The sequence below is a fragment of the Scyliorhinus torazame genome, chromosome 8 (genome assembly GCF_047496885.1).
Source record: "Scyliorhinus torazame isolate Kashiwa2021f chromosome 8, sScyTor2.1, whole genome shotgun sequence".
Taxonomy (NCBI): Eukaryota; Metazoa; Chordata; class Chondrichthyes; order Carcharhiniformes; family Scyliorhinidae; genus Scyliorhinus; species Scyliorhinus torazame.
The window spans coordinates 144,635,605-144,707,480 of record NC_092714.1 but is presented as its reverse complement, the minus strand read 5'-3'; the positions used below and the strand labels follow the sequence as shown (position 1 = coordinate 144,707,480).

Here is a 71,876-nt window from a genome sequence, read left to right as displayed (position 1 = left end):
CGAAAGCCGATGGTAATAGTGTCCTGTTTGGCACAGTTGCGAGGCACAGAGGAGGTCGTGAGTGATGTGTTGGGTGCTCTGGATCCGTGGAACACATACAGGCCACCAACACTTAAAATAGTGCAACACTATTTTATTAAGTTAGAAACTGTTGAACATACTTTCACTGTGGGTTAACACGATGTTAGATTAAACTAAAGACCTATGCCTGTCCTAACCAGTCTATGCACTCAGCACATGGTGAAGATCTGTGCTGTAAGCAAAGTCTGTGCGGTGTCTGCACATCCTCCCCGTGTGTGCGTGGGTTTCCTCCGGGTGCTCCGGTTTCCTCCCACAGTCCAAAGATGTGCAGGTTAGGTGGATTGGCCATGATAAATTGCCATTAGTGTCCAAAATTGCCCTTAGTGTTGGGTGGGGTTACTGGGTTATGGGGGTAGGGTGGAGGTGTTGACCTTGGGTAGGGTGCTCTTTCCAAGAGCCGGTGCAGACTCGATGGGCCGAATGGCCTCCTTCTGCACTGTAAATTCTATGAATTCTATGTAAGCTGTAAGCTCTGTCCTTCTAGGAGGCTGCATCCCGAATGAGCGGGAACTCTGATGGCCCCTGTCTTTATAGTGAGTGTGCTCTAACTAGTGATTGGCTGTGGTGTTGTTTGTGTTGATTGGTCTTGCTGTGTGTCCATCAGTGTGTGTTTATCTGCACCATGATATACTGGTGTATATTATGACATCCCCCCTTTTATAAAAGAATGTATGTGTGTGGCAATAAATAATGTATGGTGAGAATGTTCCTAACTATGTGTGGGGTGCAAAGACATATTTACAGGACTACATACATGAGAACTAAGCTATTTACATGTGAAGGTGCCTGGTGCAGAGAAGCAGTATGCAACAAGAGTAACGAGATCAACACTATATACAAACCAGGGAAATGATCAAACAAAGCAATGAAACAATTCAGAGAGTCTACAAGTCCACAAAGTTCATAAATTAAGTCTCTGAGGTGGGCGCCGAATTCTGGTTGACCGCCTCAAGGGCGGGTCGAGAGCCGCCGGTTCAGGAGCGGGCTGGACTGTGTCAGATTCAGGGGGAGGCAGAGTGACAGGGAGCTCTGCATAGTCCGTGACAGGGTCAGCAGGAGGGCGAGGCGACAGTGGAGGATCACGCAGCGAGCGTGGAACAAGACGGAGGCCGCGTCGATTGCGGCGCAGAATAGAGCCATCCGGTAGACGAACCAGGAACGAGCGAGGGGCCACCTGCCGGAGGACAACAGCGGTTGCCGACCAGCCACCATCCAGAAGATGGACGCGGACGTTGTCATCTGGAGCCAGAGCAGAGAGATCAGCTGCACGGGAGTCAAGAGCCTCCTTGTGCTGTGCACGAGACAGCTGCATCCGGCGAAGGACTGGAACGTGGTCGAGGTCTGGGACATGGATGGACGGCACCATCGTCCTCAGGGTACGACCCATGAGTAACTGGGCTGGCAACAGGGCAGTGGACAGTGGGGCGGAGCGATAGGCCAGCAGGGCGAGGTAGAAACCGGACCCAGCATCGGCAGCCTTGAGCCGTTTGACTATATGTACTCCCTTCTCCGCTTTGCCGTTGGATTGGGGGCACAGGGGACTGGATGTCACATGGGCAAAATTGTACCGCCTGGCAAAGTTGGACCATTCCTGGCTGGCAAAGCAGGGGTCATTGTCCGACATAACCGTGAGCGGGATTCCGTGTCGAGCAAAGGTTTCTTTACATGCACGAATGACTGCAGACGAGGTGATCTCGTGCAACCGTATCACCTCTGGGTAATTCGAAAAGTAGTCCACGATCAGGACATAGTCTCTACCCAGCGCGTGGAACAGGTCGATGCCCACCTTGGTCCAAGGTGATGTGACCAACTCATGGGGCTGCAGGGTCTCACGTGGTTGGGCCGGCTGGAACCGCTGACAAGTGGGGAAGTTGAGCATTGTGTTGGCGATGTCCTCATTAATGCCGGGCCAGTCCACTGCCTCTCGGGCCCGTCGGCGGCATTTTTCCACGCCAAGGTGGCCTCGTGTAGTTGTTCCAGGACAAGCTGGCGCATGTTATGCGGGATGACAATGCGGTCCAGTTTTAGAAGAACCCCATCTACTACCGCCAGATCATCTCTGACATTATAGAACTGCGGGCATTGGCCCTTGAGCCACCCGTCCGTTAGGTGGTGCATAACACGCTGTAGCAAGGGGTCAGCCGCCGTCTCACGGCGAATTTGGACGAGGTGTTCATCCGTGGCAGGTAGATTGGAGGCCGCGAATGTCACATAGGCGTCAACCTGGCAGACAAATCCCGCTGGGTCACATGGAGTGTTGACTGCCCTGGAGAGAGCGTCAGCAATTATGAGGTACTTGCCTGGGGTGTATACCAGCTGGAAGTGATATCGCCGGAGCTTGAGAAGAATACGCTGGAGGCGAGGCGTCATGTCGTTCAAGTCTTTCTGTATTATATTGATCAGCGGGCGATGGTCGGTCTCAACGGTAAATTGAGGAAGTCCGTAGACATAATCGTGAAACTTAACCACACCAATCAGAAGGCCCAGGCACTCCTTTTTTATCTGCGCGTAGCGCTGCTCCGTGGGGATCATCGCACGTGACGCATATGCAACGGGGGCCCATGATGAGGCCTCATCACGTTGAAGGAGCACTGCCCCAATGCCAGATTGACTGGCATCGGTCAAAATTTTGGTCTCCTTTGCTGGATCAAAGAAAGCTAAGACTGGGGCCGTGGTCAGTTTTGTTTTGAGTTCTCTCCATTTGCGCTCGTGGGCAATGGGCCATTGGAAGTCTGTCTTCTTCCTGAGCAGGTTCCTGAGAGCCGTGGTATGAGAGGCGAGGTTAGGGATACATTTCCCTAAAAAATTGACCATGCCCAGAAATCGGACGACCGCCTTCTTGTCCTCTGGTGTTTTCATAGCTGTGATGGCAGCTACCTTGTCCGCATCCGGCTGCACACCCAATTGGAAGATGTGGTCCCCGAGGAACCAAAAGAGCATTTGGCCCTGTTGAGGCGGAGGCCATGCTCATGTATACGTCTGAATACGCGCTGGAGGCAACGAACATGCTCCTGCGGGATGGTGGACCAAATGATTATGTCATCGACATAGACAGGAACACCTTCAATGCCTTCCATCATTTGTTCCATAATCCTATGGAACACTTCTGATGCAGATATGGGGCGAGATTCTCCGACCCCCCCGCCGGGTCGGAGAATCGCCGGGGGCTGGCGTGAATCCCGCCCCCGCCGGTTGCCGAATTCCCGGCACCGGAGATTCGTTGGGGGCGGGAATCGTGCCGCGCCGATTGGCGGGCCCCCCTCGGCCCGGATGGGCCGAAGTCCTGCTGCTAGAATGCCTGTCCCGCCAGCGTGGATTAAACCACCTCTCTTACCAGCGGGACAAGGCGGCGTGGGCGGGCTCCGGGGTCCTGGGGGGGGCGCGGGGCGATCTGGCCCCGGGGGGTGCCCCCACGGTGGCCTGGCCCGCGATCGGGGCCCACCGATCCGCGGGCGGGCCTGTGCCGTAAGGGCACTCTTTCCCTTCCACCTTCGCCACGGTCTCCACCATGGCGGAGGCGGAAGAGACTCCCCCCACTGCGCATGCGTGGGAATTCCATCAGCGGCCGCTGACGCTCCCGCGCATGCGCCGCCCGGCAATGTCATTTCCGCGCCAGCTGACGGGGCACCAAAGGCCTTTCCCGCCAGCTGGCGGGGCGGAAATCAGTCCGGCGCGGGCCTAGCCCCTCAAGGTTAGGGCTCGGCCGCTCAAGATGCGGAGGATTCCGTACCTTTGGGGCGGCCGATGCCGGATTGATTTGCGCCGTTTTTGGCGCCGGTTGGTGGACATCGCGCCGATTACGGAGAATTTCGCCCCTGACCCCAAACGGCATCCTGTTGTAACAATATCTGCCAAAGGGGGTATTAAATGTGCAAAGTTTCCTGCTGGATTTATCGAGCTGGATTTGCCAGAATCCTTTTGAGGCGTCGAGCTTGGTGAAAAGCTTGGCGCGAGCCATCTCGCATGTGATCTCTTCGCGCTTGGGAATTGGATATTGCTCCCTCATGATATTGCGATTCAGATCCTTGGGATCAATGCAAATTCTCAATTCGCCGGAAGGCTTTTTTACACATACCATGGAACTGACCCAGTTGGTCGGTTCCGTGACTTTGGAAATCACTCCTTGGTTCTGGAGGTCCTGCAGCTGCTGCTTGAGGCGGTGCTTAAGGGGTGCTGGGACCCTGCGAGGTGCGTGCACCACAGGTGTGGCATTCGGTTTTAATAAAATCTTGTAGGTGTACGGGAGCGTGCCCATGCCCTCGAAGACGTCGTGGTGCTGGTTGATAATAGCGTCGAGCTGCGCCCTGAAGTCGGTGTCCTGAAAGGCAGACGCGGCAGCAGGAGAGAGAGAGTGAACTCTCTGAACTAGGTGCAACAGCTTGCATGCCTGCGCGTCAGGCAGGGAGGCTTTCGAGGAGCCCACGATTTCAAAGGGAAGGATGGCTTTGCGTGACCTGTGCGTCACTTCAAGTTGGCACGAGCCGCTGGCAGCAATGGCATTGCCATTATAATCTAGTAGCTGGCAGGCTGATGGGAGGATGACTGGTTTGACATGAAGGCTTTGGAGGTCAGACCGCGCAATGAGATTGGCGGAGGCACCAGTGTCCAAGCGGAATCGTATTTGGGACCAGTTGACCATCAGGGTGGCACACCACTCATCGTCTGGATCGAGTCAGTATACCGACAATGCCTGGTGTCTTTGCTTTGGGGACACCCTGTTTTTTGTAATGATACCGACTCGAAAAGGTGCCTTCGGGTCCTCAGTGTCAATATCGGGCAGTAGGTCCGCATCAGACTCGGTGACCATGGGTTGGATGGTCCGGACATTCCTGCGAGGCTGGCTGGAGCGATAAGAGTTGGCAGGCTGAGCTGCTATGCATAAAGCAGCATAGTGGCCAAGTTTGCCACATCTCAGGCATCGTCGGAATTTGGCAGGGCATTGGCGCTTTAAGAGGGCGGAGCCACAGTTGCCGCACGTTGTAGCGTCAGTACGTTTGCTGCGTGGTGCAGTCATGCGTGGTGCGCGCCTGCGCAGTACGTTCGCCGACATCGCCGTCCCCTCGTTCGGTGCGCACAAGCGCAGGAGTCCGCGAAAAGCGCGCGAAATGGCCGCCCGCATCCAGGCTGAGGCCCTGGAGTTGCTCGATTGCTTGGACCCGTTCTGCCTCGTGGGGAACTTGCCGCGCCGTTTCAACCGCTTGGATGTGGGAATACCGACTAGTGGCGTGTTCATGTAGCACGCAGGTCTCAATGGCGGTCGCTAGGGTGAGCTGCTTTACCTTGAGGAGCTGCTGGCGTAGGGGGTCCGATTGAACACCGAAAACGATCTGGTCGCGTATCACGGAGTCGGAGGTGGGCCCGTAATTACAGGACTGCGCAAGGATGCGGAGGTGCGTGAGAAAGGACTGGAAAGGTTCATCCTTACCCTGTAAACGCTGTTGGAATACATAGCACTCAAAACTTTCATTCACCTCGATGTCGCAGTGACTGTCAAACTTGAGGAGGACCGTCTTGAATTTTGATTTATCTTCATCATCAGCAAAGGTGAGAGAATTGAAAATGTGGATGGCATGTTCCCCGGCCGTGGATAGGAAGAGAGCGATCTTCCTGGTGCCTGAGGCATCTTCCCGATCTGTGGCTTCAAGGTAGAGCTGGAAGCGTTGTTTGAATATCTTCCAGTGGGCCCCTAGGTTACCGGTGATGCGAAGCAGCGGCGACGGGCGGACGCTGTCCATTTTGCAGGATGGCTGTATGCTGGTGGAAGGCAGATCACTTGCAGGTAGGTCTAAGAAGTTCTAACATCCCTCAACTACTGGTATCATGATGTGTTGAGTGCTCTGGATCCGTGGAACACATACAGGCCACCAACACTTAAAATAGTGCAACACTATTTTATTAAGTTAGAAACTGTTGAACATACTTTCACTGTGGGTTAACACGATGTTAGATTAAACTAAAGACCTATGCCTGTCCTAACCAGTCTATGCACTCAGCACATGGTGAAGATCTGTGCTGTAAGCTGTAAGCTCTGTCCTTCTGAGAGGCTGCATCCCGAATGAGCGGGAAAACTGATGCCCCCTGTCTTTATAGTGAGTGTGCTCTAACTGGTGATTGGCTGCGGTGTTGTGTGTGTTAATTGGTCTTGCTGTGTGTCCATCAGTGTGTGTGTATCTGCACCATGATATACTGGTGCATATTATGACAGTGAGGACACTCCCCAGGCAGCTAGTGAACAACAGTGAAAGCGAAAGGATTATTGAGCAACTCTGGGATCAGTTGGCAGCTAAAGATAAAGACATGGCTGATGTCAAACGGGCACAGCAATCTTGTTTAGTTCACCTTAGCAGCTTTCAGACCCAGTACAATAAAGCCTACCAAGATACACAGCGCGCAGTCTTGGTATGAGAAGAGACAGAACAGCAGGTAGCACAGTTAACGAGTCAATGCGCTGATTTAAAGGCAGCTTTACGAGCGCTCCATAGCTCCACTACAGAACAAAGACAGAGCACAGTAGACCACGTGAAATGTAGACAACAAATAGAGAAGTTGCAGTCACTGCTTTCAGTGCAAAACAGATTTAGAGATACCTTTGGACAAAATTTAGATGAGGAAGATGTCCCCAATTGACAAGAACTAAATAAAACTGCCCAGAGATATGTGGAGGACACAGAAAATCACTTTAGAGCCCCCCATGCCCCGAAAAGGAAAGCACCCGCACCACCGACTGTACAGGCAGCACACTGCCCCATGAATCCGGTCACCGCACAGCGCAAGTTATCGGATCGGGAGGAGCCCGATTGCGTTTACACCACCCCATTATCCATCACCCAATTGAGAGATGCCTGCGCTAAAATTGATCCATTCGAACCCACCGCAGACCCGCATAATTTATTTGAAAGAGTACGCCAGCAAAAGGTTATGTACGGTCTAGACGAAAGAGAGGAAGTTAAACTGATAGTAATGAGCCTTGACCAGTCCGTCAGCTCAGCTTTACCAGAACCCCAGAATGTAGGAGGAGGAACCCGATAGGAGATGCAAACGGCCATTTTAGATGCGATCGGGTACAACAAGGGAGACCCAGTCGAAGGTTTAAACCGCTGTGGGCAAAAGAAAGGAGAGCATCCGACCGCATTTGCAGGTCGCCTTTGGATCCATTTTAAGGCAGTATTTGGGGATTTGAACCGCGCACACTTAAATGAGGACGACACAACTAAATGGTCCCGCACTTTAGTCTCCCACGCCACAGAAGCAGGTCAAAAGGCTTGTGTGAATTACGACCCCGCAGACCACACACACAATGAAGTGTGGGTATTAAATAGACTCTCCAGAGCTTGGGAACACTCCCTACACAGGAAGACAGATCAGGAACAGATAGAAGCAAATATGCACCCAGTTAGAACTAACCAGGACCCAGCATGGATAAATGAGGGTAGACATGAAGGACAGCACCCCAGAACACAGGCACCACGAGGTTGCTATAATTGTGGACACATGGGACATTACGCCTGCGAATGCCGACAAAACCCCCCCAGAACCAGCAACGCCACCAACAACCAGGCCCCCCACCTAGAACAATGTTAGGCCCATACATAGTGTTAGCGCCCGTTCAGATAATTCAGCAATCAACACCACAGATTGATGGTGTTCGGACTCCCCAACTTGGGTCTGCGACACACTCTGGGACAAATCAGGCAGACCAGTAGTCACAGGCACAGTCCGGGGACATCCAGTAGAATTTCTTTGGGACACAGGAGGGTCCGCGCCACTTTAAACCCCTCCACAATGTTCCAGCGTGACAAATGGCCCACCACAGACACCATTTAAATTCACCCTTAGTGAATTTACCGGACACGTACAGCAGGGATACATCACAGCCCCCGTAGATATTTAGATAGGAACCATAAGCACCAGACACCCCATTGTTTTAGTCGACTTGCCCCAAACAGCCGAGCACATTCTAGGAATCGATTTTATGAGCTCCCACAACTTTTCCTTTGATCCCGTGAATTGATGTGTATGGAAAATGGCCAAAACAACGAGAGCCCCCGCTACACTCACAGTAGGGGACTATGAACATAGGATTTGCTCAGTAGGAGAGTATTGGTTTGATCCGCAAACAATTCGTACAGACCAGACAATTAGAGAGGTCCTCAGAAAACATAAAGCTTCCTTCGTCCAACATAAACACGATTGTGGGAAGATCCTAGGAATGGTCACAATTTCAGGTCCCGATCCTAAGCCACAGAAGCAATACGGTTTCCCACAGCAAGCCGAGGGTGAGATTTCAAAAGTCATCAATGGCTTATTAGATCAAGCAGTAATTCGGCCGGTAGCCTCAACAAATAATGCCCCAATTTGGCCCGTGAAAAATCTAGATGGTTCTTGGCGACTGACAATCGACGACCGAGAACTTAACAAGGTCACCCCTTTTTCAGCCCCCACCATTGCCACGGGTCCCAAGACCATGCTCAAGCAGGGAGTACAGGCAAAGTACTTCACAGTGCTGGACATCAGCAATGGCTTTTGGTCCATCCCGCTAGACAAGACCTGTCAATATAAGTTCGCGTTCACATTTCAAGGGCAGCAAGGTACTCCAAGAAGGGACAATTGAGACACACCTGACCTGTCAATGGCCCTTGGACAAATTTGCAACTCGACTACATTGGCCCCCTCCCCCAGAAATGGTTTCAAATACGTATTAGTGGTAATCGACACCTTTACAAAATGGGTAGAAGCATTTCCCTCACGAACGAACACTGCAAAGGCCACAGCTAAGATTTTGACCCAACAGATATTTACGTGCTGGGGACTCCCCCACAGCATTGAGTCAGACCAAGGTTCCCATTTCACCGACAGGGTCATGCAAAATGTCCTAACGATTTTGGAATCAAACAAAAATTTTACATCGCGTATCACGCCCAATCCAGCGGCATTGTTGAGAGAGTGAATCGCATTTTAAAGCGACCATTAGAAAGATGGTGCAACAGAACAATACCACATGGGGCACAGTTCTCCCATTTGCCCTTATGTTTATTCGGAACACCGTTTCCAGTTCCACAGGTTTCAATCCCCACCACTCTCATGACCGGACGGCCCGTGAAAGGAATTGAATATTTGTTAGGTCTCGATTTGGCAAGCCCCACAGTCACCGCCCTCACCCATGAAAAAGCGGTCCAACAAGTGACAGGCAATATTAAAGCAGCACAGCTCGCTGCAGCTCTCCGACTAGGTGCTAGACGGAAGCAGATTAAAACCTGCTTTGACAAAGCCATCCACCCCGTAGAGTACACAGTCGGTCAGCAAGTAATGGTTTCCCTTTACAATCCCAGTTCTTTCCTCTCCCCCAAACTTTCAGGACCCTACTCCATTTCGGACAAAGTAAGCCCCTCTGTGTACAAAATAATGTACCCCAATGGTAAAACTGGTTGGTTCCACATCAACCAGCTCAAAGTCTATGGAACCCAATGTAGCCACTCCCAACACATCTCCCTAGCAATAGCAGACGATTCCACCCCACCCATCGACAACCTAGTCCAACCGTCCCCCAGCCCTGACAGCACATCCACGCCCACAGGCCTGACCTTGTCTCCGCCCACAGGTACGACCTTTCACCTTGAGCTTGACTCCGACGGCAGAGCCAGCCTCCCCAAATTGACCACGATCACTGACCACTGGTACAACCTCCCCGGCCCCAGTCACTCCAGCCCCCGGTACCACGACCAAGACATGTTTGGCCCCCTATACCCCCTTCCACCCGACAACAGTAACTTGCCTTTCACTGCCACCGCCCCTACGCCTCATGACAAACGAACCCCTTTTTGGCACCGCGACAACTCTTGTAGGCTGGTTAGACATGACGATTCAGATTCCACGACAGCCCACGTGGCCACGGCACAAAAACGGCTGACACGAGTCTGGCAACCGGGAGATGGTGATGATTCAGATTCTGACTCTGATTATGGTAATCCTTTTACAACGTTTTTGATACAGAACCCTGAGGTGTCCAGATAATGAGAAAAAGACGCCGCATAAGAATTACGGTGTCCTACTTTCTGATGGAGCCTGCCCGCCTTTTTATTTTCCTTCTTTCTTTCTTCTTGTTACATGGTTTTAATTAATGTCAGCCTGACACCCAATTTCTTGATACAGTCATAGTTACTCTTCCGACGCCATTTACTGACCAATGGCCGTTAAAGGAACAATTGTTGGATCTCACATGTGTTACAAATTCTTTCCGTTCCTTTAGGTCACCCAGGTAGGGAATAACGGCACTAATCCCCACCCTGCCTGAGGACCCCAAATGCATCCGGTCAGTTAAGCTCGGGTAGTGGAGCAACGGCACTGATCACCGCCCTTCCCGGGGATTCCACCCATTCTTGCCCTGCCGCAGCCCACATGCACCTCACGTTCCCGTCACTTCGAGTACTCTGGAATGGTTCTTTGCACTTTTCACTGTCTTTTGCAGGTCTTAGGTTTCCCTTCTCTGCTCTTTTAATGTGGTTTAAAGAATGCCCTTTGCCACAGTCTGTACACTCATCCCTTTACCTTCCGCGACCCTCTGATCATTCCCCACCTGCTATTTACATGTTTGACACACTTGGTTGCCACTTGTGCTGCTACACGCAAACTACCTCTGGACCCTGGGGCGACGAAACTCTATAAAACTGGCCGCCCTAAAATTCGGCTAGCAAGATGAGCCTCAGCCATCACTGGTTGCAGTAAAGGAAAGACTGGACGGAGAAATTGTCCGCCCACTTCCCGCATTGACCACCAGCCGCGAGAATCTCTGCACCTACAAATAAAAAAATTTTGCCAATGTCTTGTCTCTCAAAATGTTATTTCAAAAACAAAATGAGGGAGTCACATATGGAGAAGATTCTAATGGGTACTTGAAGTTAAGGAGAGAAAGACAAATAAACGAGATATTAACCGAAGATAATAACAGATATTATGCTTGCACCCCCAGGAATATACGGAAAACAGAAGACAGAAGACAAGATGAAGAGAGGACTGATGACCTACATCGTGATCATCGCTGGACTCCTACAACTGCGCACATTACAAGCCTCTGTACCTCACACCACACCAGCCCCAAACACCACCACACAACATTACACCCCTAGCCCGGACACCACACCACACATGGAGATCAACACTGAAACCCCCACTTGGTGCGAAAACATTGCCAAATGGTAGCCCCTTTCATACACAGTAGAGGATCTTCTGATAATTGCAATAATCTGCAGTGTCATCCAGACACTTAGACTCTGCAAATGGCGAAAAAGAGCCTCCCACTCCCCGATATATACACTCCGAGCCCCCTTCTTTGGAATTCACCCAACTCAACAAACACTGTAATCGCTGATAAAAATAAAGACCGTATACCTCTCTAACTTTGATGGATTAAGTAGGAATGTGATGCTGCTGTTTTGAAATCTTGTATTGTTATCTTGTGTTTTGAAATCTTGCTGTTTTGAAATCTTGTGACCTGTTAGAAATTATGAATGTATGATTGAAAATAAAAACGTTAGGTTAATGCCCCAAAAACATAGGACAGAGTAGTGTAGAACATGTCCTTGACCAAGGGTAACCGGCACACCAGGAATGGATAAGAGATCAACAGTGTGATCCACCACTCTTCGCATTCAGGATCAAGAGGACGGGATGTAGCCATCTCAGATGGCCACCTGCAAAGGACCATGGGAATTATGGCCAACCCAGGACTCAGACAGACTCAGAGCTTGTGTGTATTTGCAACCCAGATAGCTAGATGCAATCGAAACCCCCACTCGTTTGCATTCTAATGGCCCATTTCCCCAGAACAAAAGAACTGTACTCAGGTAACCGATACAGAAAGAGACTAATTGGCGCCGCTCCCTTTCCTCAGGGATCCCAAACAGCCAAGGTCAATGACCGCTAAGGACATACCCAGCCATCAAGGCACCCACCCCTATATTGGCCAAAATCGAAGGCAGTGAGCGAAGCCTGTCGAATTATTGGGTCCAAGTTAAGGACCGCCCCAACGAGCGTGGAATCCCAGAGGGATAAGACGAGACACAGCTATGTGCTCTGTCTCTCGTGGATCCGGCTTATGCCAACCCAAGTGCATAAAGACCAGACAGACAAGTTCAAGACCAACGATCGCTACCAGACGGATGAGCCCAGCAGAAACTTCCACCCAGCCACTTCTTCCACCCAGCCACGCAAGATCCGGACAAAGGCCTTGTCCATCTGCATAGAACCGGTTGCCATGAAGCTAAGTATAGGTTATTGTAGTTGTTAGGTGTAGTTTAACTTGTAATGTTTTGTGTTGCATGTCAAAGTAACCCTTGTGTGTAAATAAACCATCTTTGAACTTGAACTGACTAACTGGTTGTGTGGTCCTTTGATCGATATCCGGTAAAGCCTTGTAGTGGTATCATTTGATACCTGGCGACTCTAAAGAGCATCATTATTAATTGGCAACATTATTGGCGTCTCCGGTGCCCATTGGCAACAGGGGGGTGGGTGATGGGGATGGGGAGGTGAAAAAGGAGAAAAATCTGTACAAACTGTATAGTTGATTGTTGAGAAGAATGTTTCCCGGGGTGTTTATTTGCTGTAACCTACTTTGATACAAGTTTGAATAAAATGCGTTTTAAAAAAATAAATAACTTTCTGGCTCCGATTCTTTGACGAGCATTTCCTGCAAGGCCACAGAGTTGCTAATGTAATTCTGCCCATGCTTCTGTCAGATGAAGGGGAACACTGAGCTAAAATCCCGACAAACTACGGATGGACGAAGATGAGGGGAATTAATTTATGCAGAGCGCACAACGTTGGGGTCTGGGCAGCTTAACCCGAATTCAGTCCACATTCCATTCACCCCTCACTCAAAGCCTCTTTAATTCAGCTAAATCTTCCAACCACGCTGCAATCAGCCTGTCAGTGTGGTTTAGGAAGAGCTCTTAAGGCACAAGATCGGTTAAGATACTTTTTCGCCTATGAAGATAAATTGTGGCTATAAACTAGAAACCTTGTCTTAAAGCATTCATACTAATGCACAACAAAGGTGAAACCTCTGAAGCATTTTAGAACTGCTGCAGTGCTTAAGGAGGCCATTCGGCCCATCTTGTCTGCACCAACCCTACCACTGTGCCACCATGCCACCCACTATCAACATCCTGGGGGATACAATTGACCAGAAACTGAATTGTACTAGCCATTTAAATACTGTGGCTACACGAGCAGACCAGAGGTTAGGAAACCTGCAGCGTATAACTCACCTCCTGACCGCCACCCAAAGGCTGTTCACCACCTACAAGGCACAAGTCAGGAGTGTAATGGAATACCCTCCATTTGTCTGGATGAGTGCAGCTCCAACAACACTCAAGACGCTCAACACCATTCGGGATAAACCAGCCCACTTGATTGGCACTCCTTCCACAAACATTCACTCCCTCCACCACCGATGCACAGTAGCAGCCGTGTGTACCTTCAACAAGATGCACTGCAGGAACTCACCAAGGCTCCTTAGGTAGCACTGTCCGAACCAACGACCACTACCATCTAGAAGAACAAGGGCAGCAGATACATGGGAACCCCTCCACCTGGAGGGTCCCCTCCAAGTCGCTCACCATCCTGACTTGGATATATATCGCCATTCCTTCACTGTCGCTGGGTCGCTGGACCTTCCTCCCTAATAGCACAGTGGGTGTACCTACACCACATGGACTGCAGGAGTTCAGGAAGGCAGCTCAACACCGCCTTCTCAAGGGCAATTAGGGATGGGTAACCAATGCTGGCCTCATCAGCGAAGTCCACATTCCGTAAAATTGAATAGTAAAAAAAAATGTTCGGGTTCTTTTATTGAGTTGATTTATGTTCCTGAAATATCAAATGTACCAACCCAGGAGAGGGGCAAATGAGACAGTGAAGTCTCATCCTGCAGGTAGTAAATTGTTCCATGGGTGTTCTTCAATTTTAAACTTTAAATTTTTTTTCCCCCCCTTTTCCACTTTTTCTCGCTCTTAATACCTCTTTTGATTTCTCTTTCTGTTCCTGGTTTGGCACTAATTCACCCTTCTATTCAGTCATTGCTCTGTCCCAGTAGTTTACAGAGATAGAGAGGGACTAGGACCTTGGAGAGATTTGAAAACCAGGATACAAATCTAATGTTCTTCATTCGATGTGTGGGTTCTTTATCTTCCTTTGTGAATTCAGGGTAACGTTCATGTGTTCTGCAATTCATACATAGGAAGTACACATTTATTTACACAATGTTAAGCACAGGGCACAAAGGACAATAGTTGCACGTACTTCATAAAGAAAATAGCCCCAAACTGGGAGTCTGTTGTGGGCGAGACTCAGGAATTTTCACACAGCACAGTAATAGTTCAATGTGCCTGAGTTAATTGAAGGGACCAGCCCTGCTGCTCTGTCCAATCCCAGGCCTGGTGGGCAATGTTGCCCGTCTACTTTAAGTCAGTTATCTGTCGAGTCTCAAGAAAAATAATTTCCCAAAATAACGCTGCCCTTGAGAGGAGCCAAGAAAGATTAAATTGGAGTTCCTTTTTCCCACGGCTCGTCTGACTGGAAGAGATCAGATCTGTGACAACTTGTATAGTTCCCCCCCCCCCCCCCCACTTTGTACAATGGAGGATTTGCTCAAAGCAAATGTTGCCATTGTTTTTCTGGAAGGAGGGCTCCTTAATTAATAGAGGTGAAAAGAGCACCATTGTCACATCCGAAAACTAAGATTTAAAGATTAATCCCTTGTACACTGCTGTAGCAGAACCCAGGAGATGACTCACAGGGGTAGTGAATAATGTGAACTTTTTCTTAATTTTCATTCTGCACTTTTGTTTATTAGCTCTAGAGGGTGTGGTGGTGGTAATGTCACTAGACTCGTGATCCACAGGCCTCAGGCTAATGCTCTCCAGACATGGGTTCAAATCCCACCACAGTCGCTGGTCGAATTTTAATTGATTTAATAAATCTGGAATGTACAACTATTCTCTGTAATGGTGACCATGACAACCATCAGCGATTGTTGGAAAAACACATCTGGTTTACTAATGCCCTTTAGGGAAGAAAATCTGCCATCCTTACCCAGTCAAGCCTACATGTGACTCCAGGTGCACAGCAATGTGGTTGACTCTTAACTGCCCTGGCAAACACTCAGTTCAAGGACAATTAGGAATAGTCAACAAATGCTGCCCTTGCCAGCAACACAAAGAGCAAAGAAAAAGAGCGGTTGCTTCACTAATGGTCAAAAATTATCCAATCAGGTAATGAAGAATCTGTTCATTGTCCAAATAGCTGTGCGCTATATGGATAGGGTGGCACGGTGGCACAGTGGTTAACACTGCTGCCTCACAGCACCAGGGACCCTGGCGCAATTCCAAACTTGGGTTACCGCCTGTGTGGAGTTTGCACATTCACTCTGTGCCTGCATGGGTTTCCTCCCGGTGTTCTAATTTTCTCCTACAGTCTAAAGATGTGCAGGTTAGGTGGATTGGACATGGTTAATTGCCCTTAGTGTCTAAAAGTTTAGGTGGGGTTTTGGGGTTACAGGGATAGGGCAGAGAACTGGGCTCAGTTGGATGCTCTTTCAGAGGGTCGGTCCATACTTGATGTGCCGAATGGCCTCCTTCTGCACTGTAGGGATTCTATGATTCTACGATATAGATGTCATGTGAACATCGGCAGGAGTGGGGATGGGGTGGTTGGAGGTAGAAGTACATGTGATGAACTATCAGGAATGCAGTGGACCTGACAACCCTGCCAACTGTGAATTGCATTGCTGTTGTGTTTAATTAAATGCAGAGGAAATTAATTGGGGTTTTGCTTGAGCATATATAAAGGCAAACTTACTGACACTGTGGTGTAGTTAGGATTAGGAGCTACATGGTTGCAATGTCTCACTCTGTAAATAAATAAGGATCGAATAAAGATTGGCTCTGGTACCACTCTTCACCAATGGTTTTCTGGAGTTTAACACCTCCAGCAGAAATTTCACCAGCCATGGGGATATCTTCCTAACACCTTGCGAGTGAAAATCCACTTGTGCTTTATTTTGCTTTTGTTTTTTGTGTTTTTTAAAAAAGAAACGTTGATTTCTGCTGACACTATTTGTCTGTCAAGACTGACTCACAAATATTAACACTGAGGCTTTAGAAAGCGGAGGCTTGATCCGGACATGAGGAAGAAAGAAGTTATAGTGGGAGGAGGCTGATGCAGCATAAACACCAGTGGGTGGAATGGCTGTCAATTCAATGTAATTCTGTGTAAATCCATCAAAAAGAAAAGAAGGTTCTGGCACTGTTAAAAAAAATCTTGTTTTCCATTCAGTCAGTTTACCTTCCCAACAATCTTTCCCTGCTGCCATACCTGAGCATAGGGATTCAGGCTGGTGGCTCAGTTCCATATACACAGCAGGCCTCCTCCATGGCCAGTCCAATCAGGCATTTCTTCATGGGTGAGAACCCATCAGTCTCACTTTGATCTTGCCCTGTTATGTACACTGCTGCAATCTGGATGCTACCCAGACCAGTTCATCTCCTGAGCAAAGATTTGATTATTTTCACCTGGTCCTCCACAGCAAACCAACAAAAAGAGTATCTAAGCTTCCATCATTGGCCAGCTGCCTTGCTTCGTTTTCACTGTGGGCTATGGCATGATATGCAAACATGCCGCAAATGAACACATAGAATAAGACGCGACCAATGAGCAGTCAGGACACTCAGAGGTGGCATCTCACTATAAATCATACACCACCTCTTTCCACAGACCAACATCTACAGAGTGAGACAGGGTGTATCCTCAGCATCACAGCCCAGCACGTGGCTCAGAGCAAGGCTGGTTCAGTTAGACTGAGTTACTACATTTAGATTAGCAGGGATTCGAACTCATTGAGAACTGTGCTAATAGTCCAATAAAACACATTGAACTCACTTCAAAGTCTGGAGCATCTTTTATTCAAAACTGCATCAAGTGGCACCTTGTGTTATTCCAAATTACATAACACAACAGGCCAGACTCAGGAACCATGCTGTTCTACAAAGCATATGGCTATATTTGGCCAACACTATGCAATCTTATCATGATAAATCCTCAGTCCCAGATATCATTCATTTCACCAAAAAGGTGTTAATGAACTTAGCACGAACTGCTTTCACCAGGAGGATATTCCATATGTCAGCAACTCCACAAGAATAGCAATCTTTGTGAGTTGAAGTCTTGCTTCAGGCCTGTTCATTCTGTGTGCGTCCTTTTGTTGTGAGTTCACGATGCAAACAAATAACATGCTCAAACCTATGCTATCTAGTGTTTTCTAACGATCTTTACTTGTATGTCAACCCTGGTTCTGTGGGTAACTCTCTTGTCTGAATCAGAAGGGTATGGATTCAAGGCTCGTTCCAGAGACCGCCTCGATTTGGACAAGATGTTGAACGGAGACCTCCTCTGCCCTCTCAGGTATACACGGACGATCCAAGGGTATCATTTGGAGCAGGGGAATTCTCCTCGGCAACAGAAGGAAGGAGTTGGATTTATTGCAGCCAATGAAGATCCTTTCAAAGTGTAACCGCTGTCGTAATGCAGGAAATACAGCAGCCAATGTGGGCACAGCAAGATCCCACAGACCGCAATGTGATAATGACAAGATAATCAGGGTTTGTGATGCTGACTGGGGGATAAATATTGGCCTCTGGTACCTTTGTTTGAAATAGAGCAGGGATTTTTTTTCTGTCCACTTCAAAGGTGTCTCGGTGTAATATCTCATCCTCAATCCACACCAAAGGAAACACATTGGTGTCTGTGTGAATTGCTGTGTGCAAATTTGGTGCTGCAATTCCTTCATTACAACAGTGACTTACACTTCAGAGAGGTATTTCAATGGCTGTAAAGCATTTCGGGACATCCTGAGGTCCTGAAAAGCAAGAGTTCTTTCTTTCCTATCTCCTTTCAATCTTCTTTTTACTAATGAAAACAGTTTAAGGGAGATTGCCTCAGGCTTGTGCTGGGGGCCATAATATCAGCCAGGCGGAGTGAACATTAGGAAATAGGTTGGGTTGGAAATCAATATACTGGAAACCCCTCAATATCCCAACATTCAAATTTCCATAGAATCCATAGAATTCTACGGATTCAAATTGAATGATGTGCTTCTCACCGAGCCCGATTCCCTGGTTTGTTTTGCACGGCTCATCCTGTGCAACCAGGACTTTCTCCAGGGCTCAGTTCTGAGATTTTACCTTTCCACATCGGAATTGTCAATTGCCAGAAACTCATTGCTCTTCCCCAGACCCTCTCCCAGCAGCGCAAAAGTAAAGCTCCATGTTCGGTATCTGGCATTCGAGATGTGATGTACACGCAGTTAGAATGATTTATACATAGCAGAGCAATGTGCTCTGTGCGGTTGTGCCAATTAACAGTCATCCTGTTTGGTAACAGGCTTATATATACTGGGCACCCTCATTAGTCAATAACCAAACAAAAACTAGACGCTAGATATGTCAAATGATATGGGGAGATCATGGGAGTATGGATTTGAGATTCGATCAATCATAATTACACTGAATGGCGGAGCAGACTCGAGGGAATAAATGGCCTACTCCTGCTCGTATTTCCTAATAATAATATTTATTGTCACAAGTAGGCTTACATTAACACTGAAATGAAGTTACTGTGAAAATCCCCTAGTCGCCACATTCCAGCACCTGTTCGGGTACACCGAGGGCGAATTTAGAATGTCCAAATTACCTAACAGCACGTCTTTCAGGACTTGTGGGAGGAAACCAGAGCACCCGGAGGAAACCCACGCAGACACGGGGAGGATGTGCAGACTCCGCACAGACAGTGACCCAAGCAGGGAATCGAACCTGGGACCCTGGCGTGGTGAAGCAACAATGCTAACCACTGTGCTACCGTGTCTGTGCTTCTTATGGAAAGTCTTTTCCTTGACATAGTTTAGATGCTGTAGTAATAGATGGGATCTGGCCACTCCTGACCAGCACTTGAATGTAAGGGAGTCCTGCATTTCATGGAGTCATAGAATGATTGAACACAAAGAAGGCCATTCAGTTCATCATCTCTGTGCTGGCATTTTGGAACGCACACCAAGGTGTATGTCTCTGCAATGATGGATAGTGCAGGTGATAGCTGTGACACGTCATCTGTGTCCTCCTCGGAATGTCCTCTCAGGTGTTGTCGAGGGTGGCCAGGGTGCCACTGCAGGTCCTGCAAGGCAAGGGACATGGTTTCAGTACATGACCTGGGTTTAGACAACAAAAACTCACTTGAAACTGGTCATCTGGATGACGGTGAAGTGGATCCTCACTTTTCTGTCGCAAGCCAACCTCGCTCTCTGTGCTCTCACTCCTTTTCTCTCTCTCTCTCTCTCTCACTCTCTGTGGTTGTGGGCTACCCTCTCCTGCAGGGACACAAAAGGGGATGAGCTGTATGCTAGGCAGGTCATAGGTCAAGGCCAACTGTCTTTAGTGGCCACTGCGCCTAAGCTGGGCGGGGCTCTGAGTGCCCAGAGAGGTCAGGTTTGAAGATGGTACATGGGAGGTCGGATGCTGGGAACCTATGAGCTGGCAGCTTGTGGGTTCAAGTGACATTCCGATGGTTGGCGGACGGGTGCCAAGGGGAGACAGAGGACACTTACCCTGGCTGATCGTAATAGGTTCTTCAATTTTATCCCCACATTGAACCCTTGTCCTCTTTATCATGCTGCTGGCACTGACAAGTGTTGCCACCGTCTCCCAGGTGGCATTGATAACCTTACTGGAAGGCCTCCTGCCAACCTATGGGTAAATTGTGGCCAGCCTCTCTTCCACGGCATCCAGCAATCGAGTGAGGGCCTCCTCCATGACCTGGGATCTGGTCTTCGACCTGCCATCCTCCTGGCTTGAATCAGATCAAGGCTGTGGAGCTGTTTAAATGCAGCTCTCCCTTGATTGGAGTGCTCAGGTGACCCCCTGGGCGGGCGAATCAGATACTTTGGGCGGGATTCTCCGACCCCCCCGCCGGGTCGGAGAACCCCGGGGGGCGGTGTGAATCCCGCCCCGCCGCTTTCACGCCGTCTGCTGTATTATCCAGTGCCGTTTATCGGGCGGTGATCACGCCACGCCGATCAGGGGCCGTTGGTAGCGACCCCCCCGAAAATTCTCTGCGCCCCGATGGGCCGAGCAGCCGTCAGTTTCTGGCCAGTCCTACCGCCGTGGATTGGACACGGTCCCACACGGCGGGACCTGGCTGGTAGGCCAGCTGGTGCGATCCTCGGGGGGGGGGGGGGGGGGGGTGGGGGGGGGGGGGGGGTGTGCGGGGGATCCGGCCCCGGGGGGCCCCCACGGTGGCCTGGCCCGCGATCGGAACCCACCGACCTGACGGCGGGCCTGTGCCGTGGGGGCTCTCCTTCCTTCTGTGCCGGGCCCTGTGGGGCTCCGCCATGGCCGGTGTGGAGAAGACAACCCCCCTGCGCATGCGGCAGAATATGTCGGCCGGTCTGCGCATGCGCTAAACCACGCCAGCGGTTCTACGCACGCGCTAACTCGCACAGCCCCTTCGGCGCCAGCTGGCACGGCGCCAACCCCTCCGCCGCCGGCCTGACCCCCAGAAGTGCGGAGAATTCCTAAACATCCGGTTGGCCCGGCGTCGGAGTGGTTTGCGCCGTTCTTGGCGCTGGCGTCGGGCCAATTCGCCGATTGCGGTGAATCCCGCCCTTTGTGTCTCACGTGGGAAAACATTACGGGTTGCATTCTCCAATTTTGAAACTAAGCGCTGACCCTGGCATGGGAACAGTGGCGTTTTACGACCGAAAAAATGGCGCAAAAAGGCCACCGATTCCCCGTCTGGATGGGGGCTAGCAGGCAGGCTGCGTAGAGCCCCCTGCTCTAGCTGCGAACACGGTCGGAGAATTGCTGGGTCCGTGGCTGTGCATGCCCACGGCCATGTGGGCGGTGCTACATGGGGCCGGCCCCGCACGAACCCGGCCTGACAAATAGTGACTCCCCTTTGGCCAGGCTCGCCACCCCCGGACCAACCCCACCATTGCTCCCAGCTCCCGCCAAAGCCCCCCCCCTGCCCAGGGGATAATGTCCTGAGGCCGACCACACGGCGTGCGGCGTACTTCTGGAAGTACACCGATTTGGAGAGGGCGGAGCATCGCAAAAGCATCGCCGACCCCGATTTCGGCGACAATGTGGATTCTCAGGCCGATCGGCGAACGCGATTTCGGCGATTTCGGCGTTGGAGACCGGAGAATCCCGCCCTTCTTTTTCAATGTGCTTAAAGATTGTGATCCAGGTCACGTGACTGGGGCCATTGGGAATGGCACTGATTTTCATACTGGAAATGACACTTTTTGGAGGAAGTTCCGCCCTATATCAGCGGTTCTCCTGCACAGCCGGAAACCACATTGGATTTCTGGAACTACTTCTTCTCTGATTGGCAGGATGCAGTTCATGAGGATTCATGTGAGGCCACCAAGCCCATCTATGGACCAATAACAAACAGTGCTTCTTAATAAGGAGGAGATGTTGGGCATCTTAAAAAGCATTAAAGTGAGATAAGTCTCCTGGGACTGATGGGATCTACCCCAGAATACTGAGGGAGGCAGGGAGGATATTGCTGGGGCCTTCACGGTAATCTTTGTATCCTCACTGGCTACATGTGAAGTTCCAAAAGACTGGAGAGTAGCCAATGTTGTTCATTGTTTAAGAAGGGCAGCAGGGATAATCCAGGAAATTATAGGCTGGTGAGCTTTACGTCAGTGGTAGGGAAATTATTGGAAAAGGTTATTAGAGATAGGATTTACACATTTGGAAACAAATAGACGTATTAATGATGGACAGTATGGTTTTGTGAAGGGGAGGTCGTGCCTCACTGATGCACTATTAATTACAACGAGACGAGAGTAGAGAGTAATCGAGGCTTTATTAAGCAGAGATGTGTGGCCTCCTGCAGCTGCTACCAGAAATGGGACACACATTTATACTCCACCTACTGGGCGGAGCCAGCAGGCAGGGATCTACCCCCGTACCTGTAGTACAGGAGCCTTACCGTATTGCCTCTAATACAACTATTATACAAACAGTGGTAGCTACCACATTCACCCCCCTGTTAAAAAAGAGTCCAGCGGAGGTGGAGGAAAAACTAGTTACAGGTTTGCGAGGATTTAAAGGTTACAGTCTGGTGAAAATTTACAAATCTTGCCAGTCGGGTGCCTTGATCCTCCGCTGTGAGCGCCGCAGGCCCGGGGTGATGCAGGCGCCGACTTGTCGCCTGTGACTCCGGGAGCGTGTTGTCCTCACCTTCATCCCCGGGTGGAACCAGTGGGAGGACGGATCGTCCAGGGGCGGGGGCTGTAGTGAGGTGCGCTGGGGGGAGGGTGGGTGGTGCCGGGGCAATCGGAGGGGGTAGTTGTCAGGTGGTGTTGGGCCGGGATGGGGATCCAGCTGGTGCTAGGTCCCTGAGGGAGACTGTGTCCTGGCGGCCATCGGGGTACGCCACGTAGGCGTACTGCGGGTGCACATGCAGCAGTTGTACCCTTTCGACCAACGGGTCCACCTTGTGGAGCCGCACATGTTTGCGGAGGAGGACGGGTCCAGGAGCTGCCAGCCACGTTGGGAGCGATACCCCGGAGGTGGACCTCCTAGGGAAGGCAAGGAGACGTTCATGAGGGGTCTCGTTAGCCGCGGTGCAGAGGAGCGATCTGATGGAGTGGAACGCGTCGGGGAGGACCTCCTGCCAGCGGGAGACCGGGAGACTTTTAGACCTCAGGGCCAGCAGGACGGCCTTCCAGACCGTCCCGTTCTCCCTCTCAACCTGCCCATTTCCCCGGGGGTTGTAGCTGGTCATCCTGCTCGAGGCAATGCCCTTGCTGAGCAGGAACTGGCGCAGCTCATCGCTCATAAAGGAGGATCCCCGGTCGCTGTGGACGTAAGCGGGGAAACCGAACAGGGCGAAGATGGTGTTGAGTGCTTTAATGACAGTGGCAGACATCATATCGGGGTTTGGGATGGCGAAAGGGAATCTGGAGTATTCATCGACTACGTTCAGGAAGTACGTGTTTCGGTCGGTGGAGGGGAGGGGCCCTTTGAAGTCCACGCTGAGGCGTTCAAAGGGGCGGGAGGCCTTCACCAGGTGCGCTCGGTCTCGCCAGCAGAAGTGCGGTTTGCACGCCGCGCAGACCTGGCAGTCCCTGGTGACAGAGACCATGGTGTAGGGTACTGGAAAAATTTGAAAGGTTAGCGTCGTGGTCCTGCTGGTCGTGGCCGCAGGTGGTGATGTTATCTAGGTACAGGAAGGTTGTCCGCAGCCCGTACCAGTCAACCATTCGGTCCATCTCTCGCTGGAAGACCGAGACCCCATTGGTGACGCCGAAGGGAACCCTAAGGAAGTGGTAAAGGCGGCCGTCTGCTTCGAATGCAGTGTATTGGCGGTCTGCCTTGCGGATGGGGAGCTGGTGGTGGGCAGATTTCAGGTCCACTGTAGAAAAGACCCAGTACTGTGCAACCTGATTGACCATATCAGATATGCGTGGGAGAGGGTACGCGTCGAGCTGTGTGTACCGATTGATGGTCTGACTGTAGTCAACGACCATCCTGTGTTTCTCCCCAGTCTTTACTACTACCACTTGGGCTCTCCAGGGACTGTTGCTGGCCTCAATGATGCCTTCCCGCAGCAGCCGCTGGACCTCAGACCTGATGAAGGTCCGGTCCTGGGCACTGTACCGTCTGCTCCTGGTGGCGACGGGTTTGCAATCCGGGGTGAGGTTTGCAAACAGGGAAGGTGGGTCGACCTTACGAGGCCGCATACGGTGAGGGGTGTAGGGGTCTGCTGAATTTTAGAGTTAGGCTTTGGAGGTTGCACTGGAAGTCCAGGCCGAGTAACAGGGCAGCGTAGAGGTTGGGGAGGACGTAGAGTCGGATGTTGCTGAACTCTACGCCCTGGACGGTGAGGGTGGCGATGCAGTATCCCGGATTTCCGCGGAATGGGATCCGGAGGCCAGGGAGATTCTCTGGGTAACAGGGTGTACCGCAAGGAAGCAGCGCCTTACCGTAGAGGGGTGGATGAAGCTTTCCGTGCTCCCGGAGTCAAGAAGGCAGGAAGTCTTGTGCCCATCGACTTTCACCGTCGTCGTCGCGGTTGCGAGGTTGTGCGGCCGGGACTGGTCGAGCGTGATGGAGGTGAGCTGCGGCTCGTGCTGGTAGGCGAAGATGGCGGCACCCACAGGGCGCACATGGCGGGCGGCATTAAAGATGGCGGTGCCCATGGGCCGTACTTGGTCTGCTGGGGGGAAGATAGCGGCGCCCACGGGCCGCACATGGTCTGTGAGGATGAAAATGGCAGCACCCACGGATCGCACTTGGGGGGGTGCAGGAACGCTGGGGCTAGAAACTGCAGCGATCGATCGGGCCTGGCACACCGCAGCAAAATGTCCTTTCTTCCCGCAGTCCTTGCAGTTTACACTCCGCGCTGGGCAGCGCTGCCAGGGGTGTTTGGTCTGCCCGCAGAAGTAGCAATTGGGCCCCCCGGGGTTGGCTGGCTGCTGCGCGGCGCAGGCTTGGGGTGGGTTGGGGGCGGAAGCTGGTGGGGCCCATGATGTTCATGAAGGTGCCGTGTGGTTGGGGGCATACAACTGTACGTTACAGAAGGCAACAGTCAGTGAGTTTGCGAGCTGCCTGATTGCCGCAAGGTCGAGCGTACCCCCTTCTAATAGGCGCTGGTGGATGTACGCTGGCTGACCCCATGCCCGTAACAAAAGCATCCCTGATTAAAAGTTCCGTATGTTTGACTGCCGAAACTGCCTGGCAATCACAGTTCCTCGCCAGGATGTGCAGGGCACGCCAGAAATTGTCTAATGACTCACCAGGGAGTTGCCGTCTCGTGGACAGGAGGTGCCTGGCGTACAGTTTGTTGATCAGGCGAATATAATGTCCTTTCAGGAACTCCATAGCTTCAGGGTAAGTGGGCGCATCCTGGATAAGGGGAAAAATATCGGAGCTCACCTGTGAGTACAGGACCTGGAGCTTCTGTGTGTCCAAGGGTTGGTCTGTCGCGGATCGGAGGTAGCTCTCGAACAAGCGAGCCAGTGGTCGAAGGTCGACGTGGCGTTGGCTGCTTGCGGGTGCAGCTGTAGGCGATCAGGCTTGATACGAAGTTCCATAGCTGTAACAGCTCTGCTTAATAAATTGATGCACTATCAATTACGACGAAACAAGAGTAGAGAGTAATCGAGGCTTTATCAAGCAGAGATGTGTGGCCTCCTGCAGCTGCTACCAGAAATGGGAGCAGCTCGGTGTGCACACACATTTATACTCCGCCTACTGGGCGGAACCAGCAGGCAGAGATCTACCCCCGTACCTGTAGTACAGGAGCCTTACCGTATTACCTCTAATACAACTATTATACAAACAGTGATGACTACCACACTCACTAATTTGATCGAGTTTTTCGAGGAAGTGACAAAGATGATAGATGAGGGAAAGGCAGTAGATGTTGTATACGTGGACTTCAGTAAAGCCTTTGACAAGGTACCTCATGGGAGACTGGTGCAAAAGGTGAAGTCACTTGGGATCAGAGGAGAGCTGGCAAGTTGGATACAGAACTGGCTTGAGCACAGAAGACAGAGGGTATCAGTAGAGGGTGCTTTTCTGAATGGGAGGCTGTGACTAGCGGCGTTCCACAGGGATCAGTTCTGGGATCTTTGTTGTTCATGGTATATATAAATGATTTGGAAGGACAGGACTTCCGGTTGCGGCTATGCCTAGGTAGGTCGCACGTTCGGCAGCTCCCGCCGGGAATGGACTTTTGGGCTCTCTAGAGGGGCCCTAACGGCAATTGTTCGACGGCTTCCAGTGTGGGAAGGTGACAGCAAGGTCCCCCCGACATTATATGGATTGGACCAGGAGTGAAGCGGTGAAAAAAGTGATCTTGGAGCAGCAAAAAGTGAGAGGGAGAAAAAACAAGATGGCGGCGGGTGGAGACCAAGTAGCATGGGCGCAGTGGTCGTAGGAGCAGCAGGGGGTTTCTTAAACGCTGCTTTGAGGAGCTGAAGACAGAAATGCTGGCGCCAATGAAGGCGGCGATCGAGAAGCTAGTGGAGACCCAGAAGGCACAAGGGGCGGCGATCCTGGAGGAGCGGCAAAAAGCCTCGGAGAACGAGGACGAGATCTTGGGCCTGGCGGTGAAGGTGGGGGCAGACCTTCACCACGAGGCGCTGCACAAGAGGTGGGCGGAAAGATTTGAGGACCTGGAGAATAGGTCGAGGAGGAAGAATCTTCGGATTCTGGGTCTCCCTGAAGGAGTGGAGGGGCCCGATGCCGGGGCATATGTGAGCACGATGCTCAATTCGCTGATGGGCGCGGGAGCCTTCCCAGGCCCCTGGAGCTAGATGGGGCTCACCGGGTCCTAGCAAGGAGACCCAAGGCCAACAAGCCGCCAAGGGCTGTAGTGGTGAGGTTTCACCGCTTTATGGACAGAGAGTGTGTCCTGAGATGGGCCAAGAAAGAGCGGAGCAGCAGGTGGGAGAACACGGAGATCCGAATCTATCAGGACTGGAGTGCAGAGGTGGCAAAGAAGAGAGCTGGTTTTAATCGGACCAAGGCGGTGCTCCATCGGAAGGGGGTGAAGTTCGGTATGTTGCAGCCAGCGCGATTGTGGGTCACATTTCAGGATCGACACCACTACTTCAAAACGCCTGATGAGGCATGGAGCTTTATACGGACTGAAAAGTTGGACTCAAATTGAGGGTTTGTTGTGGGGGGATGTTTACTGTGTATATGATGTTTATCACGTTTAGGGAATGTTTCTTTGGTTGGGTGCTGGATGGGGATGGGTGAAGGGATTGGATGGGAAGACTGTGGGAGAGTGTGGGCGTCGGTGCTGGAGGGGCAGACCCCCACGAAGGAAGAGGGGGAGTGGAGGCCTGGGGATGGGGAATTGGGGTAAGGCCGCAAAAGGAGTTGCACCAGAGGGGGCGGGGCCGGCTCAGGAAAGCGCGGGCTTTTTCCCGTGCTAGGGAAGGACGGGGGTGAGGGTCGGGGGGGGGATGGGCGGTGCTGGAGAGGAGCGCACACTGGCTGCCAGGGAGGGGGGGGATTCTCACACTGGGGGGGGGGGGGGGCGATGGAATGGCGGGAGAGGCCGGGGTCAGCAGGAGTCAGCTGACTTACTGGAGTGTTATGGGGGGGGCAAAAGGGCTAGATGTGGATCTAGCGGGGGAGGGGGGTGAGAGGGGGGGTGTAGGGTTGCTGCTGCATTGACCAAAGGGGAGCTGGAAGTAGGAGAGGTGGTCGGGGCGGGGGTCCGCCGTCCTGGGTACTGGAGGGTGCGAGAGGCGCGGGCACGTAGTTGGCCTAGAAAAGGAGATGGCTAGTCGGCAGGGTGGGTGGGGGGGGTGTGGTGTGCAACCGTTCCTAGACAATCTCGCGGAGCGTTAGGAGGAGGTCAGCAGCAGTAGCAACCCAAGGGTGGGGGGGAGGGGGGTATCTTTTGGGGGGGCAATTCGGGGTGGTGGGGGGGGGCTTCCCTATGGGTACCTTTGAATGCCGGATGGAGGGGTTACTGTATATGGGGGAAACCCAATGTATAAGTTTTGTATAATTTTTGACTTTTGTGTTTGTGCTTCTTTCTTTTTGTTATGGGGGGGGGGGGTTGTTAAAAATTTTGTTGGAAAATTTGAATAAACATATCTTTTTTTAAATTAAATGATTTGGAAGGGGGGCAGCAAGGTGATGCAATGGTTAGCAGTGCTGCCTCACGGCGCCGAGGTCCCAGGTTCGATTCCGGCTCTGGGTCACTGTCCTTGTGGAGTTTGCACATTCTCCCCGTGCTTGCGTGGGTTTCGCCCCCACAACCCAAAGATGTGCAGGGTAGGTGAATTGGCCACATTAAATTGCCCCTTAATTGGAAATAAATAAATAAATAAATGATTTGGAAGATAATGTAGCTGGTCTGATTAGTAAGTTCGCAGACGACACAAAAATTGGTGGAATTGCAGATAGTGACGAGGATTGTCAGAGGATACAGCAGGATATAAACTGGTTGGAGTCTTGGGCGGAGAAATGGCAGATGGAGTTTGATCTGGACAAGTGTGGGGTAATGCACCTTGGAAAGTCCAATGCATGTAGGAATTACACAATAAATGGTAGAACTCTTGCAAATACTGACAGGCAGAGAGCGTGTATGTCCACCGATCACTGAAAGTGGCAACGCATGTGGATAATGTTGTCAAGAAGGCATACGGCATACTGGCCTTCATCGGTTGGGGCATTGAATATAAAAATTGGCAAGTCATGTTGCAGCTGTACAGAACCTTAGTTAGGCCTTATTTGAAATATTATGTACAATTCTGGTCGCCACACCAGAAGGATGTGGATGCTTTGGAAACGGTACAGAAGCGGTTTACGCGGATATTGCCTGGTATGGAGGGCTTTAACTGTGAGGAGAGGTTAGATAAACTCGGCCTGGTCTCACAGGAGCGACAGAGGTTAAGAGGCGACCTGAGAGAGGTCAACAAGATTATGAGTGGCACAGACAGAGTTGATAGTCAGATGCTCTTTCCTACGGTAGGAGAGTCAAGTACTAGGGAGCATAGGTTTAAAGTGCTTGGGGAAAAGTTTAGAACAGATGTGCGAGGCAAGTTTTTTTACACAGAGGATGGTAAATATATGGAACGTGCCGCCTGGGGAGGTGGTGGGAGCAGGTACGATCGCGGCATTTAAGGGGCATCCAGACAAGTATATGACTAGGGTGGGAATTGAAGGATACGGGCTCCGTAACTGCAAACGGTTCTAGTTTAGACAGGTACCATGGTCAACGCAGGCTTGGAGGGCCTAAGGGCCTGTTCCTGTGCTATATTGTTCTTTGTTCTTTGTTCCAAGATGAAGCCACCCACACTCTTTCCAAAGACGATGCAGTTATCTGAGACCTTGTTTTTTTAAATTAATTTAGAGTAGCCAATTATTTTTTTCCAATTAAGGGGAAATTTAGCGTGGCCAATCCACCTAGCCTGCACATCATTGGGTTGTGGGAGTGAAACCCATACTGACACGGGGAGAATGTGCAAACTCCACACAGGCAGTGACTCGGGGCCGCGATCGTACCTGGGTCCTCAGGGCCGTAGGCAGCTGTGCAATCCACTGAGTCACCGTGCTGCCCCTATCCGAGACCTTTGAAAGAATGGCTAGCAGAACCTTCTCAACGGGAGTCAACAGTATCAGACAAAACCATCCAAACATTCCCTCAACAGCTTGAGAAATCAAATTTGGATAAGCTGCCAACACTTGCTGAGATATAAAAAGCTGTCCAACAAACGAAGAACAACAAGGCCTGTGGTCAAAGGTACTTCAGTAAAGTAATGGTAACTCTTTAAGATGTATGAACAATTAACGGCCGCTGGCTGCAAACCTTGCAAACTTGTCAAGTTTATAAATAACAATCATCTCTCTCCCACATGCTCTTTAAGACTTATCACAAAACCCATGGATCTCTGTGTCACTGCTTGTTAATCCAGCAGTCTGTGGAGATTGGTACAGGTACAGGGAGGGCGGTTCATCGAGCCCCGCACCGTGCCGGAGAATTGCCGCAACCGCACCACGACGGCCAGACGCTGGCACGCGATTCACCGAGGTGCGGGGAATCGGCGCCATTTGCGCCGGCGTGTTTGGCGCAGCGCCAGCTGCGGGCCGCTGAATCGGCGGGGCCGCCGATTTTCCGGCCCAGATGGGACGAGCGGCCACTCCGACATGACAGATTCCCGCCGGCGCCGTTCACCCCTGGTCGCTACCGGCGGGAACTCTGCAGGAACACTCGGGGGGCGGCCTGTGAGGGTGGGAGTGGGCTCCTTCACCGAGGGGGCCTCCGATGGGATCTGGCCCGTGAGCGGGGCCACCTATCAGCGGGCCGGCCTCTCCCCCCCCGGGCCTACTTCCTGGCGCGGCCGGCCCCTGAACACCGACCCCATGTTGGGTCGGGGCCGGCGCACGTAAGAAGTTCCCCGCACATGCGCAGGATGGCGCTGCCCAACTGCGCATGCGCAGAATTGAGCTGCCACTACGCATGCGCGGGTTGGCGTGGCGCCCATTTGGCGCCGCGTAAGGAGGCTGGAGCGGCGTGAATCGCTCCAGCGCCGTGCTGGCCCCCTGTGGGGGCCAAAATAGGTCGTGCCCGGGTCCTGGTCGCGCCTTTGTGAAACGCAAAGGCGTTCACGACGGCGCGAACACTTGGCCTCAATATCGGAGAATCGCCCTCAGGATTTTCCAATGCTTGTTAGATTGGTTTCTGCCTAGCAACAAGGGTGGGATCCTCTGGGAGTGTTTGATAGGTCCCCAGGCCAGTTCAAAGGTCAGTGAAGAGCTCTTCTTGAGGCAGTCGGATTTGGAGAGTCAGGAGCAGAGGTAAGACGTTCCGTGCATCCATCGTGCTGCTATTGGCTCTGAGGAATAGAGAGGAGGACTCAGGGAGCCCTGATAATTGAAGAGGACTCAGGGGAAGCCCCGATAATCAAACAGAAGATGCCCAGTTGTTGAAACCATACTTCGGGCATCCTCGGAACAGTGGTGCTCTGCTTAGCCTGGCCATATATCTGACAGAGTGCTTGTAAGTTAGTGTTGAGTATAATTGGGATCCATGGATAATAAATGGTAGAAGGAGAGATTGAAACCCTGTGAGGCGGGCATTTGTTATGGCCATCCGAGAGGGAGCGGCTTTAAGAGAGAATTCCAAGGAGGGACCTTCAAAGGTGAAGCTGGGAATCCATTGTGAGACAGAGTTTTAACAAGATTGTTTGGACTAGGGCGAGATCTACCAGCCGCACTGCCTGAGGACCCCCTTATTGGTGAGTTGGGGCTTGAGGGGGATTTGGGGGGCACATTGAGGGAGTCGAAAAATCAGGAAGCCATTTATAAATGGCACCCAATCTCCTTTTGCACTGCGGAGTTCTGCCGACCAGAACTCCTCAATGCAGACCGCTCAGCGCGGTCACCCTGGACCAGTCGCGACCAAAGCACCTTCGGAGCTCCATGATGGCCGTCCGGGTAAATGGGTACGAGACACCTTGCCTTTTCGACTCCGGGAGCACAGAGAGCTTCATTCACCCGGACATGGTAAGACGTTAATTGCTCCCAATATTCCCAACGCGACAAACTATCTCCCTCGCCTCTGGGTCGCACTCGGTGCAAATCCAAGGGTGCACGACTGCAACCCTAGCGATACAGGGCGCTGAGTATGCTAATTTTAAACTATATGTGCTCCCAGACCTCTGCGCTCCTCTCCTCTTAGGACTCGATTTTCAGTGCAACCTCAGGAGCCTATCTCTTAAATTCGGGGGGCCCCTGCCCCCACTCACCAGATGCAGCCTCGCGACGCTAAAAATCGACCCTCCCCCCTCTTTGCGAACCTCACTGCCGATTGTAAGCCAATAGCCACCAGAAGCAGGCGGTATAGTATGCAGGACAGGACGTTCATTAGGTCCGAGGTCCAGCGTCTCTTGCGGGAAGGGGGTCATAGAAGCCAGCAATAGCCCGTGGAGAGCTCAGGTGGTGGTCGTCAAGACCGGGAAAATGTTCCAGATGGTGGTTGATTACAGCCAGACCATTAACCGGTTTATCCAACTCGATGCGTACCCCCTTCCCCGGATCGCAGACATGGTAAATCAGATTGCGCACTACCACGTGTTCTCTACGGCAGATCTGAAGTCTGCATATCACCAGCTCCCAATCCGCCCGGAGGACCGCCACTACACGGCGTTTGAGGCAGATGGCCGCCTTTTCCATTTCCTCCGGGTCCCCTTTGGCGTCACGAACGGGGTTTCGGTGTTCCAACGAGCAATGGACCGAATGGTGGACCAGTACGGGCTGTGGGCCACGTTTCCGTACTTGGACAATGTAACCATCTGCGGCCATGATCAGCAGGACCACGGCGCCAACCTCCACCGATTTCTCCAAACCGCCCAAAAACTCTACTTCACCTACAACAAGGAGAAATGCGTTTCCCGCACAACCAGGCTAGCCATCCTCGGCTACGTCATGGAAAACGGGGTCCTAGGGCCCGACCCTGACCGTATGCGCCCCCTCCTCCAATTCCCTCTCCCTTACTGTCCCAAGGCCCTGAAGAGGTGGCTTGGATTTTTCTCCTATTATGCCCAGTGGGTCATAGATTATCATAGAATTTACAGTGCAGAAGGAGGCCATTCGGCCCATCGAGTCCGCACCGGCTCTTGGAAAGAGCACCCCACCCAAGGTCCACACCTCCACCCTATCCCCATAACCCAGTAACCCCACGCTACACTAAGGGCAATTTTGGACACTATGGGCAATTTAGCATGGCCAATCCACCTAACCCGCACATCTTTGGACTGTGGGAGGAAACCGGAGCACCCGGAGGAAACCCACGCACACACGGGGAGGATGTGCAGACTCCGCACAGACAGTGACCCAAGCCGGAATCGAACCTGGGACCCTGGAGCTGTGAAGCATTTGTGCTATCCACAATGCTACCGTGCTGCCCCCAGTATGCGGACAAAGCCCGCCCACTATTTAAGGCCACCATTTTCCCACTGGCAGCTGAGGCTCGCCAGGCCTTCAACTGCATCAAGGCGGACATCGCCAAAGCTGCAAATGCGCGCGGTGGATGAGTCCGCAACCTTCCAGGTGGAGAGCGATTCCTCAGTGGTCGCTCTTGCCGCCACTCTCAACCAAGCAGGCAGACTGGTAGCGTTCTTTTCCCGCACCCTCACCACCTCTGAAATCCGACACTCCTCGGTCGAAAAAGAAGCCCAAGCCATTGTGGAAGCCTTACGGCACTGGAGGCACTACCTCGCTGGTAGGAGGTTTACCCTCATCACCGACCAACGACCGGTTGCCTTTATGTTTGACAATTCGCAGTGGGGCAAGATCAAGAATGACAAGATCTTGAGGTGGAGGATCGAACTCTCCACCTATAACTACGATATAGTATATCATCCTGGGAAGCTCATGGAGCCCCCAGATGCCCTGTCCCGCGGCACGTGCGCCAGCGCGCAAGATGATCGATTACGTGCTAGCCACAATGATCTCTGCCACCCGGCGGTCACCCAGCTCGCCCACTACATCAAGGCCCGCAACCTGCCCCACTCCATCGAGGAGGTCAAAGCTGTAACCAGAGACTGCCAAATCTGTGCGGAGTGTAAACCGCACTTCTATCAACCAGATAAGGCCCACCTGGTAAAGGCATCCCGGCCCTTTGAACACCTTAGTATCGATTTCAAAGGGCCCCTCCCCTCCAATAATCGCAACACGTACTTCCCGAACATCATAGACGAGTTCTCCCGTTTTGCGTTCACCATTCCCTGCCCCGATATGATCACTCCCACAGTCATCAAAGCCCTGCATAGTGTCTTCACCCGGTTCGGTTTCCCCAGCTATGTCCACAGTGACAGGGGCTCATCGTTCATGAGCGACGAACTGCATCAGTACCTGCTCAGTAAGGGCATCACCTCGAGCAGGACTACCAGTTATAACCCCAGGGGAAATGGGCAGGTGGAGAGAGAGAACGCGACGGTCTGGAAGACCGTCCTACTGACCCTACGGTCCAGGAATTTCCCGATTTCTCACTGGCAGGAGGTCCTCCCCGATACGCTCCACTCTATTAGGTCCCTCCTTTGCGGGGCAGCAGACAGCTCACCCAAGGGAACCGCCAAAGTATGGGCAGGACGGTAGCATTGTGGATAGCAAAATTGCTTCACAGCTCCAGGGTCCCAGGTTTGATTCCCGGCTTGGGTCACTGTCTGTGCGGAGTCTGCACATTCTCCCCATGTGTGCGTGGGTTTCCTCCGGGTGCTCCGGTTTCCTCCCACAGTCCAAAGATGTGCAGGTTAGGTGGGTTGGCCATGCTAAATTGCCCTTAGTGTTGGGTGGGGTTGCTGGGTTATGGGGACAGGGTGGACTTTGGGTAGGGTGCTCTTTCCAAGAGCCGGTGCAGACTCGATGGGCCGAATGGCCTCCTTCTGCACTGTAAATTCTATGATGACTCTATGATGACAGTAGCCCCTACAGGAGGGTGCTGGGAGGGGATCACAGTGTACTGTTAGCATTGGTAGGGCATGGGCCTTCATCCTGGCACACTCAACGGTTACTGATCTCTTTTTAAAAATATTTTTATTCTCCTTTTTCACATTTTCATCCAAATTTACACCCACCAACAAACATTCAACAATTAAAAAGACAATGTCAACCCCCTGGTGAACAATCCCTCCCTCCCAACAACCCCCAAACAGCCCCAACATTTTAAATACAAACATCAAAGAAAAGGAATCACAAGAATCCACCATCCACCCTCACACACAGTCACCAACAACAGACACAGTCCAACACCCCCCCCACCCCAACCCCACCCCCTCACCCCAACGCCCCCCCTAACCCCCTCACCCCAACGCCACCCCCACCCTATCCCCCCCCACCCCAACCCCGTCCCGCCCACCCTATCCCCCCACCCCAACCCCACCCCCTCAGCCCAACGCCCCCCCACCCCAACCCCGCCCCCTCACCCCAACGCCCCCCCCCCACCCCAACACCCCCCTAATGTGCAATGTCATCCAATTCTTGAAAGTGCATAATGAACAAAGCCCATGATTTGAGAACCCCTCCATCCTTCCCCTCAACTCATCTTCACCATCCCGAGTGTTAAAAACTCCAACAGATCCCCCCGCCACGCCAGCGCACAGGGTGGAGAGACCGACCTCCACCCCAACAGGATCCGCCTTCGGGCGATCAGCAAGGCGAAGGCTACGACATCTGCCGCATCACCCGCTTCCAACCCTGGCCGATCCGATACCCTGAGTATGGCCTCCAGAGGACCCGGCTCAAGCTTCACATGTACCACCTTCAAAATTACCCTGAACACCTTCCTCCAATATCCCCCCAGCTTTGGACAGGACCAAAAATATGAACGTGGTTTGCGGGGCTTCCCCGCAACGTTCACAAACATCCTCTACCCCCTCAAAGAGCCAGCTCATCCTCACCTTTGTGGGGTGCGCCCTATACACCACCTTCAGCTGTATCAGCCCCAACCTCACGCACAAAGTTGAGGCATTTACCCTCCAGAGCACCTCACACCACAACCCCTCCTCCATGCCCTCTCGCATCTCTTCCTCCCACTTTGCCTTAATCCCCTCCAGCAGTGCCTTCTCTTCTCCCACAATCGCCCCATAAATCGCCAACACCACCCCCTTCTCCATTTCCCCCGCCGTCAGCACCTCCTCCAACAGTGTGAAGGCCGGCGCCACCAGAAAGCTCTGTCTCTCCTTCTTAGCGAAATCGCAGACCTGTATATACGGTTCCTGATCTCTTCAAGGTGCACCCTCGGGGGAGGGGTTGTCTCTTGAGTGTCAGGGGTTATCTGTTGCGGTCGTGATCGATGACGCCAATGGGAGGCCACAAACCAACGCAGAGACCCGCTACAACAATGGCCGTGCTGTGAACCAGGCGAGTGATCAAGCGGTGCTTCGGCATCCTGAAGATGCGGTTCAGGTGCTTGGACCTCTCCATGGACCGCTCTGGTGGGGAGGTGCCCTCCAGTATGGAGCTCAGTGGGTCTCCAACATTGTGGCAGCCTGCAGAATCCTCCACAACATGGCGCAGCAGAGGGGTGATGTGTTGGAGGAGGAGGATGAATGCCAGGCCTTGCCCGACACGGGGGACGGTGAGGATGGGCAGGACACTGGGCCCAAGCAGGCACAGGTGGCCACACAACGTGTGTGCCTGGGCCGGCTTGCATGGGACGCTCTAATCGTCTCCAGGTTCACCGACTCGGGGGCCTAACCAGCAGCATGGAGATCCAATCCCACCTCCACCCCTACCCTGGCCGACCACTCCCTTCCATGAATACCCTACCTGCACCACCTCCCCCACCTCTGTATATCCTACCTGCCTCGGTTCGGGATGCGGGCCCTGGGTTGGCAGTAACAGTGGGTCTGGTCCATGGGATAAAGGATGACCTGCTCTGTGATGAGCTCTGGTGCTCCACAATGTCTGACTCCTGCTCACAGTATCACTTTCCACTGTCCGCCTGGGCGATCCCTGCATGCGAGCTGGCCATTCCCGTCCCGTCAAACCCTTGGGGTGGCCGGGGTGGGGATGGTGGAGGGATGGGGGGTTAGGCAGAGGGGTAAGGGGTGGAGGAGGATTGGGTAAGGCACCAGAGCAGTGAGTGGTGGCTGAACTGGAGTCCCTGGCCCAGGCCCACCCCAAACGTCTGCCCATCTCCACACATCCACCAGCGTCCCCTCTGCAGCCAGCTCAGCTCAGCCCATACCTCACACCCTTCTGGCAGAGCACCGAGACAGGTTGAAATGTTGTGAGCAGATGTTTATTGTGAAACAGTGAACATATATATATATAGATTTGTGCCCTAGTCCCAAACATTATTATGTGAGCTGTGCCCTTGCCAACTTAACTGGTGTCTAACTTTCTGACCTTTCCACTGAAATGGATCCCCAGACGATACAGCAGGAGTGGAGTAGGCCTGGCGTGAGCCCCGCCCTGTAACATGGGTTAGCGAGTGTCTTCTGGGACAAACAGGCCTGGATGGGCCCGACTGCTGCTCGGGTCTCCCAGGTGGCGTGGTGCCACCCTGTTCTGACCGCTGTCCACCAGATGCGCTCTGGACAGGAAGGGGGCATCCGAGGCGCTATGGTGTTCTGGCACCACCACTGCAGGTGTCACTGGCACGGACCCCATCACCTCCTCCTCCATCGGGGTGCCCGATGGCCCCCGGCTACTCCTTGAGACGGGGGTGCTTGCGGAGCTAACCCCCGAGGCTCCCCCTCCACCTGGAGTTGCCAGTCCTGGAGGCCTGCTCCCATCTCGACAGGGTCTTAATTGTCACGGCCATGGAGCACAGGGAGTGGACCACCTTCCTCTGGGACTGTGCTACATCACCCAGTGACTGTGCCACCTCCCTCTGTGCCTGGCTCAGGTCAGCCAACACCCGGGTAACACCACCGACACCCTCAGCCAGGACCGGCTTAGACTGGACAATGTTCTGGAGCGCCGCTGCAATGTCCAGGAGTCCTATTAAAGGGCTGCCTATGACAGGGCAGCCCTGTCCTGTGCCTCGGTCACCGCCCACACAGTGTGCCCCAGGCCTTGGACATCCTGACCCATGGCTGAGATCATAGAATCCCTACAGTGCAGAAGAAGCCATTCGGGCCATCGGGACTACATCGACCCTCTAAAAGAGAACCCTACCCAGGTCCAGGCCCAATCCCCTCCCTATGTCTGTAACCCCATTTGGAGGCAATTTAACATCCTAGAATCCCAACGGAGCAGAAGGAAGCCATCAGCCCATCAAGTCTGCACCGACCCTCTGAAAGTGCACCCTACCTAGACCCAATACCCCATCCTAGCCCCTAACCCAACCTAAAGGCAGATTAGCATGGCCAGTCCACCTAACTTGCACATCTTTGGACTGTGGGAGGAAACCGGAGCACCCGGAGGAAACCCACGCACACACGGGGAGGATATGCAAACTCCACACAGCCACCCAAGGTTGGAATCCAACCCAGGTCCCTGGCGCTGTGATTGACCAGTGCTAACCACTGTGCCACCATGATATCTTCTCCCCCAAGGCCTCCACCGTGGACATCACCTATGCAGTGTTGGTGGGGGGCGTTGTGACACCCGTGCCTTGGGGAACCGCAACTCAGCGGGTTCTCACATGTTCATCCGATGCTGACCTGGGCCTCAGTGACTGCCCTCCACCGCTCTCTCCGGGTCCTCTACTCCGCTCCGGTGAGCGTCCGCAGGCCGACGGTCCCCCTCAGGTCTCTCTACCAGCGGTTGTGGGCCGCCTTTCCTTGAGGGGGAAGTCAGGCAGAAAGCGCACAGTGTTAGGCAATCGGACACATGCAGCACAGGGGGTAGCTGGTGGCCTTCATGGCCAGAGCGCCCGAACAAGGCGGCCAGTATGTGTGCTGGCATGTGGTACAGGGTGAGGTGCGAATCCAACACCATTTTTCATTGGGATCGCTCATGTTCCATATGGCTAGCTATTTAACGGTTGTTGAATTGCTCCGGGGGCGGTGCCAAATTTACTGTTGTAGAAGTCCACCGATTCTGTACTGGCATCACCACTTAGCCTCTGAAATGGAGAATCCCGCCCGTGGCGTTTCTCGGTGCTCCGAATGGCGGAAAACACCTGGCTAAATACGCTCGCTACGGGTCTCTGTTCCCATTCTGGTATACCGCGCCCCTGGTTATTGTGTTTGGGGAATGTGGGTACAGTATTATTGTGTTTGGGGTGTGTGAGTACAGTGTTATTGTGTTTGGGGTGTGCAGGTACAGTGTCATTGTGTTTGGGGTGTGTGGGTACTGTTTTATTGTGTCTGGGGAGTGGGTGGAGTGTGGGTACAGTGTTATTGTGTTTGGGGGGTGTGGGTACTGTTTAATTGTGTTTGGAGGGTGTGGCTACAATGTAATTGTGTTTAGAGTGTGGGTACTGTTTTATTGTGTTTGGGGGGTGTGGATACAGGTTTATTATGTTTGGGGAATTTGGGTACAGTTTTATTGTGTTTCGGGGGTGTGGGTACTGTTTTATTGTGTTTGGGGAATATGGGTACAGTGTTATTGTGTTTGGAATGTGTGGGTACAGTTTTATTGTGTTTGCGGAGTGTGTGTACAATTTTATTGAGTTTGGGGTGTGTGGGTACAGTGTTATTCTGTTTTGGGGATGTGGTTACTGTTTTATTGTGTTTGGGGTGTGTGGGTAGAGATTAATTGTGTTTGGGGAATGTGTGGGGTGTGGATACAGTTTTATTGTGTTTGGGGGTGTGGGTACAGTGTTACTGTGTTTGGGGAGTGGGTGGGGTGTGGGTACAGTTTTATTGTTTTGGGGGAGTGAGTACAGTTTTATTGTGTTTGGGGGTGTGGGTACAGTTTTATTGTGTTTGGGGAGTGGGTACAGTTTTATTGTTTTGGGGGAGTGAGTACAGTTTTATTGTGTTTGGGGATGTGGGTACAGTTTTATTGTGTTTGGGGATGTGGGTACAGTTTTATTGTGTTTGGGGGTGTGTGTACAGATTTATTGTGTTTTGGGTGTGTGGGTACAGTTTTATTGTTTTTGTGGATGTGGGTACAGTTTTATTGTGTTTGGGGGTGTGTGTACAGTTTTATTGCGTTTGGGGGTGTGTGTACAGATTTATTGTGTTTGGGGGTGTTTGTACAGATTTATTGTGTTTTGGGTGTGTGGGTACAGTTTTATTGTGTTTGGGGATGTGGGTACAGTTTTATTGTGTTTGGGGGTGTGTGTACAGATTTATTGTGTTTTGGGTGTGTGGGTACAGTTTTATTGTGTTTGGGGATGTGGGTACAGTTTTATTGTGTTTGGGGTGTGTGTACAGATTTACTGTGTTTTGGGTGTGTGGGTACAGTTTTATTGTGTTTGGGGATGTGGGTACAGTTTTATTGTGTTTGGGGGTGTGTGTACAGATTTATTGTGTTTTGGGTGTGTGGGTACAGTTTTATTGTGTTTGGGGATGTGGGTACAGTTTTATTGTGTTTGGGGGTGTGTGTACAGATTTATTGTGTTTTGGGTGTGTGGGTACAGTTTTATTGTGTTTGGGGATGTGGGTACAGTTTTATTGTGTTTGGGGGTGTGTGTACAGATTTATTGTGTTTTGGGTGTGTGGGTACAGTTTTATTGTGTTTGGGGATGTGGGCACAGTTTTATTGTGTTTGGGGGTGTGTGTACAGATTTATTGTGTTTTGGGTGTGTGGGTACAGTTTTATTGTGTTTGGGGATGTGGGTACAGTTTTATTGTGTTTGGGGGCGTGTGTACAGATTTATTGTGTTTTGGGTGTGTGGGTACAGTTTTATTGTGTTTGGGGATGTGGGTACAGTTTTATTGTGTTTTGGTGATGTGGTTACTGTTTTGTTGTGTTTGGGGAGTGCGGGTACAGTTTTATTGTGTTTGGGGAGTGGGTGGGGTGTGGGTACAGTTTTATTGTGATTGGGGGGGGTGGTACAGTGTATTGTGTTGGGGGGTACAGTTTTATTGTGTTTGGGGGAATGTGGGTACTGTGTTATTGTGTTTGGGGATGTGGGTACAGTTTTATTGTGTTTGGGGGAATGTGGGTACTGTGTTATTGTGTTTGGGGATGTGGGTACAGTTTTATTGTGTTTGGGGATGTGGGTACAGTTTTATTGTGTTTGGGGCTGTGTGTACAGATTTATTGTGTTTTGGGTGTGTGGGTACAGTTTTATTGTGTTTGGGGATGTGGGTACAGTTTTATTGTGTTTGGGGGGGTGTGTACAGATTTATTGTGTTTTGGGTGTGTGGGTACAGTTTTATTGTGTTTGCAGAGTGTGGGTACAGTGTTATTGTGTTTTGGTGATGTGGTTACTGTTTTGTTGTGTTTCGGGGGGTACAGTTTTATTGTGTTTCGGGGAATGTGGGTACTGTGTTATTGCGTTTGGGGATGTGGTCCTGTTTTATTGTATTTGGGGTGTGTGAGTACAGTGTTATTCTGTTTGGGGTGTGTGGGCACAGTGCTATTGTGTTTGGGAGGTGTGGGTACAGTGTTGTTGTGTTTTGGTGATGTGGTTACTGTTTTGTTGTGTTTGGGGAGTGTGGGTACAGTTTAATTGTGTTTGGGAAGTGGGTGGGGTGTGGGTACAGTTTTATTGTGTTTTGGGTGTGTGGGTACAGTTTTATTGTGTTTGCAGAGTGTGGGTACAGTGTTATTGTGTTTTGGTGATGTGGTTACTGTTTTGTTGTGTTTCGGGGGGTACAGTTTTATTGTGTTTCGGGGAATGTGGGTACTGTGTTATTGTGTTTATGGGATGTGGTCCTGTTTTATTGTATTTGGGGTGTGTGAGTACAGTGTTATTCTGTTTGGGGTATGTGGGCACAGTGTTATTGTGTTTGGGAGGTGTGGGTACAGTGTTGTTGTGTTTTGGTGATGTGGTTACTGTTTTGTTGTGTTTGGGGAGTGTGGGTACAGTTTAATTGTGTTTGGGAAGTGGGTGGGGTGTGGGTACAGTTTTATTGTGATTGGGGGTGTGGTTACAGTTTTATTGTGTTTGGGGGGTGTGGGTACGTGTCATTTTGTTTGAGATGTCTGTGTACTGTTTTATTGTGTTTGGGATGTGTGGGTACAGTGTTATTGTGTGTGGGGGGTGTGGGTACTGTTTTATTGTGTTTGGGGTGTGTGGGTACAGTGTCATTGTGTTTGAGGGGTGTGGGTACTGTTTTATTGTGTTTGGGGTGTGTGGGTACAGTGTCATTGTGTTTTGGGGATGTGGTTACTGTTTTATTGTGTTTGGGGTGTGTGGGTAGAGATTAATTGTGTTTGGGGAATGTGTGGGGTGTGGGTACAGTTTTATTGTGTTTGGGGGTGTGGGTACAGTTTTATTGTGTTTGGGGATGTGGTCCTGTTTTATTGTATTTGGGGTGTGTGAGTACAGTGTTATTCTGTTTGGGGTATGTGGGCACAGTGTTATTGTGTTTGGGAGGTGTGGGTACAGTGTTGTTGTGTTTTGGTGATGTGGTTACTGTTTTGTTGTGTTTGGGGAGTGTGGGTACAGTTTAATTGTGTTTGGGGAGTGGGTGGGGTGTGGGTACAGTTTTATTGTGATTGGGGGTGTGGTTACAGTTTTATTGTGTTTGGGGGGTGTGGGTACGTGTCATTTTGTTTGAGATGTCTGTGTACTGTTTTATTGTGTTTGGGATGTGTGGGTACAGTGTTATTGTGTGTGGGGGGTGTGGGTACTGTTTTATTGTGTTTGGGGTGTGTGGGTACAGTGTCATTGTGTTTGAGGGGTGTGGGTACTGTTTTATTGTGTTTGGGGTGTGTGGGTACAGTGTCATTGTGTTTTGGGGATGTGGTTACTGTTTTATTGTGTTTGGGGTGTGTGGGTAGAGATTAATTGTGTTTGGGGAATGTGTGGGGTGTGGGTACAGTTTTATTGTGTTTGGGGGTGTGGGTACAGTTTTATTGTGTTTGGGGAGTGGGTGGGGTGTGGGTACAGTTTTATTGTTTTGGGGGAGTGAGTACAGTTTTATTGTGTTTGGGGGTGTGGGTACAGTTTTATTGTGTTTGGGGATGTGGGTATAGTTTTATTGTGTTTTGGGTGTGTGTACAGATTTATTGTGTTTTGGGTGTGTGGGTGCAGTTGTATTGTGTTTGCAGAGTGTGGGTACAGTGTTATTGTGTTTTGGTGATGTGGTTACTGTTTCGTTGTGTTTGGGGAGTGTGGGTACAGTTTTATTGTGTTTGGGGAGTGGGTGGGGTGTGGGTACAGTTTTATTGTGATTGGCGGGGGTGTGGTACAGTGTATTGTGTTGGGGGGTACAGTTTTATTGTGTTTGGGGGGTGTGGGTACAGTTTTATTGTGTTTGGGATGTGTGGGTACGTGTCATTATGTTTGGGGTGTGTGGGTACTGTTTTATTGTGTTTGGGATGTTTGGGTACAGTGTTTTTGTGTGTGGGGGGTGTGGGTACTGTTTTATTGTGTTTGGGGTGTGTGGGTACAGTGTCATTGTGTTTGGGGGGTGTGGGTACTGTTTTATTGTGTTTGGGGTGTGTGGGTACAGTGTCATTGTGTTTGGGATGTTGGTACTGGTTTATTGTGTTTGGGGGAAGTGGGTACAGTGTATTGTCTTTGGGGGGGGTGCATTATAGTGTTATTGTGTTTGGGCTGGGTTGGGTACAGTTTTATTGTGTTTGGGGGTGTGGGTACAGTTTTATTGTGTTTGGGTAGTTTGGGTACAGTCATATTTTGTTTTGGGGTGTGGGTACAGTTTTATTATGTTTTGGGGGTTTGGTTATTGTCTTATTGTGTTTGGGGGTGTGAGTACAGTGTTATTGTGTTTAGGTTGTGTGGGTACAGTGTTATTGTGTTTGGGGGGGTGCGCACTGTTTTATTGTGTTTGGGGTGTGTGGGTACAGTGTTATTGTGTTTAGGGTGTGTGGGTACAGTGTTATTGTGTTTTGGGGGTGTGGGTACTGTTTTATTGTGTTTGGGGGTGTGTGTACAGTTTTATTGTGTTTGCAGATCGTGGGTACAGTTTTATTGTGTTGGGGATGTGGGTACAGTTTTATTGTGTTTGGGGTGTGTTGGTACAGTGTTATTGTGTTTTGGGGATGTGGTTACTGTTTTATTGTGTTTGGGGTGTGTGGATACAGTTTTATTGTGTTTGCAGAGTGTGGGTACAGTTTTATTGTGTTGGGGATGTGGGTACAGTTTTATTGTGTTGGGGAGTGTTGGTACAGTGTTATTGTGTTTAGGGTGTGTGGGTACAGTGTTATTGTGTTTGGGGGTGTGCGCACTGTTTTATTGTGTTTGGGGTGTGTGGGTACAGTGTTATTGTGTTTAGGGTGTGTGGGTACAGTGTTATTGTGTTTTGGGGGTGTGGGTACTGTTTTATTGTGTTTGAGTGTGTGTGTACAGTTTTATTGTGTTTGCAGATTGTGGGTACAGTTTTATTGTGTTGGGGATGTGGGTACAGTTTTATTGTGTTTGGGGTGTGTTGGTACAGTGTTATTGTGTTTTGGGGATGTGGTTACTGTTTTATTGTGTTTGGGGTGTGTGGATACAGTTTTATTGTGTTTGCAGAGAGTGGGTACAGTTTTATTGTGTTGGGGATGTGGGTACAGTTTTATTGTGTTGGGGAGTGTGGGTACAGTGTTATTGTGTTTGGGGTGTGTTGGTACAGTTTTATTGTGTTTGCAGATTGTGAGTACAGTTTTATTGTGTTGGGGATGTGGGTACAGTTTTATTGTGTTTGGGGTGTGTGGGTAGAGATTAATTGTGTTTGGGGAATGTGTGGGGTGTGGATACAGTTTTATTGTGTTTGGGGGTGTGGGTACAGTTTTATTGTGTTTGGGGAGTGGGTGGGGTGTGGGTACAGTTTTATTGTTTTGGGGGAGTGAGTACAGTTTTATTGTGTTTGCGGGGTGTGGGTACAGCTTTATTGTGTTTGGGGGTGTGGGTACAGTTTTATTGTGTTTGGGGGTGTGGGTACAGTTTTATTGTGTTTGGGGGTGTGTGTACAGTTTTATTGTGTTTTGCGTGTGTGGGTACAGTTTTATTGTGTTTGTAGAGTGTGGGTACAGTTTTATTGTGTTGGGGATGTGGGTACAGTTTTATTGTGTTTGGGGTGTGTGTGGTACAGTGTATTGTGTTGGGGGGGGTACAGTTTTATTGTGTTTGGGGGAATGTGGGTACTGTGTTATTGTGTTTGGGGATGTGGTCCTGTTTTATTGTATTTGGGGTGTGTGAGTACAGTGTTATTCTGTTTGGGGTGTGTGGGCACAGTGTTATTGTGTTTGGGAGGTGTGGGTACAGTGTTATTGTGTTTTGGTGATGTGGTTACTGTTTCGTTGTGTTTGGGGAGTGTGGGTACAGTTTAATTGTGTTTGGGGAGTGGGTGGGATGTGGGTACAGTTTTATTGTGATTGGGGGTGTGGTTACAGTTTTATTGTGTTTGGGATGTGTGGGTACGTGTCATTATGTTTGGGGTGTGTGGGTACTGTTTTATTGTGTTTGGGATGTGTGGGTACAGTGTTATTGTGTGTGGGGGGTGTGGGTACTGTTTTATTGTGTTTGGGGTGTGTGGGTACAGTGTCATTGTGTGTGGGTGGTGTGGGTACTGTTTTATTGTGTTTGGGGTGTGTGGGTACAGTGTCATTGTGTTTGGGATGTGGGTACTGGTTTATTGTGTTTGGGGGAAGTGGGTACAGTGTATTGTCTTTGGGGGGGGTGGATTATAGTGTTATTGTGTTTGGGCTGGGTTAGGTACAGTTTTATTGTGTTTGGGGATGTGGGTACAGTTTTATTGTGTTTGGGTAGTTTGGGTACAGTCTTATTGTGTTTCGGGGTGTGGGTACAGTTTTATTATGTTTTGGTGGTTTGGTTACAGTCTTATTGTGTTTGGGGGTGTGAGTACAGTGTTATTGTGTTTAGGGTGTGTGGGTACAGTGTTATTGTGTTTGGGGGTGGGTGGGTACTGTTTTATTGTGTTTGGGGTGTGTGGGTACTGTTTTATTGTGTTTGGGGTGTGTGGGTACAGTGTCATTGTGTTTGGGATGTGGGTACTGGTTTATTGTGTTTGGGGGAAGTGGGTACAGTGTATTGTCTTTGGGGTGTGTGTGGATTATAGTGTTATTGTGTTTGGTCTGGGTTGGGTACAGTTTTATTGTGTTTGGGGGTGTGGGTACAGTTTTAATGTGTTTGGGTAGTTTGGGTACAGTCTTATTGTGTTTCGGGGTGTGGGTACAGTTTTATTATGTTTTGGTAGTTTGGTTACAGTCTTATTGTGTTTGGGGGTGTGAGTACAGTGTTATTGTGTTTAGGGTGTGTGGGTACAGTGTTATTGTGTTTGGGGGGTGTGGGTACTGTTTTATTGTGTTGGGGGGGTGAGTACAGTGTTATTGTGTTTAGGGTGTGTGGGTACAATGTTATTGTGTTTGGGGGTGTGCTACTGTTTTATTGTGTTTGGGGTGTGTGGGTACTGTGTTATTGTGTTGGGGGGGTGAGTACAGTGTTATTGTGTTTAGGGTGTGTGGGTACAGTGTTATTGTGTTTGGGGTGTGTGGGTACTGTTTTATTGTGTTTGGGGTGTGTGGGTACTGTTTTATTGTGTTTGGAGTGTGTGGGTACAGTGTCATTGTGTTTGGGGGGTACGGTGTTATTGTGTTTGGGGGGGTGGGTACTGTTTTATTGTGTTTGGGGTGTGTGGGTACAGTGTTATTGTGTTTGGGGGGGTACAGTGTCATTGTGTTTGGGGGGGTACAGTGTCATTGTGTTTGGGGGGTGTGAGTACAGTGTTATTGTGTTTGGGGGGTACAGTATCATTGTGTTTGGGGGGGTGAGTACAGTGTTATTGTGTTTGGGGGGTACAGTATCATTGTGTTTGGGGGGGGTGAGTACAGTGTTATTGTGTTTGGGGGGTACAGTGTCATTATGTTTGGGGGGGTGAGTACAGTGTTATTGTGTTTGGGGGGGTACAGTGTCATTGTGTTTGGGGGGTGAGTACAGTGTTATTGTGTTGGGGGGGTACAGTGTCATTGTGTTTGGGGGGATGTGAGTACAGTGTTATTGTGTTTGGGGGGTACAGTGTCATTGTGTTTGGGGGGGTGTGAGTACAGTGTTATTGTGTTTGGGCGTGGTACAGTGTCATTGTGTTTGGGGGGGTGAGTACAGTGTTATTGTGTTTGGGGGGGGTACAGTGTCATTGTGTTTGGGGGGGTACAGTGATATTGTGTTTGGGGGGGTGAGTACAGTGTTATTGTGTTTGGGGGTGTGTGAGCACAGTGTCATTGTGTTTGGGGGGGGTACAGTGTTATTGTGTTTGGGGGGTTGTGAGTACAGTGTTATTGTGTTTGGGGGGTACAGTGTTATTGTGTTTGGGGGGGTACAGTGTTATTGTGTTTGGGGGGGTGAGTACAGTGTTATTGTGTTTGGGGGGTGTGAGTACAGTGTTATTGTGTTTGGGGTGTGTGAGTACAGTGTTACTGTATTTGGGGGGTGGGTACTGTTTTATTGTGTTTGGGGTGTGTGAGTACAGTGTTATTGTGTTTGGGGGGTGTGAGTACAGTATTATTGTGTTTGGGGGGTGTGAGTGCAGTGTTACTGTGTTTGGGGGGGTACTGTTTTATTGTGTTTGGGGTGTGTGGGTACAGTGTCATTGTGTTTGGGGGGGTGGGTACAGTGTTATTGTGTTTGGGGGGTACAGTGTTATTGTGTTTAGGGTGTGTGAGTACAGTGTTATTGTGTTGGGGGGTACAGTGTCATTGTGTTTGGGGGTGGGTGGGTACAGTGTTATTGTGTTTGGGGGGGCGGTTACAGTGTTATTGTGTTTGGGGGGTACTGTTTTATTGTGTTTGGGGTGTGTGGGTACAGTGTCATTGTGTTTGGGGGGGTACTGTTTTATTGTGTTTGGGGGTGTGTGGGTACAGTTTTATTGTGTTTGGGGTGTGTGGGTACAGTGTTATTGGGTTGGGGGGTACTATTTTATTGTGTTTGGGGGGGGTGGTTACTGTTTTATTGTGCTTGGGGTGTGTGGGTACAGTGTCATTGTGTTTGGGGGGGGTGGGTACAGTGTTATTGGGTTGGGGGGGGTACTGTTTTATTATGTTTGGGATGTGTGGGTACAGTGTTATTGTGTTTGCGGGGGGGTACAATGTTATTGTGTTTGGGGCTGGGGTACTGTTTTATTGTGTTTGGGGTGTGTGGGTACAGTGTCATTGTGTTTGGGGGGGGGGGCGGTGAGTACACTTGAACAGACGTGACCACATTGACTGTCTGGACCAATATCTCTGTTGGTTTTATGGCTCATTCAATAGGATTGTGAACGAACCGGCAGGGATTTGCTTCCAGGAAGAATTTCGGAATTAAAAGCTGGATCTGTGTACCATTCTCAAGCCATTTGCAAGCCCCAGATCAGGGCTAGTGTTGGGAACCTGTCCACTCTCTCACCCCTGTCCATCGCACAGGTGCGGCAATCAGGAATGAATCATCCTCAAATTGATTGAGTTGAATGTGAGTGCTTTTCCTCACCCCATGCTGCCAGAAATGAATCAAATTATGTTCATTGGGTCCAGCATTTCCCCTGAAATCTTCAACGGTACAGAGCAACTAATTCAGTGTGTATAATTTGTGTTTTCTTTACTTCAATTTTCTGTCAACACGAACCATTTATTCAGCTGCTCACATTGTAGGTATCGGAAGCATCACCTTTCTGCAGTCCTGGTCACCTAGTTGGAAATGTTCCTCTAGTCTTTATGGGCTATTAACCACGAGCGACCTGTTTAATGTGGAGATATTACTTTTCTGATTACCATTTGTTTACTGGCTGCTGTGGTTACAAACTTCTTTCAGACCCAGCGATAATGCAGAGAATCTCTGAGTGTACTCTCACCGCACAGCAAAGGTCACCAAGTCGGATTACTGTTGTCACCTCTGCTCCTCAAAGACATGGCTGGAAACTTGACCATGTGACATTCCAACCACGTGACTCCTGCAGTGGCATTCTCCGACCCCCCACTGGGCCGGAGAATCCCTGGGGAGCGACGCGAATCCCGCCCCGCCGCCCCGATGCCGGCTGCCGTATTCTCCGGCGCCGGTTTTCGGGTGGGGGCAAGGTTCACGCCACGCCGATCGGGGGCCGTTGGCAGCGCCCCCCCCGGCAATTCTCCGGACCTCGATGGGCCGAGCGGCCGTCGTCTCTGGCCAGTCCCACCGGCGTGGGTTAGACAGGGTCCAAGACGGCAGGACCTGACAAGTAAGTCAGCTGGGGCGGTCCTCGGGAGGGCGCGGGGGATCCGACCCCGGGGGGGAGGGCACGGTGGCTTGGCCCGTGTTCAGGGCCCACCAATCTGCGGGCGGGCCTGTGCCGTGAGGGCACTCCTTCCTTCCGCGCCGGCCCCTGTAGGGCTCCGCCATGGCCGGCGCGGAGAAGACACCCCCCTGCGCATGCAGCAGAATAGGCTGGCGGTTCCGCACATGCGCAAGATCATGCCAGCCCTTCGGCGCATGCGCTAACTCGCGCAATCCCTTTGGCGCCAGCTGGAGCGGCGCCAAACCCTCCGGCGTCCACCTAGCCCCCGGAGGTACAGAGAATTCCACACCTTCAGGGGCTGTTGACGCCGGAGCGGTTCGCTCCGGTTTTCCCGCCGGTGTGGGGACTTAGTGCCCGGAAAGGAGAATCCCGCTTCTGATTTGGCGGCAGGCCTCAATTCTCCCATTTTGAGACTCAATCCTACGGTGGGGGGCAGGAATGTGGGGCAAAATTCTCCGGTATCGGCGCGATGTCCGCCGACCGGCGCCCAAAACGGCATCGCGCCGCCCCAAACGTCGCAAAGTCTCCGCCCGGAATGGGCTAGCAGCGACGTGACGTTATCCGCGCTGGCTCACGTGGTTCACGCCGTGCAGCGTCATGCACGCCGTACGGCGTGACGGCTCATAAGACGCGCTGCTCCCCCCACCCGACCAGAAGACCCGACCGGATGGCCGCCCGCCGCTCAGCCCCGAGGTTCGAGTCACGGGATGTGGAGGCGCTCCTGGACGCAGTGGAGCAGAGGAGGGACGCCCTGTATCCCGGGCACGGCCGCAGAGTTGCCCCACGCCACAGCCGGCGTCTGTGGAGGGAGGTGGCAGAGGCCGTCAGCGCTGTGGCCCTGACACCACGGACAGGCACCCAGAGCCACAAGAAGGTGAACTACCTCGTCAGGGCAGCCAGGGTGAGGCCCCCCCCCCGCCCGATATCCATATCCCCCATCCCCATATCCCCCCTGCCCCATATCCCCCTCCCCATATCCCCTCCCCCATATCCCCCCTGCCATATCCCTCCTCCCCCATATCCCCCCTCCCCCATTTCCCCCTCCCCATATCCCCCATATCCCCCCTCCCCATATCACCCCTCCCCCATATCCCCCCTCTCCCACACCCCCCTCCCCATATCCCCCTCCCCCATATCCCCCCTCCCCCTAATCCCCCCTCCCCCATATCCCCCATATCCCCCCTCCCCCATATCCCCAAGTGAATCCAGCCCTAACCTTAACCTCTGCAATACACGCGCAACCGATGGCGTGCATTCATATACCTGTCTAACACTGTTGCCTTTTACCCCTGCCACCACCCCACACAGGAGAAGTGCGCACACAAAACCAGGGAGCATGTGAGGACTGGAGGAGGCCCAGCTGATGAGAGGCCACTGACCGAACACGAGGAAAGGGCCCTGGAACTGGCTGGCGGACCTGAGGACCGGGAGGTTGCTGATGCAGAGGTCGGGGGCCCACCAGCAAGTGAGCCACCGACAGCCCATCCCCATATCCCCCCTCCCCCATATCCCCCCTCCCCCATATCCCCCCTCCCCGATATCCCCTCTCCCCAATATCCCCTCTCCCCCATATCTCCCCTTCCCCATATACCCCCTCCCCCATATCACCTGATCACTGCCTGCATGTCTAACCATGCATGCTTCATTGTGTATCGCAGGAGCAAACGTCGAGGCACCCATCCCCGCAGATGCAGACCGCCCGCAGGATGCTCCTCGGACACCACGGAAGACGGAGAGACCCGGACCCTCTGGCATGCGACGCCCGCACGATGCCCCTCGGAGACCACTGGAAACGGAGCGACCCGGACCATCTGGCATGCGACGCCCGCACGATGCCCCTCGGAGACCACTGGAGACGGAGCGACCCGGACCCTCTGGCATGCGACGCCCGCACAATGCCCCTCGGAGACCACTGGAGACGGAGAGACCCGGACCCTCTGGCATGCGACGCCCGCAGGATGCCCCTCGGAGACCACGGGAGACGGAGAGACCTGGAGCAACAGGGAGACGGCGCCCCCGTCCCATGCGGGGGCGGCGACATAGGCGTGTGCCACCCAGTGACGAGAGGGGCAGCCACAGGCCCCCATCACAGCCGAGCCACGAAACCACTACCCAGGACACTCCTACCCAGGACACCCCTACCCAGGACACCCCTACCCAGGAAACTGAAATACAGGACAGTGACTCAGAGTGGATGGGTGGAGACGAACCCCCACCCCAAAGTGCCAATGACTCAGAGTCAGACGATGCGCACCACACAACGCCACTGCTATCAACAACACCTCCACCATCGCAGAGACGCTCACCTCGGTTGGGCACTTTAGTGATGAGGCGTCTGGTACACTCACTGGTGCGCACAACACAGCCGTCCCGGTACAGCAGGTGGAGGTAGGAGCAGCAGAGGGGCCAGGTGGTCGGAGGGCAGCTCGGCGCATGCGAACATCTGCCACCCAGATGGATCCCGGGTTCCTGGAGTTACCACACCCACCCATAGGTCCAATGCAACCACCGAACCTGGGACGAGCGAAGAGGGTGACGGCCAGCTTGCGGCGGCTGCAGTCGCAGGTGGAGGAGTCCACCCGCGTCCAGGAGCTGGAAGTGGTGCCGGTCATGCGTGCCACCCAGGCCGACACCGCACAGGTGGCGTCCGCGGTGGAGGCAATGGGTGCGACGGGGTCAGACATGGGGAGCGGTTTGCGAGGCCTTGGGCTTTCCGTGCAGGCGGCGTCTGTGGCCCAGGACATGGCTGCCCTCTCACAGGAGGCCATGAGCCAGCGCCAGCGGCAGATGGCAGAGGGGCTCAACGCCATGGCCCAGTCTCAGCAGGCCATGGCCCAGTCTCTGAAGGCCATAGCCCAGTCTCAGCAGTCCATAGCCCAGTCTCAGCAGGCCATGGCCCAGTCTCAGCAGGCCATCGCTGAGGGCATCGGCGCCAGTGGCCATGTGCGAGCCGGCGTCGCACAGTCACAGTCAGGGATTGCCAACCCCCTGAGCTCTATGGCTGCAAACCTGCAGACCCCTGTCGATGCCAGCACGGGCCTCCAGGACTGGCAGCGCCAGATGTTGGGGGGGCGTCGGATGGCCAGTCCGTTCGCATCCCCCACCCATGTAGAGGCCTGGGGGCCATCGGGCACCCCGAGGGAGGAGGAGGTGCTGGGGCCCGTTCCAGGTCCCATTGTAGGGGAGGTCCCAGAACACCTCAACACCTCGGGCTCCCCCCCTTCCGCCCCAGGTGCATCGGGTGGGCAACGGGCAGGACAGGCTGGCAGCTCGCCATCCCAGTCGCCCGGGCCGCAGCCTGGCCCTTCTAGGCCAGGACGCCCCAGGAAACGGCCGCCAAAGGGATCCCGTGTCAGAGGGCAGGAATTGCAGGAGTCCACCTCCAGTTCTGCTGTACCGTCTGGGGAACCACGTAGGCGTAGTCAAAGGGCCCGTAAGGCCAAACAATTCGACACTGAGTAAGTTGGCACGGGTGCAGGGCACAGATGAGTTTTAGGGGCTAGGGCACGTGCATGAACTCCTTTCGTTTTTAAAGTCAATGTTATACCTACAAAAACTGCCTTTGTGCTCTGTCCAAAGTGTGGGGGGGTGTCATGTACGTTGAGCGCCAGTGTGTGTGTGAGGGGTGGTCTTACCTCAGCCCCAGCTGAGTCTGCCCCCTTCCCCCTGGGCCGCCATTAACATCCCCCCGGGCAGAGGACGGGACCGTGCGCTGCAGTGTCACAGCTGCATGCAGGGATGGTCCGGGTGGATGGTGGTACTGTGGCCATGGGTCAGACATAGTCCAACGATGTGGAGCCAGGAGCTCATCGCAGGGCCGTTTGTCATCATCCTCCATGGCCTGCAATAGACACCTGTCCACCGGCAACTGTATGAGCCCGGCCGTTGTGCCGCAGGTGGATCGGCAATGGGGGAGGGGGGGTGTGTGCATGCGGGTGGGGTGGGTGGGGTTGGGGAGGGGGGGTGAGGGGTGCTGGGTGGGTGGATGGGTGGGGGTTGTGGGTGGTCGGGTGTTGCCATGGTGTGCAGTCTGTGGCCATACTACCCGATTCCCACGCCCATCTAGTCAGTGAAGCGGGCGTCTATCAGCCTGTCCCGTGCCCGCTGGCCCAGCCGGTAACGGTGGACAGCCACCCGCCCATGTCTAGCCCGTCTTCCCTGACCATTGCCCCCATCCCCCCCATCTGGGGAGGACTGCGCCTCTTCCTGCTGCTCCTCCACTCCGCCCTCCTCTGCCTGCGGCACATCACCCCTCTGCTGGGCTATGTTGTGCAGGACGCAGCACACCACAATGATGCGGCCGACCCTATCTGACCGATACTGGAGGGCGCCCCCAGAGAGGTGCAGGCACCTGAAACGCATTTTCAGCACGCCAAATCACCTCTCGATCACTCCCCTTGTCGCTACATGGGCATCATTGTAGCGGTTCTCCGCCTCATTGCGTGGCCTCCATATTGGCGTCATCCGCCACGATCGCAATGGGTAGCCCCTGTCGCCCAGCAACCAGCCCCTCAGCCGGGGACGGCGTCCCTCGTACATGCCGGGGATGTATGACCGCGACAACACATATGAGTCGTGTACACTGCCCGGGTAACGGGCGCAGACGTGCAGGATCATCATGCGGTGGTCGCAGACCACCTGTATGTTCATCGAATAGGTCCCCTTCCTATTGGTGAACACGGCCCCGCTATCTGCAGGTGGCCGCACAGCGACGTGCATCCCATCAATCGCGCCCTGGACCATGGGGAACCCGGCCACGGCAGAGAAGCCCACGGCCTGGGCATCTTGGCTGGCCCGGTCCACAGGGAAGCGGATGTAGCGGTGCGCCATGGCATATAGGGCATCTGTCACTGCCCGGATGCACCGATGCACCGATGTCTGCGATATGCCGGACAGGTCCCCACTCGGTGCCTGGAATGACCCCGTTGCATAAAGGTTCAGGGCCACCGTAACCTTGACGGACACGGGGAGAGGGTGTCCCCTGCCAGTGCCACGCGGTGACAGGTGTGCCAGCAGGTGGCAGATGTGTGCCACGGTTTCCCGGCTCATCCGGAGTCTCCTCCTGCATTCTGGTACGACAGCCGGGGCCGGTACACACGGGACGCCCTCGGGTGCCTCCATTGCCGTGGGGCCGCGATGTCCTCCTCCCCCTCTTCGTCCTGTCGGTCAGGTGTCCCTCCAGCCTGGGGGGCTGCCGCCTGCCCCTCTGCGGCAGCCTGCGCCGCCTCTCTGGCACGCTCCTCCTCCTCCTCATCCAGGGCAACATGGACATTAGCGGCTGCCGCCACGGCGGCCAACATCGCTGGCTGATCGGAAAACATGATGGCCTGTGGGTGGGGGCGGGGGTGGAACGACGACACGTCATCATTGCCCATACCCCCTTCTCCCCCCAACCAGGTGGCATGGACCGCATGGGTCCGACTGTTGGAGGCTGGCACCTGGCCAGGTGGACCAACTCACTTGCCCTCGCATCCCCCCTCCCCGGCACGGACCCCCGTCCCCCGTCCCCCTCCCCGGCACGGACCCCCCCTCCCCCCGGCACGCACCTCCCCGTCCCCCTCCCCGGCACGGATCCCCCCCCTCCCCCCCCGGCACGCACCTCCCCGTCCCCCTCCCTGGCACGCACCTCCCCGTCCCCCTCCCCGGCACGCACCTCCCCATCCCCCTCCACGGCACGCACCTCCCCATCCCTCTCCCCGGCACGCACATCCCCGTCCCCCTCCCCGGCACGGACCCCCGTCCCCCTCCCCGGCACGGACCCCCCCCCCAGTACGCACCGCCCCGTCCCCCGTCCCCCTACCCGGCACGGACCCCCCCCTCCCCCCCCCGGCACGCACCTCCCCGTCCCCCTCCCTGGCACGCACCTCCCCATCCCCCTCCCTGGCACGCACCTCCCCATCCCTCTCCCCGGCACGCACATCCCCGTCCCCCTCCCCGGCACGGACCCCCGTCCCCCTCCCCGGCACGGACCCCCCCCCCAGTACGCACCGCCCCGTCCCCCGTCCCCCTACCCGGCACGGACCCCCCCCTCCCCCCCCCGGCACGCACCTCCCCGTCCCCCTCCCTGGCACGCACCTCCCCATCCCCCTCCCTGGCACGCACCTCCCCATCCCTCTCCCCGGCACGCACATCCCCACCCCCCTCCCCGGCACGCACCTCCCCGTCCCCCTCCCTGGCACGCACCTCCCCATCCCCCTCCCTGGCACGCACCTCCCCATCCCTCTCCCCGGCACGCACCTCCCCATCCCCCTCCCTGGCACGCACCTCCCCATCCCTCTCCCCGGCACGCACATCCCCACCCCCCTCCCCGGCACGCACCTCCCCATCCCCCTCCCCGGCACGCACCTCCCCATCCCCCTCCACGGCACGCACCTCCCCATCCCTCTCCCCGGCACGCACATCCCCACCCCCCTCCCCGGCACGCACCTCCCCGTCCCCCTCCCCGGCACACACCTCCTCCTCCCCCTCCACGGCACGCACCTCCCCATCCCTCTCCCCGGCACGCACATCCCCGTCCCCATCCCCGGCACGCACCTCCCCGTTCCCCTCCCCAGCATGCACCTCCCCATCCCTCTCCCCGGAACGCACCTCCCCGTCACGCACCTCCCCGTCCCCCTCCCCGGCACGGACCCCCGTCCCCCTCCCCGGCACGGACCCCCCCCCCATCCCCCTCTCCGGCACGCACCTCCCCGTCCCCCTCCCCGGCACGGACCCCACCCCACCCCCCGTCCCCCTCCCCGGCAGTCACCCCCCCTCCCGGCACTCCCCCGGAGCCCACCCCACTCTAACCCCCCCCCACCCGCCGCACACACACACACAACCCCACACACACCTCTCCCCCACACATACAGACTGCGGCCACGCCATCACCTCTCCAGCGGCCAACCCCCCAGGCCGTCACCCACCTCCATGCTGGTCGGCGTCAACCTTGAGCACAGGTTGACGCCGATTTAAAGGTGTTTTGATTTATGGGTCACGTCGGCGGGGCTTCGGCCCATCCGGACGGGAGAATATCGGCAGCCCCGAAATCCATTGCCTCGCGCCCACCCGTGCCATTCTCCGAGGCGTGCGGCACGATTGACGCCCCGCCGACTTTTCTCCCTTCGGAGAATTTGGCGGGCGGCGAGGGCGGAATTCACGACGGCCCACGGCGATTCTCCGACCCGGTGGGGGGTCGGAGAATCTCGCCCATGGAGTGTTTCCAGCTGCAGGGTCCAGCAGGAAAAACTCCAAATCTTCCGGCACCAACCTCATTAATTATCCTCCCGGGTGTTTTGCTCTATATTCAGAGGCGGGGCAGGCCTGGTTGGCGAGTAATCCGTCATCGTGCTGAGTGAGGCACCATATTGAAAAGATGCCCAACATCACTGGCCCACTACTGAACGAAGAAGGTGGGCCTCCTGAAAATGAAGATGGTTCTCCGGGACCACTGAGTTTGGCAGACGGACCCCTCGAGGATACCGAATTGGGAAAGTCCACCTGCAGACGCTCCCCCGACCCTCTGTTGTGGTGCTCCAGGGTCCAGGGCTGTGGGTGGCCGCCATCCTGAATGCCGGAGGCAGCCCCAGGCCTTGGTCAGGTGAGTCCCGACATCTGGGGCGAGATTCTCCAACCCCCCCGGGTCGGAGAATCGCTGGGACTGGCGTGAATCCCGCCCCTGCTGGTTGCCAAATTCTCCACCACCGGATATTCGGCGGGGGCGGGAATCGCGCCGTGCCGGTTGGCGGGCCCCCCCCCCCGCGATTCTCCGGCCCGGATGGGCCGAAGTCCCGCCGCTAAAATGCCTCTCCCGCCGGCGTAGATTAAACCACCTACCTTACCGGCGGGACAAGGTGGCGCGGGCGGGCTCCGGGGTCCTGAGGGGGGCACGGGGCGATCTGGCGCCGGGGGGGTGCCCCCACGGTGGCCTGGCCCACGATCGGGGCCCACCGATCCATGGGCGGGCCTGTGCCGTGGGGGCACTCTTTCCCTTCCGCCTTCACCACGGTCTCCACCATGGCGGAGGCGGAAGAGACTCCCTCCACTGCGCATGCATGGGGATGCCATCAGCAGCCGCTAATGCTCCCGCGCATGTGCCGCCCGGAGATGTCATTTCCGCGCCAGCTGGCGGGATGGAAATTTGTCCGTCGCGGGCCTAGCCCCTTAAGGTTGGGGCTCAGCCCCCAAAGATGCGGAGCCCCGTGGGGGCCGCCATCTTGGCCGCCATTTTCGACGCCACCCGCCACGTGCGACCCGTGGGGACCGCCATCTTTGATTCATCCCGCCGCCTCCCGGAACCCCTGCTCATCTGATTGGCCCGCCCACCTTCCGAAGATCTCCTCCATCACCCTCGACCAGTCTTGACCTCATCATCTCGCCAAATCCATGATGCCAGTCCGGATCAACGGTCATGAGATGACCTGCCTGTTTGACTCCGGGAGCACAGAGAGTTTTATTCACCCAGATACGGTACGGCGCTGCTCCCTCCCAGTCTTTCCCATGACCCAGAAAATCTCCCTGGCTTCCGAATCTCATTCCGTGGAAGTCCGTGCGTACTGTGTTGCAACCCTTACAGTACGGGGCTTTGAGTTCAAAGGGTTCAAACTCTATGTCCTCCCACGACTCTGCGCTGCCGTGCTACTAGGTCTTGACTTCCAGTGCCACTTCAAAAGTCTTATCCTGGAGTTCAATGGACCCCTGCCCCCCCTCACCGTATGTAGCCTCTCGACCCTTAAAGTCGCCCCACCTCCACTCTTCGCCAACCTAACCCCGGTCTGCAAGCCCATCGCCACTAGGAGCAGACGATACAGTGCTCGGGACAGGGCCTTTATCAGGTTGGAGGTCCAGCGACTCCTGCGGGAAGGGATCATAGAGGCCAGTACCAGCCCCTGGAGAGCCCAAGTGGTAGTCGTCAAAACTGGGGAGAAGCACCGGATGGTCATCGACTACAGTCAGACCATCAACCAGTACATGCAGCTCGATGTGTACCCTCTTCCCCGCATGTCTGACATGGTAAATCAGTTTGCGTAGTACCGGCTCTTCTCCACCATCGACTTGAAGTCCGCGTACCACCAGCTCCCTATCCGCCCGAAGGAACGCCAATACACTGCCTTCGAGGCAGATGGCCGCCTCTACCACTTCCTCAGGGTCCCCTTCGGCGTCACCAATGGGGTCTGGGTCTTCCAGCGAGAAATGGACCGGATGGTTGACCAGTACGGGCTGAAGGCCACGTTCCCGTATCTGGATAATGTCCCCATCTGTGGCCATGATCAGCAGGACCATGACGCCAACCTCTAACATTTCCTCCACACCGCCAAGCTCCTTAACCTCACATACAATAAGGAGAAATGCATTTTCCGCACAACCCGCCTAGCCTTCCTTGGCTATGTTGTGGAAAACGGAGTCCTAGGGCCCGACCCCGACCGCATGCGCCCCCTTCGGGAACTTCCCCTCCCCCACTGCCTCAAGGCCCTGAAGAGATGCCTGGGGTTCTTCTCCTACTATGCCCAGTGGGTCCCCAATTATGCGGACAAGGCCCGCCCACTTATTAAATCCACCCTTTTTCCTCTGACGGCTGAGGCCCGCCTGGCCTTCAACCGCATCAAGGCAGATATTGCTAAAGCCGCGATGCACGCAGTAGACAAGTCCATCCCGTTCCAGGTGGAGAGCGATGCATCCGACTTTGCCCTGGCCGCTGCCCTCAACCAGGCGGGCAGGCCCGTGGCTTTCTTCTCCCGCACCCTCCAGGGCTCCGAGATTCGACACTCCTCCGTCGAGAAGGAGGCACAAGCCATTGTGGAAGCTGTGCGACATTGGAGGCATTACCTGGCCGGCAGGCGATTCACTCGCCTCACTGACCAGCGGTCAGTTGCCTTCATGTTTAATAACACACAGCGGGGCAAGATCAAGAATGACAAGATCCTAAGGTGGAGGATCGAGCTCTCCACCTATAATTACGATATCTTGTATCGACCTGGGAAGCTCAATGAGCCCCCAGATACCCTGTCCCGCGGTACATGTGCCAGCGCACAAGTAGACCGACTTCGGGCCCTCCACAATGACCTCTGTCACCCAGGGGTCACCCGGTTCTTCCACTTCATCAAGGCCCGCAACCTGCCTTACTCCATCGAGGAGGTCAGGACCATGACCAGGGACTGCCAGGTCTGCGCGGAGTGCAAACCGTATTTCTATCGGCCAGACAGTGCACACCTGGTAAATGCCTCCCGCCCCTTCGAGCACCTCAGCCTCGATTTCAAAGAGCCCCTCCCCTCCACTGACCGTAACGTGTACTTCCTCAACATCATTGATCAGTACTCCCGTTTCCCTTTCGCCATCCCGTGCCCTGACATGACCTCTGCCACAGTCATCAAGGCCCTGCACGGCCTCTTCACCTTGTTCGGTTTCCCCACCTATACCCATAGTCATCGGGGTTCCTCTGTCATGAGTGATGAGCTGCGTCAGTTCCTGCTTAGCAAGGGCATCGCCTCAAGCAGGACGACCAGCTACAACCCCCGGGGAAATGGGCAGGTGGAGAGGGAGAACACGACGGTCTGGAATGCCATCCTGCTTGCCCTACGGTCTAGACGTCTCCCTGTCTCCCACTGGCAGGAGGTCCTTCCTGATGCGCCCCACTCCATCCGGTCGCTCCTGTGTACCGCCACCAATGTGATCCCTCATGACAGGATGTTTGTTTTCCCCAGGAAGTCCACCTCAGGGGTCTCGCTCCCGTCCTGGCTGACGGTCCCAGCGCCCGCCCTCCTCCGGAAGCATGCGAGGAGCCATAAGTCGGATCCACTGGTCGAAAAGGTCGTTCTCCTCCATGCTAACCCCCAAAAAGCCTACGTGGCACACCATGACGGGCGGGAGGACACAGTCTTCCTTCGGTATTTGGCACCGCAGGTTCCCCAATGACCATCCCCACTACCCCCGGCCCTACACCGTCTCCCCCCCATTGCTACTCATCTACTACGAGACACAGATGACACGTTCCTGAACACGCAGGCCTCAGCACCTCATCCGACACCAATACCCACACCACAGCCAGGACTGAGGCGGTCACAGCGGAAAGTCAAAGCCCCCGACAGACTCGATCGATAACTCAACCCGTCCACTTCAGCCCTGCCGGACTCTTTTTTTAAACAGGGGGTGAATGTGGTAAACCACTGTATTGTATTGTACTGTTGTATTGTTACATACCTGGGCTTGTCCCTGCTGGCTCCGCCTGTGGCTCCTCCCCTTGGGCTCATGTATAAAAGTGGCCAACCTCCAACCCTACCCTCATTCTGGGATTGGCTGCCAGCAGGTGTCTTTAAGCTGATTAAAGCCACAGTTTTTCTTCTGACTCCTCGTCTGTCGTCGGTCCAAGTCAAATAGGACAGCAGGCAGGCTCTTGTAGCTGTGTGGATGGGGTGGAGCAATGTGAGATCTTCCAGGTTGAAAGCAGGATGCCACAGCGGCACGTGAGAGAGATGGCAGTTCAATACGGAGGTGCCTCCTATCCAATGTTTTTTGAAGTTTAAATTTATGGCTTTTGCTGCCAGGGCAGTACCTTGGGCAGGGAGGAGGGGAAAGGAATGCGGCAGTGAAAAACACCTCCTAGGGTGGCCGGCGGCTGCTCCTGGCCAGGGGCTGGAAGGGCGGTGGGGCCTGGCCTGCCCCACTCTGGCCTACCACCTGGATGCCGCCTCTCCAATCATCTCAACTATCCACCATCCGCCATGGAGGACAATATGGCTGAAAGGAAAATCCTTACGTGGTCCTTAATTAGCTTCATCGTTGTACCCTACCAAAGGTTCAAAATCCTGCTGCAAGACCTTTGTGTTGCCTGTTGAATGGTTCTTGTACAACAGGGATATAGTGGGAGGGCATGGGTGTGTATCTTGCCTCTGTGTCGATGATGTAAAGCTATTTCCCCTGTGACCTTCATTAACATTTAAGTTAGTGGAGGAGATGGGCAGCCACGACCTCATTCACCATCGGAACAAGGATGCCCTGGAGCATTAGAATTTTGCATTCCTTTCTGTGTCATCTGTACTGCTCAAGGTGAGTCAAAGTTGAGGACTGGAGCCTCTCCTGTTTCAGGCAGGTATAACCCATTGAGCTGCAGAGTTTTTAAAAATCCTCTCCCTCTGAGCTGCCCCAACAGCAGGCCTCAACTCCTCCTGCAGCAACCTGCCATTTTGCAGTTGCCATAGCAATGTCCCCAGGTCTGACCCCTCTCTTACCTTGGCTGGAGTGCGACCCAATCCCTAATTCCCAACAGCAACAGAACTCCTGGACAAATTCTGGAGAACTCCCGCCCATATCTTTAGGAGAGATAGAATACAAAAGCAGGGAGGAGGTCAAGCTCGTATTGAACCTCGAATACAAACAGAACATGCTGGAAAAAACTCTGCAGGTCTGGCAGCATCTCTGAAGCAGAGTCGTACGGGCTCAAAATGTCAACTCTTGTTTCTCTCTCCACAGATGCTGCCAGACCTGCTGAATTCTCCAGCACTTTCTGTTCTTATGATAGATTTAGGGTAATGGCCATATTTTACTTGTAGTTTGAATTTATATTATTGTATTGAATCTTGTTCAATTCATATTTCAGAGAACATGCTCAGTTCTGAACACGATGCAAAAAAGGATATAGCGGCACTGGAGAAGGTGCGAAAAAGATTGACTGTTAGCACAACTAAGAGGTGTAACAAACAGGGAAGAATCAAAAGTCTGGGGCGAAATTCTCCGGTATCAGCGCGATGTCCGCTGACCGGCGCCAAAAACGGCGCAAATCAGTCCGGCATCGCGCCACCCCAAAGATGCGGAATCCTCCGCATGTTGAGGGGCCGAGTCCTCACCTTGAGGGGGCTAGGTCGGCGCCGGACTGATTTACGTCCCGCCAGCTGGCGGAAAAGGCCTTTGGTGCCCCGCCAGCTGGCGCAGAAATGACATCTCCGGGCGGCGCATGTGCGGGAGCGTTAGCGGCCACTAATGGCATTCCCGTGCATGCGCATTGGAGGGAGCCTCTTCTGCCTCCGCCATGGTGGAGACCGTGGCGAAGGCGGAAGGGAAAGAGTGCCCCCACGACACAGGCCCGCCTGCGGATCGGTGGACCCCGATCGCGGGCCAGGCCACCTTGGTGGCACCCCCCGGGGCCAGATCGCCCCGCGCCCCCCCCCCCCCCCCAGGACCCCGAGCCCACCCGCACCGCCTTGTCCCGCCGGTAAGAGAGGTAGTTTAATCTACGCCGGCGGGACAGGCATTCTAGCAGCGGGACTTAGGCCCATCCGGGCCGGAGAATCGCGCGGGGGGGGGGGGCCCGCCAACCGGCGCGGCGCGATTCCCGCCCCCGCCGAATATCCGGTGCCGGAGACTTCGGCAACCGGCGGGGGCGGGATTCACGCCAGCCCCCGGCGATTCTCCGACACGGCGGGGGGTCGGAGAATCTCGCCCCATTTGTAGTTGGGTTTTCATCCAGCTTTTGCCCGATATCCCACGGCAGCATAATGTCTGAGTGTTCTGAGTGTGTCGGCTGTGGGATGACATAATTCGTACTCTGTATGGATCTAGGTAATGCCAAATTGGCATATGGTTTGGTAAGTCCAAAGGAGTGCTGGATAAAAGTGACACAAGTAATGTGATTCAAGCATCAAATCTTCAAACCCAGGATTCAGGGTTTAAGAGGGCAGGTAAGTTATTCCATGGTGCGATTGACAAATCACGCTGAAAATTGACTCATAGGGCAGCACGGTGGTGCAGTGGGTTAGCCCTGCTGCCTCACAGCGCCGAGGTCCCAGGTTTGATCCCGGCTCTGGGTCACTATGAGGAGTTTGCACATTTTCCCCGTGTTTGCGTGGGTTTCGCCCCCACAACGCAAAGACGTGCAGGGTAGGTGGATTGGCCGTGCTAAATTGCCCCTTAATTGGAAAAAATGAATTGGATACGCTAAATTTAAAAAAAAAGAAGAAATTGACTCATGTTGATCCAATCAAAAACTGCGTTCTGTCTCAGTGGCGGCACCCATGCCTCCATCTGAAAATCATGGGGTGGATTCAGCACTCCTGCCGCCGAAATCATGACGACATGTTCGACGACAGGGCGGAGAATCCGTTTTGGCACCGAAATCAGGAGCAGCAGTGGTTTTTCAATTCTCCGCCCCTGACAATTGCCATATTCGAGGAGTACGCAGCGCCGAGTATCCACCGCCTCAGGCCATTGCTTGAGGTCCGCCACGCGATGCTCCGTTGCTGACCGGCCGAATTCCCGAGAGCTCACACCATCCGGGATCCTCGCGTGGCTGCTGCAGACTCAGTCCAGGGCCGCCACAGTCACGGACGGGGGTCTTCATTCGTGGCTGGGGGCAATGTGGGCAGCCGGTTCAGGGCATGCCAGTGGTCGATGCGGGGCACTACTTTGGCGGTCCAGGTTCACGGGCTGATTCCGCCATGGAGCACGGTGCAGCCGCTGCAGGCCGACACCATGCGCCTGCGCGGCCTCTGAACTGGAAGTGCTGGGGGCCATATCGGCAGCTAGAGCTGCGAGCTCTCTGACAGCTCCCTGCTAGCCCCCAGCAAAAAGGGGAATCGGTGGCCTTTTGACACCAGGGGCGCGATTTTCCGACCCCCCGCCGGGTCGGAGAATTGCCGGGGGCTGGCGTGAATCCCGCCCCCGCCGTGTCCCGAATTCTCCCCCACCACAGAATCGGCGGGGGCAGGAATCGCGCCGCGCCGGTCGGCGGGCTCCCCCCGGAGATTCTCCGGCCCGCGATGGGCCGAAGTCCCGCCGCTGTCAACCCTCGCCAGCCGGCGTGGATTGAACCACCTACCGTACCGGCGGGAGCAGACGGCGCGGGCGGGCTCCGGTGTCGTGGGGAGGGCGCGGGGCGATCTGGCCCCGAGGGCTGCCCCCACGGTGGCCTGGCCCGCGATCGGGGCCCACCGATCGGCTGGCGGGCCTCTGCCATGGGGCACTCTTTTTCTTCCGCCTTCGCCATGGTCTCCACTATGGCGGAAGCGGAAGAGACCCCCTCCACTGCGCATGCGCGGGGATGCCGTGAGCGTCCGCTGACGCTCCCGCGCATGCGTCGCCCGGCGAAGACCTTTCGGCCCCGGCTGGCGTGGCGCCAAAGGCCTTTCCCACCAGCCGGCAGAACGGAAACCACTCCGGCGCGGACCTAGCCCCTCAAGGTGAGGGCTTAGCCCCTAAATGTGCAGAGAATTCCGCAACTTTGGGGCGGCCTGACGCCGGAGTGGTTCCCGCCACTCCATTACGCCGGAATCCCCCGCCCCGCCGGGTAGGGGAGAATCCCGGCCCAGTTTTCTTGGCGTAAAAGACCACAGTTTTCACGACGGCATCAGCACTTAGTCTCAAAATCGGAGAATCCAGCACTATGGATTCAAGTCTCACTCCAGAGACTGCAGCACAGTATGAAGGGAGTGCAGCATTGTCTGTGCCGCTGTTTGACTAATGAGACGTTAAACTTCCCAATCCAGTAAATGTAACAGAGCAGGGAAATTCCCCCCATCCCCCTTCGCCGGTGTCCTGGCCACAATTTATCCCCCAACCCACATCACAAAAACAAATTATCTGACCATTATCGCATTGCTGTTGGTGGGAGTCTGGGGAGGGATTCTCCGCAATCGGCGCGATGTGTGCCGACCGGCGCCAAAAACGGCGTGAATCAGTCCGGCATCGCGCCGCCCCAACGGTGCGGAATCCTCCGCATGTTGAGGGGCCGAGCCCTCACCTTGAGGGGCTAGGCCCGCGCCGGACTGATTTACGTCCCGCCAGCTGGCGGGAAAGGCCTTTGGTGCCCCGCCAGCTGGCATGGAAATGACATTGCCGTGCAGCGCATGCGCGGGAACGTCAGCGGCCACTCACGGCATCCCCGCGCATGCGCAGTGGAGGGGGTCTCTTCCGCCTCCGCTATAGTGGAGACCATGGCGAAGGCGGAAGGAAAAGAGTGCCCCCACGGCACAGGCCCGCCCGCGGATCGGTGGGCCCCGATCGCGGGCCAGGCCACCGTGGGAGCACCCCCCGGGGCCAGATCGGCCCGCGCTCCCCCCAGAACCCCGGAGCCCGCCCGCGCCGCCTCGCCGGTAAGAGAGGTGGTTTGCTTCTCGCCGGCGGGACAGGCATTCCAGCAGCGGGACTTCGGCCCATCGCGGGCTGGAGAATCGCCAGGGGGGGGCCCGCCAACCTGCGCGGCGCGATTCCCACCCTCGCCGAATATCCAGTGCCGGAGAATTCGGCAACCGGCGGGGGCGGGATTCACGCCCCTGTTGTGTAAACAGTGGCTGCCACATTTCCAGCCTGTGGGTTTTTTGAGGGGGGGTATAACAGAAAGGCAGAAGGAACATATTGAAGGCCTTCGGGAAAGTGGAGTTGAAGCCAACGTTTGGCTATTATCATATTTGAATGGCAGAGCAGCCTTAATGAGCCATATATGGTCTATTCCTGCTCCTGTCCCTTCTGTTCCTCTGACAGGAAAAGAGGGAAAGAAATAAAAGCTCTGGTGGGGAGGGGGGGAGACAAAGAGGAGAGAATGAACCTTTGTTAAGTGAGGAAGGAAAATAATTGATATAACCTTTAGACTAAAGGAACTAAGATGACTGATATTGTGCCATAATAGGCATTGTAACCTTAAAATGCCATTCCACTAATTACATTCTGTTGATTCATGTAACGCTGTGATCTCCCTGAGATTTTATGCACCGATGTATTTGATTTAGGAACATGAACATGGGGAAATTATTTGAGTTGGAGTCATTTGTGGTACAGGAGGCCATGCCGCCTGTTGAGTCTATGGCAGTTCTCCACAGAGCAGTAGAATCAGTCCTAATCCTTCGCTCTATCCCTGTCGCCCTGCAAGTTCTTTCAAATACCCCTTGAATTTCCCTTTGAAATCAATGATTGTTTCCACTCCCCCCCCCCCCCCCCCCCCCCCCCCCACCCACTCACTGGGCAGGATTTTCCACGTGTGCAGCAGGATCCTCTGGTCGTGTCCCCCCCCCCCGCCCCCCCCACCCACCCACCCACTCACTGGGCAGGATTTTCCACGTGTGCAGCAGGATCCTCTGGTCGTGTCCCCCCCCCCCCGCCCCCCCCACCCACCCACCCACTCACTGGGCAGGATTTTCCACGTGTGCAGCAGGATCCTCTGGTCGTGTCCCCCCCCCCCCCCACCCCCCGCTGCAAACGGGGTTTCTTGTTGTTCACACCCTCCATTGCCGGGGAACCCGTGGCTGGGGGTCGCCGGCGGCAGCACCAGAAGATCTCACCAGCGGGATTCGATGGAAAACCACACCCAGTGATTTAAAAAGCTCTTTCTCAACAGACTCCTGCATCTCTTGCTCAAAATCTTAGCAAGGTTCCTTGCCGTAAAAGACCACCGTCTTCACAACGGTGTCAGCACTCAGTCTCAAAATCGGAGAATCCAGCCCCATGGATTCAAGTCTCACTCCAGAGACTGCAGCACTGAATGAAGGGAGTGCCCCTAGTGCCCCTAGCAGCCAATGGGAATAAACTTTCAATATCAACCTTATCTAAGCCTGTCATAAGCTTGTCCACCTCTATCAAATCTCCCCTCCTTTGCTTCGAGGAGAACAACCCCACTGCTTCCACCTAACCTTGAAAGCCCCCTTCCCACACCCCCCAACCACCCCAGAACCAGTCTCCTCTGCACTCTCTGAAAGACCCTCACATCCTTTCTAAAGTTTGATGGCCAGAACTGGATGCAACACTCGAGTTAGGGCCTAACCAGAACTTCATTTTTTAAATTTATTATTTTTCCAATTAAGGGGCAATTTAGCGTGGTCGATCCACTTACCCTGCATATCTTTGGGTTGTGGGGGCGAAACACACGCAGACACGGGGAGAAAACCAGAACTTTATAAAGGTTCAGCATCACTTCCCTGTTTTTGTACTCAGTGGCTCTCTTTGTGAAGCCCAAGGTCCCATGTGTTTTGCTAATTAATCTCTCAGTATGCCCTGCCACCTTCAAAGACATATGCACATGTAACCCTAGGTACCCCCCCCCCCTCCCCACACCCGCCCCCCCCCCCCCACCCCCGTTTCTGCACACTCTTTTGAACTGTGTCATTAAGTATATATTACCTCCCCCTATCTCTCCTGACAAAATGCATTACCTCACACTTGTCTATATGGGCCTGAATTCTCCAGCTGGTGAGGTTTTCTTTTACCGCTGGTAACACATCCCCGCTGGTTTTTCTGGCAGCACAGGGTGGTTTCAATGGTAAATCCATTGACAAGTTCCTGGGCCACTTTCAACAGAGTTAAATGCTGTCAATTTTCAGCTGACCACCTCAAAATCACTCAACCCTGAAGGGAGGTGTTTGGAAAGCACTTACCTCTGTTGGATGTGGCCCAGGAGTTGTCAATCAAAGCTTGATGTTTATAAACATTGCAGTTCGAGCACTTTAGAGTTACTCAACCATGAAGGGGGATGAATGGAGCAATGCTGACAGCTGTGTGTGTGTGTGGAAGCTGTCAAACACAGATTAGTAATATCAGTATAAAAGAGAAATGAATGAATGGCTTGCCGATCAAAGATGTGAGGGGGTTTAAATCCACCCAGGAATTGACAGGTGCAACTTCCTGTTTCTGAGCCAGCTGGTGTATTGCCCATGTGAGTGTTAAAACAGTAATTATATTCTCTGTCTGGACGGCTCTCTAGCTTCCAGACAGAGATCACTCTTCTCGAGAGCTTCCTGACGGGTCTCTCTTCTGGGGGTCAGTGGGGGAGGTCTCCATATTTAGGGTTCTCTATGGGGGTCTCTTTGTTTTGGGGGATCATCCCTGTACTGGCGGCGGAGGATTGGGGATCCAGGATATCTGGGTGGGAGGGGAACTGAATTGCGATGTGGGGGAGGGAGGGCTGAATTGCGATGCCCCGGGGGGGGGGGGCAGCCGCAGAACCTCGCTTTGGGGCCATCTGCTCAAAATGGCAGCAGGATAACAGGATTCCCGAGGGAATCCCTCGCAGTCCTCACCATGCATAGATTTGCACGGCTGAAGATAGGAAATCACTTCCTCAATGCAAATAAGGTGCAATTCATCTCTGGTGGGAGAACATAGGGCGGGATTCTCCATTGCCTGACGCTGATATCGTAATCGGCGATCGGGCGGAGAATCCCTGTTTTCGACCGAATCAGGACCGGTGCCTGTTTTCGGATGTTCTGCCCCCTCCAAATCGGCGTCATCAGGGAGTACGCCACACACCGTTAGGACGGCCTCGGGACATTACCTGAAGGCCCTCCCCCTGATGTTCCGCCCCCGATGGGCCGAGTTCCCGGCGGCGAGGGGGACACGGGCTCTCAGTTTTCGGGAATCCGGCGTAGCGGTTACGGACTGTGTCCAGCGCCGCCACAGTTGGGCGGGTGCCTTGCTGCTGGCCGGGGGGGCGGGGGGGCTTCGGCGAGGCTGGGGGGACTAGTGGGGGGTGGCTAGGGGGTGGCGAGGGGATTTCCAGGGGCACATTATCTGGCAGGCTGGGTCCGTGCACAGCCGACGCCACGTTGTACGGCGCGATCGCTGCAGGTCGTCAACGTGCGCATGCGCGGCCACAGACCCAGCGTCTCCGGCCGTTTATTTCGTGGCGACCCAGAGTTTTACATGGCGCTGCCTCTAGCCCCTCACAGGTTGGAGCATCAGTGGGGAGGCAGCACCAACTTTTTCATCATAAATCCAGGTACATTCTCCGGACATAGCCTCAAAATCGGAGAATCCAGCCCATAGTCTTCCAAACAGAGAATTTTGCCCATTGTCACTACATCATAGGCCCGCATGTCTATCTGTGCTTGTAGTTCACCAGCCTTATTTATCACATTTTGTGTGTTTACGTAATGTATTGAAATCCTGTCATCACATTCCCCATAGTACTTCTCGGTCCACTCCTACCAAACACAGTGCTACTCCCTTCTCTAGTATTGTGCAATGCTCTCCCTTTGTGCAATGCATCTTACTTTTGTCAATTACTTTTCAAGCTATTCTGTCAACCTATCCCTCAGTTGCATGAGCTAGGAATGAGGGATCCAATATTCCCTGTTGGGTTTAAATATGATTTCATCCACTGACTGGGAGATTTTGGGATTTTTCCAAGAAGTCTCTCTCGGTATCTCGGGCTGGAACACTTTGGTAATCAAAAGAATGTTTGGTGCCTCTGGTGAAACTGTCATGATATTCAGGTAAACATCATGGTGCAAACATACATACATACTGATGGACAGATCAACGGACCAATCAACACACACGCAACACCACAGCCAATCACAGGCAAGAGCATACACACTACAAAACAGGGAACATGACACTTCCCGTGCATTCCAGCAGGAGACAGCTCAGGGCACAGAGCTCATAGCAAGCCACTCAGACATCCACCATGTGCTGAGTGCCACTACAAGATAGTATTAGGAATAGGTCCACAGATTCTAGGGTTATGATCGAACCTCAGTAACCAGTTTACCACTGTAAATATATGTTAGTAATAAAACTGAGTTGTACCATTCGCAATCAGATTGGTTCGTCTGTGTAGCAGAGCACCCAACAAATCATAGTACCAAGGTTGGAACCCGGTAACTGTGGGACCTACCTACGAATCCTAAGGAATCTGCCATCCTGCGCCATGGACACGGTCAGCACGCCGCAGTCGCTGCAAGTCGCTGGAAACCTTGGCGTCAATTGGAAGCTGTTCAAACAGCTCTTCCTGGAAGCCAACGAAAAGGAGAGCGCTTCGGACACCAGGAAAATCGCCATCCTCCTCTCCACGGCAGATCAACACGCCATCCATGTCACCAGCTCCCTGGTGTTCGCGGAAGGTGAGGACAAGACCAAGTACAAGACGGTCCTTCTCAACCTCGACCAACAATTCAGCGCCGAGGTAAACGAGAGTTTTGAGAGGTATCTCTTCCAGCAGCGCCTGCAGGGTAAGGATGAGCCTTATCAATCCTTCCTCACACACTTCCGTATCCTCGCGCAGTCCTGCGGTTATGACACCACCTCCGATTCAATGATTCGGGACCAGATTGTTTTTGGGGTCAGCTCGGGCGCCCTACGCCAGCAGCTCCTCAAAATTAAAGGCCTCACCCTAGCTTCCGCAATCGAAGCCTGTGTCCTTCATGAAAATGCGACCAGCCGCTACTCCCAATTTCAAGCGGCCGAATCGGCGCGGCAGGGGTCCTACGCGGACGGATCGGCGAGGCAGCCGTCCTACGAGGCCGAACAGGTCCAGGCGATCGAGTTCCTCCCGGCCCGCGATCCAGATGAGGGCAGCCATTTTGCGTGCTTTCCGAGGCCTCCCGCGTTTGTGCGCGCCAAAAAAGACGTCGACACAGAGGGACGTGATGCGCAGGCGGGCTCGACGCAAGACCAAACTGCGCATGCGCGGTGACACAACGAACGCCATGACGTCACGACATGCAGCAACTGCGGAGCCGCACATTTAAAGCGGCAATGTCCGGCAAAAAACCGACAATGCCTCTGCTGTGGCAACATGGGCCACTACGCTGCCTGCTGTCGAGCAGCTCAACCTGCCAACGCTCCCCAATTCCGACAGCCTCGCAGGGACGTGTGGGCCATTCAGCCTCCTTACTACGAGTCGTGTACAGATGATATCCAGACCAGTGACACAGACGACCTGGACACCTTCCGTGTTTCGGTCATTGATGGGAACCGGATGTCTCCAGCCAGGACCCACCAGCCGTTGCAAGTGAACACTGTCAGTCCGGGTGATGAATGGTGTGCCACCTTAACGGTCAACCGATCACCGATAACATTACATCTGGACACTGGTGCCTCCGCCAACCACATAGCATGGTCAGCCTTCTACGCCTTGAAGGTCAGACCACCAATTTGGCCATCCCGTTGCAAGATGGTCGACTACAATGGAAACGTTATCCCGGCTATTGGATCCTACCAGCACCAGGTGACACACAACACACACACGGCCACACTCTCATTCGAAATAGTCGGATCATCAAAGGACTCCCTGCTAGGCGCACAGGCAGCGGGTCCACGCTCTGTCTCCAGAAGGCACATCTGACTTCCCGGATGCAGAATTCAGGGCACAGCTTCAATCGCTCCTCGCCCACAACCAGGAGGCATTCGAGGGCATGGGAACACTGCCCTACACCTACAGAATACGGCTCAAACCAAACGCCACCCCGGTCATTCACGCACCTCGCAGGGTCCCAGCGCCACTCAAAGACCGCCTCAAGCAACAGTTGCAGGATCTCCAGGATCAAGGGGTGCTATCCCGGATCACGGAGCCCACGCCATGGGTTAGCTCCATGGTGTGGTGTTGGGTGCTCTGAGGTACAGACGTGCCAACACGTTTGCGATTGGTACAACGCAGTTTTATTCCAACTAATTATTTACACATCTGACTGTGGTGACTGTGTGAGTGTCTTTTTAAAAAATATATATTTATTAAAGTTTCTCAACACAATTTTTCTCCCTTACAAACAATAACTCCCCCCCCCCCCCCCCCCATAACAAAAAAAACCCGAGAAATCGCGCAGAGCAAGATATATACATGGCAGCACGGTAGCCTTGTGGTTAGCACAATTGCTTCACAGCTCCAGGGTCCCAGGTTCGATTCCGGCTTGGGTCACTGTCTGTGCGGAGTCTGCACATCCTCCCCGTGTGTGCGTGGGTTTCCTCCGGGTGCTCCGGTTTCCTCCCACAGTCCAAAGATGTGCGGGTTAGGTGGATTGGCCATGATAAATTGCCCTTAGTGTCCAAAATTGCCCTTAGTGTTGGGTGGGGTTACTGGGTTATGGGGATAGGGTGGCGGTGTTGACCTTGGGTAGGGTGCTCTTTCCAGGAGCCGGTGCAGACTCGATGGGCTGAATGGCCTCCTTCTGCACTGTAAATTCTATGATTCTATGAAAATGATATATTTACACAGCTTTGTACACTGGCCCTCACCCGTACGTGCCAGTTTCCCCAACTCTTCATGTTATCTCTTGCTCATCCACCCTCCCAGGCTGACCCCCCCTCCCCCCCCCTCCCAGGACGTCCCCTCCACCCCCCCCCCCGCCCCCCTCCCCTCCCCCCCCGCACCCCCCCCCCCCCCAAGGTTGCTGCTGCTGCTGACCGACCTTCCTCTAACGCTCCGCAAGATAGTCTAGGAACGGTTGCCACCGCCTGTAGAAACCCTGCGCAGACCCTCTCAAGGCGAACTTAATCCTCTCCAACTTTATGAACCCAGCCATATCATTTATCCAGGCCTCCACGCTAGGGGGCTTCGCCTCCTTCCATATTAGCAAGATCCTTCGCCGGGCTACTAGGGACGCAAAGGCCAGAATGCCGGCCGCTTTCGCCTCCTGCACTCCCGGCTCGTCCGCTACTCCAAATATTGCTGGCCCCCAGCTTGGCTTGACCTGGGCTTTCACCACCTGAGATATTGCTCCCGTCACTCCTCTCCAGTACCCCTCCAGTGCCGGGCATGACCAAAACATATGGACATGGTTCGCCGGGCTCCCTGAGCACCTTCTAGATCTGTCCT

The 71,876-nt window shown here is 53.7% G+C and overlaps 1 long non-coding RNA gene across 1 annotated transcript; it reads right to left on the bottom strand.

Annotated features, from left to right (window-relative positions):
• Positions 1–17,016: 17,016 nt before the first annotated feature.
• Positions 17,017–60,189, bottom strand: LOC140428783 (uncharacterized). The gene is made up of 2 exons (XR_011948882.1): positions 59,567–60,189; positions 17,017–19,302 (listed from the first exon to the last, which is right to left on the bottom strand). It is a non-coding gene; the product is annotated as an uncharacterized lncRNA (long non-coding RNA).
• Positions 60,190–71,876: the final 11,687 nt, after the last annotated feature.